At 43.7% G+C, this 72,089-nt stretch overlaps 2 protein-coding genes across 2 annotated transcripts; both read right to left on the minus strand.

Annotated features, from left to right (window-relative positions):
* Positions 1–18,400: 18,400 nt before the first annotated feature.
* On the minus strand, positions 18,401–21,616 carry LOC134569116 (serine/threonine-protein kinase N2-like). Its single transcript, XM_063428019.1, has 4 exons — positions 21,477–21,616; positions 20,205–20,312; positions 19,501–19,581; positions 18,401–18,604 (listed from the first exon to the last, which is right to left on the minus strand). Exons 1-4 carry the CDS (start codon positions 21,567–21,569, stop codon positions 18,401–18,403), a joined length of 486 nt encoding a protein of 161 aa, XP_063284089.1. The 5' UTR covers positions 21,570–21,616.
* A 2,664-nt stretch (positions 21,617–24,280) lies between these two features.
* LOC134569117 (serine/threonine-protein kinase N2-like) lies at positions 24,281–39,270 on the minus strand. The gene is made up of 14 exons (XM_063428020.1): positions 39,220–39,270; positions 38,685–38,739; positions 34,284–34,625; positions 33,743–33,888; positions 33,384–33,486; positions 32,549–32,639; positions 31,599–31,746; positions 30,804–31,013; positions 27,630–27,839; positions 26,146–26,367; positions 25,966–26,057; positions 25,656–25,838; positions 24,569–24,631; positions 24,281–24,365 (listed from the first exon to the last, which is right to left on the minus strand). Exons 1-14 carry the CDS (start codon positions 39,268–39,270, stop codon positions 24,281–24,283), a joined length of 2,001 nt encoding a protein of 666 aa, XP_063284090.1.
* Between the last annotated feature and the right edge of the window lie 32,819 nt (positions 39,271–72,089).

A 72,089-nucleotide genomic window follows, 5' to 3' on the forward strand; every position in this document is an offset into this window, starting at 1 on the left:
CCACACCCTCCAACCTCCCTCCCAGCATCCATTTTCGATTCATTCGGAAGATGCATGCTAAGTGAGAGGAGGGAAAGTTTAGCTGCTGCTGATTACATAGGGAAATTGATAGCTAGGCTAGGGTATTCAGTGTCCACTACAATCCTGAAGGACTCATCTGATCTCTGCTGTAAGGACAGCACCCCAAAAAGCCCTTTTTAGGGCTATAACATCAGGCTGCTAGGTTAAGCTTTACATTTAAAATAAAAAAAAAAATTTCACTGTAATAGAAGAGCAGTTGCCTGCCTGCCAGCTTCTGTGTGAGGTTCACATTGGATACTGTGCCTATTTGCCCAGTGCCACCACTCATATCTGTTTTAACAATAGGTTAAGCTTTACATTTAAAATAAATATTTTTTTTTCACTGTAATAGAAGAGCAGTTAGTTGTCTGCAAGCGTCTGTGTTTCAGGCCTACTTCAGCGTGTGCTCTGCAGACCTGTGCCAGCGTGCTTTGACAGTTGCCAATCATATCTGGTGTCTCTATAGCGTGCTTTTACAACCAAAATTTTGTTTCCACTGTAATAGAAGAGCAGTTGCCTGCCTGCCAGCTTCTGTGTGAGGTTCACATTGGATACTGTGCCTATTTGCCCAGTGCCACCACTCATATCTGTTTTAACAATAGGTTAAGCTTTACATTTAAAATAAATATTTTTTTTTCACTGTAATAGAAGAGCAGTTGCCTGCCTGCCAGCTTCTGTGTGAGGTTCACATTGGATACTGTGCCTATTTGCCCAGTGCCACCACTCATATCTGTTTTAACAATAGGTTAAGCTTTACATTTAAAATAAATATTTTTTTTTCACTGTAATAGAAGAGCAGTTGCCTGCCTGCCAGCTTCTGTGTGAGGTTCACATTGGATACTGTGCCTATTTGCCCAGTGCCACCACTCATATCTGTTTTAACAATAGGTTAAGCTTTACATTTAAAATAAATATTTTTTTTTCACTGTAATAGAAGAGCAGTTAGTTGTCTGCAAGCGTCTGTGTTTCAGGCCTACTTCAGCGTGTGCTCTGCAGACCTGTGCCAGCGTGCTTTGACAGTTGCCAATCATATCTGGTGTCTCTATAGCGTGCTTTTACAACCAAAATTTTGTTTCCACTGTAATAGAAGAGCAGTTGCCTGCCTGCCAGCTTCTGTGTGAGGTTCACATTGGATACTGTGCCTATTTGCCCAGTGCCACCACTCTGTTTTAACAATTGGTTAAGCTTTCGATTTAAAATAAATAATTTTTTTTCACTGTAATAGAAGAGCAGTTAGTTGTCTGCAAGGGTCTGTGTTTCAGGCCTACTTCAGCGTGTGCTCTGCAGACCTGTGCCAGCGTGCTTTGACAGTTGCCAATCATATCTGGTGTCTCTTTAGCGTGCTTTTACAACCAAAATTTTGTTTCCACTGTAATAGAAGAGCAGTTGCCTGCCTGCCAGCTTCTGTGTGAGGTTCACATTGGATACTGTGCCTATTTGCCCAGTGCCACCACTCATATCTGTTTTAACAATTGGTTAAGCTTTCGATTTAAAAGAAATAATTTTTTTTCACTGTAATAGAAGAGCAGTTAGTTGTCTGCAAGCGTCTGTGTTTCAGGCCTACTTCAGCGTGTGCTCTGCAGACCTGTGCCAGCGTGCTTTGACAGTTGCCAATCATATCTGGTGTCTCTTTAGCGTGCTTTTACAACCAAAATTTTGTTTCCACTGTAATAGAAGAGCAGTTGCCTGCCTGCCAGCTTCTGTGTGAGGTTCACATTGGATACTGTGCCTATTTGCCCAGTGCCACCACTCAAATCTGTTTTAACAATTGGTTAAGCTTTAGATTTAAAAGAAATATTTTTTTTTCACTGTAATAGAAGATCAGTTAGTTGTCTGCAAGCATCTTGGTGTCAGGCCTACTTCAGCGTGTGCTCTGCAGACCTGTGCCAGCGTGCTTTGACAGTTGCCACTCATATCTTGTGTCTCTATAGCGTGCTTTTACAACCAAAATTTGTTTTTCACTGTTATAGATTGAATAGCAGTTACTTGTCTTCAAGCGGGTGTCTCAGGCCTACAGTGTGTGCTCTGCAGCACTGTTCCAGTGCACATTGCCAATCATATCTGGTGTCTCTATAGCGTGCTTTTAAAAAAAAAATTAGTTTTTCACTGTTATAGATTGAATAGCAGTTACTTGTCTTCAAGTGGGTGTCTCAGGCCTACAGTGTGTGCTCTGCAGAACTGTTCCAGTGCACATTGCCGCACATATCTGGTCTCACAGTAGCTTGCACGCATAGTACCACAAATCCCCCAAAAAATGACAGGCAGAGGCAGGCCACCCCGCAGGGGCCGTCGTGGTCGTGGTGCTGTGATTCCCTTTTGCCCTAGAATAATGCCCAGTTTTCAGAAGCCACGTACCCTGAACTTGAAAAGTTCTGAGGACTTAGTTGACTGGCTAACACAGGACACCCAATCTTGTACAGCCTCCGCTCGGAACCTTGACGCACCATCCTCCTCCAGCTTAGCTTCAGGCACCTCTCAAGATAGCACTCACCCGCCTGCCGCCACCACCAAAACTAGCACCACAGCCGCTTTACTTGGTATGTCAGAGGAGTTATTCACACACCCGTTTGAAGAAATGAGTGATGCGCAACCATTATTGCTAGAGGATGTAGATAACAGGGATATGTCTCAGGCAGGCAGCATTAAACACACGGAGGTACGGTGTGATGATGATGATGTTGTACCCGCTGCTGCTTCCTTTTCTGAGTTGTCAGATACAAGCGAAGCGGTTGATGATGACGATGCGTCCATGGATGTCACGTGGGTGCCCGCTAGAAGAGAAGAAGAACAGGGCGAAAGTTCAGATGGGGAGACAGAGAGGAGGAGGAGGAGACCAGTTGGAAGCAGGGGGGGGTCATCGCAAGGAGCTAGTGGCACAGTCAGACAGCATGCATCGGCACCCGGGGTCAGCCCGACAGCACGCCTATCAACACATGCTGTGTCCACCACCAGAATGCCGTCATTGCAGAGCTCAGCAGTGTGGCATTTTTTTTGTGTGTCTGCCTCTGACAACAGCGATGCCATTTGCAACCTGTGCCAAAGGAAACTGAGTCGTGGGAGGTCCAACACCCACCTAGGTACAACTGCTTTGCGTAGGCACATGATCTCACATCACAAACGCCTATGGGATCAACACATGAGTACAAGCAGCACGCCTACTCTAAGCCGCCATCCTCCTCCTGGTCCAGCATCTTCAGCCACGTCAACCACTGCTGTCCTTCTTGCCCCCTCTCAACCATCCGCCACTCCGTCTCCCGCCTTGAGCAGTTCCCGCTCATCTGCCCACAGTCATGTGTTTCTGTCAAGGACATGTTTGAGCGTAAGAAGCCAATGTCACCAAGTCACCCCCTTGCCCAGCGTCTGACAGCTGGCTTGTCCGAACTATTAGCCCGCCAGCTTTTACCATACAATCTGGTTGAGTCTGAGGCGTTCAAAAAATTTGTAGCTATTGGGACACCGCAGTGGAAGGTACCCGGACGGAATTTCTTTTCACAAAAGGCAATCCCCAACTTGTACTCGATTGTGCAAAAGGAAGTCATGGCATGTCTGGCACACAGTGTTGGGGCAAGGGTCCATCTGACCACTGATACCTGGTCTGCAAAGCATGGTCAGGGCAGGTATATCACCTACACTGCGCATTGGGTAAACCTGCTGACGGCTGACAAGCAAGGAATGCGTGGCATTGCAGAGGAGTTGGTGACACCGCCACGAATTGCAGGCAGTCCTGCTGCCACCTCCTCTACTCCTCCTACTCCATCCTCTTCCATAACCTCCTTGGCTGAGTCCTCTTGTGCCGCTGCTTCTTGCTCCACATCAACGGCACCCCCCCAGCTCCCCAGGTACTATTCCACATCCCGGATACGGCAGTGTCACGCCGTCTTGGGTTTGACTTGCTTGAAAGCAGAGAGTCACACCGGACAAGCACTCCTGTCCGCCCTGAACGCACAGGTGGAAAAGTGGTTGACTCCGCAGCAACTGGATATCGGCAAAGTGGTGTGTGACAACGGAAAAAATTTGATAGCGGCATTGAAGTTGGGCAAGTTGACACATGTGCCGTGCATGGCACATGTGTGTAATCTGATCATACAACGCTTTGTGCATAAGTACACAGGCTTACAGGACGTCCTGAAGCAGGCCAGGAAGGTGTGTGGCCATTTCAGGCGTTCCTACACGGCCATGGCTCACTTTGCCGATATCCAGCAGCGAAACAACATGCCAGTGAGGCGCTTGATTTGCGACAGCCCTACACGTTGGAATTCAACACTCCTAATGTTCGACCGCCTGCTCCAACAAGAAAAAGCTGTTGATGATAATGAATATTTGTATGACCGGGGTGCTAGGACAGCCTCTGGGGAGCTGGGATTTTTTTTGCCACGTTACTGGACGCTCATGCGCAATGCCTGTAGGCTCATGCGTCCTTTTGAGGAGGTGACAAACCTAGTCAGTCGCAGTTGTGTGTGTGCGTGTGTATGGCTGTCTGCCTGTGTGTGTGTGACAGGGTGAAGATTTTTTGCACATGGGTGTGACAGGGTGAAGATTTCTTGCACAGGGCGCCCAAAGGCCTAAGGCTGGCCCTGCGCATGGGTCAGTGGCTCTGCACCAGACTTCCCTCCAATTGATCAAAGTTAAAGGATTTCAAGTGGACTGATTACAATTACAGGGCCTCTAAAGATTCCTGTATTGTTATTTGTCGTCACTACCTTCCCGCGTCGGGAAGATTTCTTGCACAGGGCGCCCAAAGGCCTAAGGCTGGCCCTGCGCATGGGTCAGTGGCTCTGCACCAGACTTCCCTCCAATTGATCAAAGTTAAAGGATTTCAAGTGGACTGATTACAATTACAGGGCCTCTAAAGAGTCCTGTATTGTTATTTGTCATCACTACCTTCCCGCGTCGGGAAGATTTCTTGCACAGGGCGCCCAAAGGCCTAAGGCTGGCCCTGCGCATGGGTCAGTGGCTCTGCACCAGACTTCCCTCCAATTGATCAAAGTTAAAGGATTTCAAGTGGACTGATTACAATTACAGGGCCACTAAAGAGTCCTGTATTGTTATTTGTCGTCACTACCTTCCCGCGTCAGGAGTGGGTCATTTGCGCCCCTGCTGCCTTCCTTGCATGTGGTAGCTGTTTGTCAGGGATTTGTCAATCCATATCTGCCAAGTGACCCTATGTAGGGGGAACAGTCTCTATTCTGCTCTGTGTCAGTGTGTATCAGGGATCATTAGGATAGGTGTAAATCCATATCTGCCAAGTGACCCTATGTAGGGGGAACAGTCTCTATTCTGCTCTGTGTCAGTGTGTATCAGGGATCATTAGGATAGGTGTCAATCCATATCTGCCAAGTGACCCTATGTAGGAGGAACAGTCCCTATTCTGCTCTGTGTCACTGTGTATCAGGGATCATTAGGATAGGTGTCAATCCATATCTGCCAAGTGACCCTATGTAGGATGAACAGTCCCTATTCTGCTCTGTGTCACTGTGTATCAGGGATCATTAGGATAGGTGTCAATCCATACCTGCCAAGTGACCCTATGTAGGGGGAACAGTACCTATTCTGCTCTGTGTCACTGTGTATCAGGGATCATTAGGATAGGTGTCAATCCATATCTGCCAAGTGACCCTATGTAGGAGGAACAGTCCCTATTCTGCTCTGTGTCACTGTGTATCAGGGATCATTAGGATAGGTGTCAATCCATATCTGCCAAGTGACCCTATGTAGGAGGAACAGTACCTATTCTGCTCTGTGTCACTGTGTATCAGGGATCATTAGGATAGGTGTCAATCCATATCTGCCAAGTGACCCTATGTAGGGGGAACAGTCCCTATTCTGCTCTGTGTCAGTGTGTATCAGGGGTTTTGAGGACAGGTGTCAATCCATATCTGCCAAGTGACCCTATGTAGGGGGAACAGTCTCTATTCTGCTCTGTGTCAGTGTGTATCAGGGGTTTTGAGGACAGGTGTCAATCCATATCTGCCAAGTGACCCTATGTAGGGGGAACAGTCCCTATTCTGCTCTGTGTCAGTGTGTATCAGGGGTTTTGAGGACAGGTGTCAATCCATATCTGCCAAGTGACCCTATGTAGGGGGAACAGTCTCTATTCTGCTCTGTGTCAGTGTGTATCAGGGCTGGGCTTTGAGGACAGGTGTCAATGTTAGGTGATTTCTGCCCTTTATGGATTAAAAGCAGACTCTGCATCAACTGTGCAATTTTCCATGGGAGTTTTGCCATGGATCCCCCTCTGGCATGCCACAGTCCAGGTGTTAGTCCCCTTGAAACAACGTTTCCATCACTATTGTGGCCAGAAAGAGTCCCTGTTGTTTTTAAAATTCGCCTGCCCATTGAAGTCAATGGCGGTTTGCGCGGTTCGCCGGTTCGCGAACATTTGCGGAAGTTCGCGTTCGCCGTTCGCGAACCGAAAATTCCGGGTTCGCGACAACACTAGTGTGCACACTTCCTTTCAGTCCCGCCGGAAACCGGAACCTGAAATTGAAGTTCCAGTACCGCGGTGCGCGCTGTGAAGCCGGCTTCAAGACAGGTAAGTAATTATGGGACAAGAGGGAAAGTGCACTAGGGGACACTATGGGAGGGGGGGGGACACTATGGGAGGGGGGGGAGAATACTATGGGAGGGGGGGAAGAATACTATGGGAGGGGGGGGGAGAATACTATGGGAGGGGGGGAAGAATACTATGGAAAGGGGGGAACCCTATGGAAAGGGGGGAACACTATGGAAAGGGGGGGGGAACACTATGGGAGGGGGGGAAGAATACTATGGAAAGGGGGGGAACACTATGGGATGAGGGGGGAACACTATGGGAGGGGGGGGGAAGAATACTATGGAAAGGGGGGGAACACTATGGGAGGGGGAAGAATACTATGGAAAGGGTGGAACACTATGGGAGGGGGGGAAGAATACTATGGAAAGGGGGGAACACTATGGGATGAGGGGGGAACACTATGGGGGGGAGAATACTATGGAAAGGGGGGGGACACTATGGGATGAGGGGGGGGAATACTATGGGAGGGGGGGAATTTCCTGGAATTGCCTTCTGAAAATGAGTTGCGTGTTATACGCCGGTGCGTGTTATACGCCGATAAATACGGTACATGTTCCCTGTCGCGGGGAACTGGTGCGACATTTGTGCACCGTGGGGATTGGAAACATTCGTCTCCTGTGGTATGGCCTATGGGCTGAATACTCCCTTAGTGGTAGTAGCTTAAACAGAACTATTATTTATCTTTTTTTTTTTTTTTATGAATGAAATTGAGGATACGGCTAAACCCATCCACATGCTCATAATTGGATTTATTAACGTTTCTAACATTTCTAACGTTACTACATGAGGGCCCATTTAGGTGTCATCTGAAGATGGGTCGCAAGATTGCTGTTGGTTAGTATTTGACCTCTATGGTCTTTTGCGGCACTATCAGGGGCTGAGTGAGCATCAGGACGATATTGCTATGATATATCCCTGCATGCGATGAGTACATGTGATTAGGTATTGAACGCGATCTTTGCATCCCTCTCACCTATTATGCTCCGGATCCAGACCGCGAGGGTACCCCGCGCATCCCCCCCGCCCTCCCCCCAACAGGGGGAACGGCGAGGGGAAGGCCCCCGGGCCCCCCGCCCCCTCCACGGTCCCGTGCAGCACCGCCAGAGGCTGAGTTTCCACTGGGACCCTCCTCCATTTTCAATTTTGTTTGATTGGTCTCTCATTACATGCGTACATCCTAACATTTTCTCCCCCCCTCCTCCCCCCATCCCCCTAGTTTGGGGATTGGGTATACATTCAGTAGGTGCCATTATTGTTCTTGGGTACTGGAATTCTTAATATTCCGAGATCGCCATGTTGGGTCCCCTTGTGTTGTGAATACCTATAATTGGGCACTGTTTGAGATCTCTGCATCCCTCTCATCTACTGTACTCCGATTCTAGACGCAAGGGCACCCCGCGCATCCCCCCGCCCCCTTGCCCACCGACAGGGGGAACGGCGGAGGGAAAGCACCCGGGCCCCCCACTTTCCTCCATAATCTCATGCGGTACTATCATGGGCCAACCTGGCAACTGGGGAGATACTTAGCAGGTACCATTACTTATCTTGGATACTGGTATTCTTAATATTTCAATATGGCCAAGTTAGGTCCCCGTATGCAATGAGTACTTGTGACTGTCACTGAATAAGGTCTCTGCGTCCCTCTCACCCATTTTGCTCCGATTCCCGGTGGCGCGGGCACCCCGCGCATCCACCCCGCCCCCCCACCAATAGGGGGGACGGCGGAGGGAAGGCACCCGGGCCCCCCGCCCCCATCCCGCCAGCTAAGCAACTGTGGCCCACTGAGGCCTCTCATTACCCGGTCTGTAGGCCCCAGGAATCCACCCGCAGTGCACCGGGCCCACACTCCTCCACATACTGCCCCATCTAGAGCCACCCGCTAAATCAGAGAATATACATCAATTGAGTAACCCAGCAGGCTGTCCCGCCATATCCACATGTATGAATTAATCATTATCAGACCCCAATGTCCATTGTCTCTATACACTGTAATAATTAGCCTCCCCATGCAAGTGGCACAAGTACCCACTGTGTCCAAGCCCTGTGTGCATGAGTGAGGTCAGGGAGAGAGAGAGCCTGGAGTCCATCATCCCACCATACCCCTTCAATGGCTGTGTGCCTGATTGTGATCTGTTATAGCTTGCAATACTTGCGGTTTTCCTCATGTAGCTGCCAATTCTTTCTAATGATTGCTCGGAGCTGCCTGCCATTCCAGTCGCATCCTATGCTTTGATGAAACTTGTGCAGGTTCTATTTGAGGGTGGATACCCCACTTTTTCAGCTTTACGGCTCCATCTTCTGGAGTTAATATTGGTGTCATCGCTCCATCTTTCACCACCAACAGTTTCGTTGGATACCCCCATCTATATCGTATGCCTTTATTGCGAAGCGCCGCTGTAATTGGCGAGAATTATTTTCTTTTCCGGAGAGTTGCCGCCGATATGTCAGGGAAAATCTGTACCTTGGCGTAATCTTCTGGCGGTTGAGGCTTATTCCTACTGGCGTGCAGAACATGTTCTTTGACATGAAAGTAGTGGGCACGTAGCAGGATGTCTCTGGGTGTGGAGTCTGGAAGATGGCGCGGGCGAGGCACTCGGTGCACCCTATCCAGTAGCAGCATATCAGTCGGGATTTCTGGAGCGTACGCGTGCAGCATACCTCTCACATACCCCTGCAGATCATCTGGAAGCACTGATTCCGGCACGCCTCGCAGCCTTAGATTGTTTCGCCGCGATCTATCCTCCATGTCCGCTAGCTTGGCCTCGGTGAGTAGTCGTTTTTCTTCCAAGTTTTCAACGTGAGAAGCTAAGTCGTTATGTGCCATCGCGACTTCATCCATTTTGGATTCCATGTGTGAGGTTCTGTTGCCGATGTCTTGAACATCCTTGCGTAGAGCCTCCACAGTAGTCTGCCAGGATCCAATAAGCTTTTGGGAGAGGTTTTCTAGAGCTTTAGCTAAATAGCTTTTTGTTAAGGCCTCTCCGTATTCCGGCCCATTTTGTTGTGTGCTATCGTCTTCAGAGCCGTCGTCGCCATCTTGTGTGGCATTTGGTAGGTCCAAATTCACCTGCTGCATTTTTTGATGAAAAAAAAATCATTTTCTCCGCTTTGGTTGCGTTCTTCTTTCCTTTATTGTGTGACATTTTCATATATGGGTGCTGGATGCTGTTCTGTATAGTTAGATTAAAGTGGATTATCAGCCCATGTGCCGGAGCTAAGGATTATGCATCCATCTTGTCCGGCGGTTAGCCACGCCCCCAGAAAATATGTAATTTTTAAGAGAAAGAAGAAGGGATAAGACGTAATTTTGTTCTTAAACAGTTTTCAGTTATTCAACAACGTTGTTGCTTGGCCACCTAAATATCGTTGACAGCACATATGCAGATATTTCTGATATCAAATATTTAACTAGTTGTACCATAGTTTAACGTGTAGATCTGTAGTGTATGCTCTTCTGGAGAGGAAGATTTTTTAATAATGTACAAAATTTGTCTCAAAGAACAAAATGGCTTTACTCGCCACCTTTGAAGAACTACCAACTGTCAGGTCCCCTGCCCCCGCGCCGCTTGCGGCGACCTTGCTTACCTCATCACAGCGAGCGGCATCATCTGCTCCCTGTCTCCAGACTGGCAGTGTGTCTGACGCTGCCCGCTCCAGAGCAACTTACTTATATGTGTGCTGCCCCTGGTCATGTGACCCGGCACACAGTGATGACCTCAGAGACCACAAGAAACTCCTCCCACGTGTTGTGGTTAACACTAATTGGAGATTAGCCAATCAGACACACCCTGTGTGTAAATAAGCTAACCCCTCCCTTGCCTCAGTGCCCTGTTGTGGTCTTTGATTTATCATTGAGCGTTGCACTTGCTATTTGGATTTCCTGGTTACTGATATTTGGCTTTGTCTCTCGTTATTCCGTCTCTCTGTTTCCCTTGATCTCGGTTCATGTTTTGACTATCCCTTTTTGCATAACCCGACCATTCTAAGGATCGGTATTGCAATTCTCTCTACTCTGTCCTGTCTGCGTGTTAGGGTTCCCTAGTGAACGTTACACCAACATCATTCTTCATTGCTATCAGATGTGATCTTATGGTTTACAATGTGTCCAACACACCAAGCAAAGCTATGGAAAATACTTTAGTTACCATAACTTTTTAAGTAACATAATAATACCATAGTCCCACTATGTTCATGTATTTAATTTGGTAGAAACTGATTAATTCTAGATAATGTTTTCCTAACACACGATTGTAAGGTTATGCCCAGATTGCCGATGTCCCCCATCTGATCAAATTTAAATCAGTAGGATTTAATTTCAATACTTTGAATAAGCATCCAGTTCAGCTCTACTTGGTTCACTAAACTTCAGCCAACGTAGGGGTTTGGATTTTCCACAAAATTAATGGAGCATGAAGATAATGTCACAAGCTTGTGCGCCAACGCTCATCACGGTCATAAGGTCTCTTTCTCTTTGTCAACTTTATTTCCACATAAATATATTCCAGTGGAGTTCAAAAGCTTGGGCCAAGGTCTTTTACTGGAATGTTTTTCAGTAAGTAGTGGTGTCTACTAGCAGGATGAGGACAAAACAAGATAAGACAAAGATTGTTTGTTACCTTTCAACTTAAAACATGAATATCCCTAACACTGTAGAATGATGGGACATAACAGCCACTTGGTCAAACTGGTCAATTTTCTACCTGCCTGTGCTTCAGATTTTGTAAAAAAAAATAAAAAAATGAACTACCTAAAATAGTGAGTGTTAGGTCAATTATGGTTAGACTTGTGACTTAAGTTCTTCTGAAAATAAATGGTCTGAATTGCTAAATTTTGGTCGGGACCTCCAATGTTTTGCTGTGGGCTGCTTTGGTTAGGCCTAAATTCGGTTATGAAACTGAAATTTCTAAGAAAGAGACAGGATTAATTGCGTGACAGTTGGCCAGTTCTTGCTAGCCAAATGCCAAATTAAAGAGTTAAAAAAATAATAATAAGCCCTCACATTAGTAAAGAACAATTCTATACCTCCTCCATGCCCCGAAAGGCAAGGTGAGTCCTACACTGATTGAACCTTACCTCATTCACATTCAATGTCTATTTTTATAACAAAAATTGTACTGTATAGAACTCCAAAGTGTACCTCACTTACACCAATACGATATACAAAAAAACAAGCAAATCTATACAACGTCAAAGAAGTAGGAGTATAGATCAAAAAGGGGGTAGCACACACATATACAGAGATCTTGGAGGAGTCTAGAGAATAAAAAAAAATCACACAATAGTGAAGTATGCAGAGAAAAAGTGACTCAATCCCGGAGGTAGAGAACTTACAAGAGCCACTGATGGTCTGCGCTTATCTCCCCTTTCTTGCGGGGTGTCTGAGGAAGGTGCTTGTCTCTCTTTGAAAGAATCTTGCAAAATAAATAAGGATGCTCTCGATGTGCCAGGCCTTCAAAAAGGGAAGAAAACCATATAGAGCAGTATTGTTAAAAGAAATTACAATTTATTGCACTGATTGCACTTACATTCAAACTGCACTCAGCCAGCATGTCTCCACTAGCAAGTGAAACTGTTTGAAAAAGTCCATAAAAAACGACAAGTGGAATAGTAGTCAGATGGCAGAAGAAAGGAATATGCATAAAATGAAAAACAATTAACAACTGGAAAACAAACATCCAGGTCCTAAATCCAACGCGTTTCATCTTAAGTAGACTTCTTCAGGGATATCAGATGAAACAGAGAATATCTTCCTTATATATTCATAAATGTAGGTGGTCTTCGATTTTGCCGCGAAAATTCTCACTTCCGGGTTTCGTCAATACTTGTTTCCCATTGGGTAGCTGTGGTGACGTCCGCATTCATGACGCGGACATTCAATACTTCCGCGTTCCACCCTGGAACACATATGTTGACGTCTACGCTAGCAATGTAGATTTGTAGAACTTCCGTGTTTCACCCTGGAACGCATATCGGCACTGGCTGAAAGCAACCAAAAAAAAAAACAAGCGTTCCAAACTGGAACGTCTCCAACATCCAAAGACATAAAGAAGAAAGGACTGTCCAGTTCGCATATACTCTTTACACATATAAAGGAAACAATATAAAAATACATAAATACTACACGACTAAAATAATATGAGCATATTCATAGGACCAAAATAAAGGTACCACTAAATGTATATGTATATATCATATGGATAAAAAAAAACATATAAAGTATCTATAAAATAGGGATTAAAAAACAGTACACAAAAATATAAATATAAAATAATATATAAATATAAACCTAAATAAAAATGAGAAAATGCAAAAAGGAAAAAAGGGATAATAATAAAAATGAATCATATAAAAATAAAAGTAAAAATAAAAATAAAAATAAATAAAAGTAATACCAAACAACATCTTAATCCTATGGACCTGCCCATGTACAGATGAACAAAACCTTATACTTATGCCCATTATTCCCAAAAATTCTGTAAAAGAAACAACAATTAGTACAATTTATTCAGTATATAACAATACAAACCTGTATAAAGATGCACAGATATAGTATGAAGTGGTATACATCACAAAAAGAAAAAAAGTAAATTAAAATCAAAATAAATTATAAGCAACCATATGGTCCCCCCAAAAAATGTCCAACACAAGTATTTTGCTTAAATAATGTAAGGTCCAATATTCTCAAAAGGGGACTTAATCCATTAAATAATGAGTTCTAATATTAAAGGAGCCCTGTTAAATCAATATCTTGATTAAGACCTACCCCGAGGGTCTTTAAAGTATAGATCCAATATGCTTCCTTCTTAGCTAAATCATTTATTTTATTTCCTCTCCTCCAATTATTTGTAATTTAGTCTATACCTATAGCAATAAAAGTAGACCAGTTAAACATAGTGCAAGAGTTACAATGCTTAGGTACACCGTGTTCTACTTTATTGGTCCTAATATTATTAAAATGTTCACTTAGTCTAATGTGGAGTTTTCTGATAGTTCGCCCTACATATTGAGCCCCACATCCACATTGTAGTAAATAAATCACATATGTGGATGTGCAATGTATAAACTTTTTTATAGTATATGTCTTATTGGTATAAGATCCTGTAAAGGACTCAGTCCTTCTTTTTTGATGAACACATGTAGAACACGTGCCACATTTATGAAAACCCGGAGTCTTTTGAGATTGTAGAAAACATTTTCTTGGACTTTTTGTCTGTCTAGGTAAGAGACTAGGTGCTAATTGATTTTTTAAATTATCCGCTTTTCTGAATATAACTACAGGTTTTTCAGTTATCACTTTTCCTAAAATGTCGTCTTTTTTTAGGATAGCCCAATATTTATTAAGGATTTTTTCTATCTTTTTGACCTGGGAATTATATTTCGTTATAAAAGCAAATTCAGTATGTGTACTTTTTGCATTATCCTTTTGTCTAGTGTTTTTATTCATTAGAAATTCTGCACAATCTTTGCTTTTTATCTGTGTGATATCTCTTTCTATCTGGTCTGTATTATTACCCTTTTCTAAATATCTATTTTTTATTATTCTGGACTGTTCTTCAAATACCTGAATGTTTGAGCAGTTTCTTCTCATTCGGGTTATTTGTCCCTTAGGGACATTATTAAGCCATGTCTGGTGATGTAAACTGGTCTTTTTTATTGCTGTGTTACAATCCGTTTTCTTGAAAAAAGTCTTAGTATTAAGAATGTCATTCTACACATACAAGGTTAAATCAAAAAAATCTATGGATTCTGTGTGGATATTGGAGGTAAATTTTAAATTATATTGGTTTGAATTTATGGTTTCAATGAAATTTTCAAGGCCCTTAACGTCCCCTTCCCAAATGATGAGTACATCATCTATATAGCGTCGCCAGAGGACGAGGTCCCCCCCAGGGTACGGCCCCAAGTGAATACATGAAGCCTCCCAATGGGACACGTACAGATTTGCAAAACTGGGGGCAAACCTCATCCCCATGGCGACGCCACACAACTGTAAATAAAAAATGGAATCAAACCAAAAAAAATTCTTGGTTAGAACGAAATGAATACAGGTTACTAAAAAATCAATCTGAACAGAACTGAAAGCATGTTGTTGGATTAACACGTCTCTGATAACCTCCAAACCCTTCTCATGGGAAATATTGGAGTACAGGGAGGTGACATCCACGGTAGCTAGTATGTAAGAAGATTTCCAAGTAAAAGACTGTGGGGTCTGAAGGATGTGTTTCGTGTCTTTAATAAAGGATGGACACGAAGGTACAAAAGGTTTTAAAAAGGAATCTACATATTCGGAGAGGTTACAAGACAATGAATTTATCCCACTAATAATTGGGCGACCAGGGGGGGTTAACAGACACTTGTGAATTTTGGGAAGAAAATAAAAAATCGCGATTTTACATGAAGGATTGAAAATGTATTGAAACTCCTGTGTGGAGATAATTTCTCTGTCAAGTCCTGTTTGGAGCAAAAGTCGAAGATCCTCCAGAAAGGACTTTGTCGGATCCTGTTCAAGTACCCTATATGTGGTGTCATCTCTCAAAATTCGGTATGCCTCCTTCATGTAATATTCTCTACTCATAATGACCGTACCCCCTCCTTTATCGTCCTCCTTTATAACCAATTTCGAATTATTTTTAAGTTTATTTAAGGCCTGTCTTTCTTTATTAGTTAGATTATATTTGATTTTATTTTGTTTACATTGAACTTTATCAAGGTCTGTTTGAACCAAATCGTTAAACACTTCTAAATATTTTCCTTTTTCATAAGAGGGGTAGAAATTTGACTTCATTCTTAAGGATGAGTGAACAATGGGAACCTCTTGTGGAAGAGATTCTAAAATATTTTTATTTGTAATATTAGTTTTGCTCCAGAATACTAGCATTTTTTTCCTGGTTTAAATTACGTTTTTCAAAAAAACATTTAACAGTCAATTTCTTAAGGAATTTTTGGTGGTCAATAAAAAGGTCGAAAGGTTTTATTCCTGCAGTGGGGGCGAATTTTAAACCCTTATCCAATAAGGATAATTCATGTGATATACACCTACACCTGATATATTAAAAATGCCAGATGGATCCTTTACTGTTGTTTGTGTGTGGGTGTTGGGGATGATAGAGATAATAGATCGTCTGGCTCTTCTAGTTCTGTGTATGGTCTCTTCTTTTTTGGGGAACTCAGAACCTGGAACCTGTTTGTTATATTTAATGTATTTTCTTTCTTTTGGTTTCGCCCCCTCCCTAAAAAAGCCGGGGACTGATGTGTATGTATGGTATGTGGTCCGTGAGAGGTTTCTGGATCATTACCTTGAAAGGACTTGGTTTGATGTTCTGTATAGTTGCTCCATCTAAAATCTAAAACCCTGTGTCCATGTGGCTCAGGGATAGACTTAGATGAAGGTTTATTGGGGAAACTATTAATGTCCTTTTTAAATTTATTTTTTGACCAATTTCTAATTTTTCCTTCTTTATAATCTATTTGGTCCCTCCTAAATTTGGTCGCTTTTATATTAGATATTTTGTCATCTACTACTTTTCTTTTTTTTTTAAGATCTTGTAATTAATTTCTAAATTTTTAGTATCTCTATGCAAAATTATCTCTTTTTTCATAATGTGGATCTCCTCTTCTATATTTTTTAGTGATCTTTTTTGAAAGTCAACAAGACTTTGAATATATCTTCTTGAACATTCATCACTGGCTTTAAACCACTCTTCCATTAATGTTTTATCTTCTGTACCATAGGCTGGTATTTTTAGAACTCTAAGACCCCTAGGGATGATGTCAGACGCTAGGTATTGTTCTAAAGAAGTTATCTCCCACCATTTTTTGGTTTCTTTCTCTAATAAATATTCACATTTTTCGAATTTTTTAGAAAGAGTATTATCTATTGGAATAGTTTGTTGGTGGAACAATGCGTTAATTCTTTTATTGCGTTCCTGTCGCATTTCATGATAGACATTATTAGATGCCATATGGGTATACAATACAGTAACAAGTGAGGAACAATAAACAAAATATAACAAAACTTGTACTGTATAGAACCCCAGAGAGACCAGAAAATAATGCTAACACCCCAAAGTGTACCTCACTTACACCAATACGATATACAAAAAAACAAACAAATCTATACAGCGTCAAAGAAGTAGGAGTATAGATCAAAAAGGGGGTAGCACACACATATACAGAGAATACAACCTGTATCCAACAGGGAAAGATCTTGGAGGAGTCTATTTTTGTTTGTTTGTTTCCTTGTTTTGTATTTCCCCTAATTGAAAATTCCCCTTAAAGTGGTGGGTTGTCTCTCCCCTCTGAAAGTGCCTGCGATGTGCCAAAAGCTGCTAACGTTTGCTGTCGCAGCTAGTAAATCACAATGGCACTGAAAGTTTGCTTTTTTGAAGTCTTAACACCATAACCACTAGAGCCCACTTTTGTGATTATGGTGCCAGGAGTGCCCTTGCACCCCAAACAATAAGTAGCCGTTAAACAGTTTCACGAGGTACTGAAAGGCACACAGTATTAGTACACTAGGAGAAGGGACCATACCCTTCAGGAGCCCTCCTGGTAAGCATGTATAACGGGACCCCATGCCATGTCGGTGTCAGGGGGGCCCATGCCGTTCGGTGTCAGCGGGGGCCCATTAAGCTGGATATCTTTTTATTTAGAGAGGTTTAGATTGATAATTTTCACTGGTCCTCTCCAAAGATGGCGCACTCTTTAGGACGAGGGTGACTGAAAGACAGACTCCAGCTTTTATAGATCTACAAATGCCATGATGGATATTTCAGGCTAAAAATTGCAATTCCCTTGTCCAGTCTTACTTGTTATAGTGAATAATCCCTATTAGATCTATGCTCTGCACTTTCTTCACAGGTGCTTCCATAATTATTAGACTAGACGCCCATTTATCTGTCAGGCAGTCGTTTTATTTATGTTTCCCTGAATGTAGAATTATCAAGAGCAACATGGGTGTCCCATACTTAGGTCGACAAAGCCATCTTTGTTCTGTTTCAGCTATTGATGCATTGACATTTGCAAGCAACAAGGGCTTTTATTCACCGTATGTAGAATATGTCTCTTTCATGACCTTACTTTTGGTCAGATTAAGTTGTTGCAGTTATAGAGCAGGGATTCGAAAAGTCGCAGGCCGCCATGGTGAATAAAGATTTTGTCCTGGCTCCTGGAATTCATCAGCCCGTTCCCACAGAGTAACATTTTAGTTGGGGCCTTCAACGTTCTGCAGTGGGCTGGCTTGGTAAGGCCTAAATTTTGGTTATGGAACTAAATTCTGGTGAAACCAGACACCAAGGACACCAAGGATTAATCGTGTGGCAGGTGGCCAGTGCTTGCTTGCCAACTGCTAAACTAAATAGTTAAAATAATAATAATAATAATAATAATCTGGATGGAATACGTCGGGATCCCAAGCCTGGCACCATTCCTCCTGCTTCCACTACACAAAGATACACGTGTTAATTTACATATTTTTTATGTAATATTTTATTTGTACATAAATAATAATAATAATAATAATAATAATAATACATGTTTAATCACAATTCAACAATTTGGAGGGTTACTTGCAAAAAATAATCAAAGTGATTTTTTTAATTTAAGGCCAAAGTAGTCAAACTGAAAGTATAGCTGACTTAGAGGATGTTTCTTTTTTGTCTATTTTCACCTTAAATTTGAAATTTAGTTGCAATTCTTACTTTAGTGTTCAATAAATATTTTCGTTGGATAAAAAATATTAATGTTAATTCTCCTTCCAGTAATTCTTATTGTGGATCACAACCAAGACTAACTCCAATCTGCCCTCCAACAAAAATCCTCAAATGTCTGCTTCTCTAATAACGGTGGAACTCTTCGTCTTACTGGTGGAGTTATAATAGGCGCTTCCGAGGTGAATATTGCATCAAAGTTGCTGACGTCTTCGGCTCCGTTGATGGTTGGCACAAATGGAGGTGTCACATTTTGTAATAACAATGCGTTCCAATCTATATGCTGGAAAGGAATGTGTAAGATAATGAGCATCACGTAAAAGCCAGTAAAATAACTATATACAATACAAAATAACAGCTAATATGCCCAAAAGGCTACATTTTGTACAGATCCCAATTGGATTCTCAAAACCGATCTTCAGACTAACTTAAAGGAATAGTCCAAGCATCATAACCACTATATCTTGGTGTAGTAGTTATGGTGACAGGAACTCTGTGGCACCCTACTAGTGTAAGTAGTCAAACTGTTTGTGAATGATGTGACAACTTACCTGGAGTCCGCTGGTTTCCTCCTCCTTTCCAGCCCCTAACCTCCCTGCAGTGAGCTAGCCTTGCAGTGCATGGAGGCACTCATTGGCTGAGAGTGCTCAGGTAACACTCTCAGCCACTGAGTCAACCTGCGACCAGAGCCCAGCGGACCCCAGGTAAGCTGCCAAAGCTTTTACAAATGGCTGCAGTGGTTATGGTTTTTGAAGTGTTTTGTTTTAAATCACCAGGATGGAGGGAGTTGTTTTTTTTAAAGACTAGTGAGACTAACATTAAATATGGGAAATACATCTGTTTTCAAAGATACATTTTATTACTTAGAATGTTTATTTAGCTTCCTTCCTAAATGACAATTCTACTTTAAAGTTGCTCTGCCATAATTTACAAACTCCATCAATGGGATCAACCTTACTTGGGATCTGGGAATTGACAGAACTTAACAAGAGAAACTTCTTTGCCAATCTTGGACTTGACCGTAAGACACAGTATTGCCTTGTTTGAATTTCAGTAAAATTTCAAAGCCGCTAATATGAATATCATACAAAGATTTTTTCTTGCCGAAAGTCTCACAATTTTTTTGTGACAAAACCACTTTAAGTGAGAAGACAAAACAAAGAAAACATGGGGACGTACTTGAAAAAAAGGATGGTCTTTCACGTCCTCTGCATCTCTCTCGCTGGATCCCAGACGCTTCACATGGTTTTTACTCAGTAACTGTAAAAGGAATTTTTTTAAATAGGTTTTTTTTTTTTACTACAGAGGGGGAGTGAATTCAAAAGTCAGTCTGCAAATCTGAGGTTAAAATATCAGATATAAAATGTATCTAACTCTAGTTTCCAGACTTGGCTCCTTCAGCCATGATGTCTCTCCTCTTTGCAAAATCAAAAACCCTGGCATTATGCCCACCGGAGACCGGGCTCTGCATCTGCCACGCGGCAACTACCTGCATGCTTACATACAAGCCACTAGTGGGTAATAATGCAGGATTATGGGTATCATAGAATGAGAGAGCAGATATGCCGTGTTTTGTTCTAAAACTCTGTAATAATGAATGTTTCTTTACCTGCATTAACACACACAGCTAGATACATCCAATTCAAGGTGTATATAGTATTGAGAAATTTGCATGGCCAATAAAAGAGCTATTGGGAACACATAAAATAAAAAAAACTGATACATTCCATGTGCCACAGATCACCCGGAACTCCATTCTATTCTACACATGCTACAGAAGTTTATAGAACTCAGGTTTCTAGGGTTGAATCACCACTCATCAATGGCGAATAGACATTCTGAGCTCGGGTCGTATGCTATATTAAATTTGCATGGTGACTTACCCTACTTAGTATTGAAGTGGCTTTACTAGACAATGACGCTGGTATTTTCAGTTTACGTTTGGCAATATTAGCATATAACGTCTCAATATCACGGCCTTCAAAGGGTAACTAGAGAAAAAATAAATTTTAAAAACCACAGGTTAAGTTTTAAAAAGTTGTAAAATTCAGAAGTAGACAGTTGAGCAATGAATGAATACTTTAGGATTTTTATAATGCTAGTAGTACAGATGACACAATGTGTTGTGTGAGTGTATGAAAGTATAATATGTGCAGGAGAACTATAAACTGTCATTATATACATCACCGGGTGTACTGCAGGGGAGTGAAATGCGTCTGGCGAAGCTCTGTGATTGGCTGGAATTTTCAAAAACACTGAACAATTTTCACGTCAGCATGGAATCGCTATTTTTGAGCTGTCAGACAAAGGACTGGAAGATCTATATTCTAATTAATTTTCTCCTGGTATTTTTATTTATTTACTTTTTTAATTGTAATCTAGTATTATTTTGTACAGTTATATTGGGTTATGGTGGCTTTTATTATTTTTGTAAGGAGAGAAAAAAATTGGAATACGAAAGACTTCAATAAGTAACTATGTGGGATGTTTATTAGGGTCAGAAATACTGAGCATCTTCTCACCGTATTTCGGTATTTGTAAAGAAGCAGTATACAGAGGGTTACACACTATGTACGGACACAACGCCAGCCACTGAGCTACTGGACATGGGCCGGAGCAGAAGGCGGGGATGAGTCATTGGTAAGAGATTTTTTTCACTCTCTGGGAAATAAATCACAGAGTGGGGGGTGTTTGGCAGCCAAATGTTTTTCGTGGGAATCAATAGTCAGGGGTAATTTACATGGTATTGACACGAATTGGGAATGTAGCTATGTGGGGATCTATTATGGGAAGGAGAATGTGAGATGTGATTTGGATGAGGATGGACTCATATAGTTAAATGCCAGGCAAACGTGTGATAAATGAGTGGAAAAATAACTGTCAGGGAGTGTGGGGTCTGTGTCTGAAAGGGAGGAGTTAATTCATTGGCAGAGAAATTATGGGGGGTCTCTTTTGGGGTGGGATGGGATGGGATGGGGTGGGGTGGGAGAGTGAAATTATTGGAGGGGAGACCCAAAAAAAGTAATAAAAAAAAAAATAGAGCATCGTTTTCTATAAAGAATGGTGTTATGTTAAAAGCAAATACTTGGCAGAATCTCTTTATATTTTCTAATCAGAAATCTGTCTGTAAATTCTTAATGAAAGATTCTTCTTACGTATCTAGTTAGCATTACGTAAATAACCACTCCGAAGCTCCACCAGTCCACAGATCTTGTATATGCCATGCGCTTGGCCATTTCAGGAGCCATATAATTAGGAGTTCCACAAAGGCCGATGAGTCTATCTCCGTATCCGACTCCTTAGAAATAGAGAAAATAGAATTGTATATTAGCTGAGGATAGATGTTCAGTTTTAGCAATTTACATTTCAAGATGACTTCCAGTTCGGTGTTTTGCTGCCACAACTGCTCATAGAATTTCCCTCCGAATCTGGATTTATACCATTAAAAAGTGGGGGGGGGGGTGCGGTCTCAACGCTAACGAGAGCAGACGCATGTCGGCTAAGCTCCCACGGCCGGCATACTAAACGGCGGATTTCGGGGCTCCTACCTACCCTTACCCCGCCCGAGATCGAACTAAACAGCTCACCTCACAATGGGGAAGAAAGCAAAGAAGCTCAAAACCCTTACCGGGAACGGCACCCGCGATATCGCCGACCTCCTACAACCGCGGCCTAGGCCCAAAATGGCGCCGCAACTTGACTCATACTACACATCCTCCGAGGATGAAACTCTGGATGCACCGGATGAAATCCCCTGCTCGGTGAGCATGATTAGCCCACGAGTAGAGGAAGACCTGACAGCCCCAGCGACTAAAGGGGATATTAAGACTCTGCTGTCAAATATAAGAGCCTTTTTCAATGCAGACCTGAACGTAATACGGGAGGATGTAACAAAGGTGACTGCCAGAGTACAGGCCAACGAGGACACCATCACCTCCCTAGCCCAAAAGCAAGCAAGTAACACAGAGCTACTGCTGCAGCTCCAAGCATCACACAAGACCATGCAGGTCAGACTGGATGCCCAGGACGATGCGAGGAGACGCAATAACCTTAAAATAAGGGGCATAGCCGAATCAATTACGGAACAAGAGCTGCCCCATTTTTTACGCCGGCTATGGACTACCCTGCTGCCGCAGCGCTCTGCAAAGAGCATACAGATAGACGGCTATTACAGGCTTGCCAAATCAAACAGGGCCCCGGCCGGAGTGCCCCGAGACGTCCTGATACGTTTCCCACTGCTTCGCGACAAGCTGGCCCTACAGGACAGTATAAAATCCAGAACACTCCTCAAGTTTGAGGAGATGCAACTTCAATTCTTACAAGATCTATGCCGCTCTACCCTGGAATGGAGACGATCCTTTCAACAGGTGACAAAGATCCTGCGCTCTGCAAACATCAGCTACAAATGGGGGCCCTCTCGCGCACTAATTGTTCAGAAAGACGGGAACACACATCAGCTTCCAACCGCAGACGACTCCACGGCATTCCTTCAGGGACTGGGCCTCACCATGGCATCTGCCCGCACGACTCGCCCGGGACACAGCTGGGACGTGCATAGGATCGTTCCTTTTACCCCACGCTCCGCAGCTGACACCGGCTGATGCTGAAGAGGAGCCAGCAGCCAATAGAAAAGGGACTGACCCCTACACCAGTCCCCGATGCTTATGCACCATTGCTGTTTAAATGTTTAAAAGTTATTGTTTTAATACCTGTTAACACCCAGAGCTCTGCTCAACACTATTCACACAGCTGATCCCAGGTGCTAGTACACCTTATAAGACATGTCCCAATAGGAGGGCACAGTAACCGGAGATTTCCCTCCACCCCCTCCTCCCCCCCCCCCCAACACTCTGGGGTAATTGAGTGTAAATTGTTAAACGACTCACACGACTGTCCACCGTAGTACCTATGTGTCCAGCAGGGCTACAGCTTCCTTATATAAGACCCTTGGGGCTGGGTCCCTCTAACAGATCCACGGCCCTAATCAACTTAAAACGCCCTACATTACTTCGCACGACGTACAACTATTAGTAACCCAACACCTATATCTTACTAGTGTATCACGACACTCTGCCGGTGTCCTAGAACCTGACGCCCAAATCAAGGACATAACCTTGTATACCTGCAGAGTGCTTAATGACCTCTACTCAAAAATAAAAAATGTGCATTATTGAATCACACTGTACCAATATTGTTGAAATGTGGCATACGAAAGCTGTTGTGGCACAGTATGCATGCTTATTAACTCCTTGCACAAAGAAAATAAAGAATTAAAAAAAAAAAAAAAAAAAGTGAAAATTGCCATTATTGCAGTGGCCGCATTCGGGCTGGGTTTAGGTACTCTATACACTTACACTACACTTCAGTCACAAAGACTTTAAAGGAACAGTCTGAGCACCGTAACAACTCTTCATCTAAATGAAGTTGTTATTGTGCCAGCAGGCGCCAGGCACACTCTTACTTCCAAGGGGTTAAACGAACTTTCTGAGAACAGCTGAACACCTTGAGGTACAAATGCACCCAGGGGCCTCATGGCACCATAACCATTTAATTCAGATTAAGATGTTGTGGTGCCTAAACTGTCTTTTTATTCTTAATTAAACATGCTAATGGGTTAACTCATGGCTGATGACTGGTAATATGTTTCTGTATCGAATCACATATTTCTATAAAAATAATATTGAATAGCATTTGCTGAGCTTGTTGAAATCTTTAAAAAAAAAAATCTATTTTTCTGAGGGACCAAAGCAGTAGCCCAGTCTATTTTTCCTGACTCACAACATAATTTAAATTGGAAAAATCGGGGAACGTTCCTTTAGGTTTATTTTGGAAGAAAGTACACATTTTATAGACATCCTATTATATGTTAAATGGCTGTTTAAATTAAAGATAACTCTGATTTTGAACTCAGTAAGTGTGACCTTTTTTTTTTTTAAATCTGAAATTAGTTTAGAACATTTTAGTTACCTTCTACAGACAGACCGTAGTCAGTAATCTTTGCAAATCCCTTCTCGTCCAGAACAATATTTTCAACCTTCAGATCCCTAGATTAAAATGTAGAAAAGAAAGTTTTATTAATTTTACATAACACTAGAAGCATTCAGGATAGCTTTCAATGCTCAGGCTTTTTAATTGGTTAAAATGAATAACTTCATCTAGATAAACTAACTGGGTTAAACAGACCGGGTGACATAAATAATACAAATATCACCGGCACCCCATGTGTAGTTTGTTTCTATAAGCTTACCTGTGGATGATATTTTGTTCGTGTAAATACTGAAGTCCAAGGACGACACATGCAGAATAGAACCTGGGGGGGGGGGGAGGGAATAAATAAATCCATTGATTTCTACAAGATGTATGTGCTATTTAATGGTTTTATCCCATATTTTCTAAGTCCCTCTGTATTCTGACATATTCCATTAATTCCCAGGTTCCCTCCTTGTCTTTCACTGCTGGTGGGTTGTTATTTATGAGCTGATACAATGGTGATTGGTCGTTTATCACTTACAGCCGGTTCCATTCACCAAGGCCGATACTTCCCGAATCGTTAGCCATAGTTGGTGCAGACAGCGGTGGATGTGGCCAGAAGTAACTGCACTGATCCAGCAATGGACACATAACAGCAAGCAGATATACAGCAGCTCATGGAATATACATCAGTTTATACAATTTGAAGTCATTGTCAGTACAGAACGTGTTTGTTAATGACTAATCATGTTTATACGCTTTTCTAAAACCTGTGCTGGCATCTTTATCGTTCTCCATTATATTTCATTACTTGTGTAAGGGGCAAATAGCCGTATATGGAGTAAGGATCCAGCATAAGCGTAGGATAGTATAAAGGGAGCAAGTCGGTTGTGGTGTGCCGAGACCGACGATACGGTAGGCCTGTAAATAAAGAGGGCCCACCAAGGAGTAAGAAAGTAAAGTAAATGGAAAGAAAAGAGAAAGTGTTAAAATGAGGAGTGGGTGGGACGGAGGGTCATTCTGATGCTGACCTCAAGCGATATGAGTCAAGTAAGGGGTGTCCCTTCTATAGGGGAGTGAATTAATTTAAGCCCCTCCCACAAAAAAAATGAAATTCTGTTTTTATGATATTGTTACAGTTTTAATGTAATGGGCATTGTTTCCACCCTTTGTTTTATTTTCTTTATCTCCTTCTGTAAATGTACCTCTAACTAAATGAACACAGAATTTAAACCCAGTGTGATATCCCAGGATTCATTATTAATGTGAGAAGATGTGATGGAATGTGAAGCTCAGCCCAAGCCACCATCTGTAGAACATTGGGTGAGATCTCGATATATGAACACAATGCTGCTTATACTCACACTGCTCTGGGTTCTGGAAATGGGCCGTTGTTGTTATCAAGGCATGAGAGAAGGTCGCCCCCGGCTGCATACTCCATAACGAAGCAGGCGTGATCTCGAGTGTGGAAACACCCACACAAGTTAACAAGGAATGGGTGCCGCCTATTGCTCACTGTCTGGAATATCCGCTTCTCACTCAGAAGGCTGGAAAGGAAAAGAAAAGTTAAAAGTTGATTTTCTTTAACTCCAAAACCAAATGTCAAAATAAATGATAGAAACAGGACATTGTCCTTCTCCTAAACACAAGATATTCATTACTGCATTCACTGACTTGTTGAAATGATGTGGTAATTGTAACTTGACTTTCTTTATGAATTTCAAGGCGTACACCTTGGTTGTTTCCTTGTGCTCGGCCAGCAGAACCTGAAATTAAAGAATAAAGTGTTGTGCTGTCCTGAATTTAAGACATCTGTTATATCGAACTAGAACTGGAATTCCACCATAAACGTACTTTCCCAAACTGCCCTTTACCCAGCACAGAGCAAAGCTGGAAGTCCTGCATTCTCAGGGGAAGACTATCCTGAGCACACACAGCAGGTAAGTGTTCTTGTGGTAGGTCCTCAGATTTTTCAGAAACACTATTATCTAGACTGGAACAATTAGGCTCGCTCATTCCATCTGGTGTCATGATGCATATGCTATCACTGCTACGTCCATAGCTGCCTCCAGAATCCTAGAAAAGAAAGTCAGGCACAATAAATGTGGGGTTTTATTGTCACTTCTCTGGAATAGGTGCCATTGAATATAAAGAAATGTGTTAACCTTTTTTCATGGAATGCTCTGTTTTCTTTTTCTTTTGTCTGGCACAGCCAGGGCACACAATGCAAATGAAGAGGAGATATAGAAACATTGTTTCATTTCTCCTCCTCTCTGCATGCTCTCCCTGTGCTGACAGTCAGGTGCAAAAGGCGGAGCTTATAACAATGATTGACAGGGAGCTAAGATGGAGGTGTCAATATGTGATAAATCCTGTTTTAAACTGTTTGATATTATTCTTGTTAAAAAAAAAAAAAAAAAAAGTGCAGCACATCATGACTATGCTAAGCGAAACACTGTCGACCTCTCGTTAAAACCATGTAAAAATGCTGAAACGTATACTTAACTCTGCACTCAAAAATAAAGAATTGAAAAAAAGAAAAAAAGATGGAGGTGTCCAGTTGCAGGATAAGAGGTGTGAATCTCTACATTTAATTTTATTGTTCACATCTCACAAACACATGTTAAATATAGGGATAAGTAAATATAATATTAAAAGTCCCGGGAAGTCATTGTTTTCCTTTGATAAACCATTAGTCTGATTTATTTACTAAACCCAGCAACTCAAATGATCAAGAAATGCAAACACGTGGCACCTTGGAAACAATAAAACTGAAATTAATGCATACATTAGATCCTTTCTATCATTTTTATATTATTCTTTAGATTTTTTTAAATGTGTATTTATCTAAAATTGACAAGGGAGTAGAGACTATGCATGATGAAAACAATGAAGGCCATATACCTCTCTGCTGTTATAAAGGGATATCAGTAATAATCTCCACTAGAAAGCCGACCTTCGTATGGGGGCTTGTCCGATTGAGTCTCAAACATATTGATCAATAGAAAAAAGGAAGCACGGCGTAGTGAAAATAAAGCTGACAACTGATAGGCCAGAGCCTGTTTTACTCTGGTAGCCTTGAGTGCCTTGCATGGAACACGTGCCATAGGTTACCGACTCCTGGCCTAGAGTGTCCTGGTGCTATTCCCGGTTTAATGTCAAACCAGTTAGACTCTTCCAAGTACCTGGATACCTCCCCCCTCCTCAGCCATGCTTTTTTACATTTCTGTATCAATACCAATTTTATGCAACCTGGATGGCATTGATTGTGTTGTGCTGTCCTGCATTTAAGACATCTGTTATATCGAACAAGAACTGGAATTCCACCTTAAACTTACTTTCACAGATTGCACAGAACGATGCTGGAAGTCCTGCAATTTGAGAAGAAGCTGATCTTGAATCCACATAGCAGGTAAGTGGTCATGCGGTAGGTCCATAGAATGTTTAGGGACGCTTTTATCCAGACTGGAACAATTAGGCTGACTCATTACATCTGGTGTCATGATGTATCTGTTATTAATGCTACGTTCATGGTTATCTTCAGAATCCTATAAAAGAAAGTTATAAATAATGAAATGGTAGAGAAAACTAAAGGAAGCTAGGTTTGCTGTGAGTGAAGCGAGAAGCAGTGAATGTGGGAAAATAATTATTAAATGGGAACTGTAAGCACCATAACGATTCTAGCTCGCCCAGAGTGTCCATGCGTTATCCCTGGTATATTGCCCAGAGTATCCATGCGTTATCCCTGGTTTATTGCCCAGAGTGTCCATGCGTTATCCCTGGTTTATTGTCCGGAGTGTCCATGCGTTATCCCTGGTTTATTGCCCAGAGTGTCCATGCGTTATCCCTGGTTTATTGCCCGGAGTGTCCATGCGTTATCCCTGGTTTATTGCCCAGAGTATCCATGCGTTATCCCTGGTTTATTGCCCAGAGTGTCCATGCATTATCCCTGGTTTATTTTTTTTTGTTAATCTTTCTTTTATTGAAGCATATCAGGTGGGGTACAAAACAGAAAGAGGGAAATGCAATATCTGGTTACATTAAATGGTGAATACAGCGGTAGCTTAAACAGTTACATTTCATGGTAGGGGATGCTTCATTTTTTTCTTTTTTAGTGTTAACAAAAGCGTGTTACAGTTAGCAGTAGTGCCCGTCCCGATAGGTCGTTAGAGGGTGACAGTAGGTTATGCAAAACTGAGGCACATAGCTAATTAGTAAAACAATAAGGTTGTATTATTTAAAATAACAGTATGAAATGCCATAAACGAAACATCAATAAGGCAAGGCAGGTACCAGTCAGAGGAGTCATAGCTTATGCTTTACAAATATAACATGGCAGTAGCTTATAATCGTATGCTTATCCAATCATGCTTGTTCTGCTACAAGAAGTGACAGTATATGAATATCTGGTATTATGCCCTCCGAGCAACCACCAAGCAGGGGCCGCCCACGCCAGGCAGCTGGAGACAGAGTAAAATTAAAACGATAAAGTTGCATTTAAGTTAAAGACCTGTGCATAAAAAATAAAATAAAGTACCATACAGTAAGGAAGGAGACATGAGTGGTATCAAGCTTCCAAGCAGTGTCCCCTACAATACCGGCAACTTGACTAACCAGTGCGTGGACCGAAGAGAGTCCTTACGGTGAAGGGTAAAAAATAAAAGGTGTCGTGAGTCCATAAGCCAGTCCCCTTCAACCCATGGTGGTTCCCGGCATGCAGGGTTTGCGGTGCCAGTCTGCAGGTGTGCTTGCGGTGCGTGTCTGTGGCTGGCTTCTGTACCTCTCCGCAGAACGGGTGTTAATGAGAGTGACTCCCTTGTCCCAGGATGGTGTGCAGGCTTGCGGCCTCTTGCCCCCGACTCAGTGGTCGTCTGGGTCTGCACTTTCGAGAGGGATATAGGAGCGGGTCTGATATGATGGTCTTCTAAGTATGTAACTACTGACCAGCTGGTACAGGTGGATAATCGCTGGTGTTTCAGAGCGAAGACAGATTAAGTGATAGGCATGGTCAGGACCTCTGTTCCTTTGGCGGTCACCGTGGGCGGGTGTCACAGCATCCTATTTCCTGCAGTGGCTCCTCTGCGTCCGAGGGCGGCTTGTCTTCGGCCTGAGGCCTGTGTAGGCGCTCGCGCCTTTCGCCATTGGACCCATCAACAAGTCCGTGGGCCCAGGGTTCTGCCGGGACCCAAGCTTCTCCCTGGGTGTATGGCAGGCTGTGGGGGGGGGGATTCCTCCCCGTGAGCGCCAGGCTCAGAAGAAGGGTGTGCGGGCCTCTCGGCAGCGGAGTCCACAGGTGAGGTTAGTGGCGTGTAGCATATGCCAAGTGTTTCTCCGGGCGTGTGAGTCTTAGCTTGGTATAACCCTGTGTGCCCGGGTAAGCGATGGCTGCCGGCAGACCTGTGTTCAAGGTTACATGTTCTGCGCACATGGTCTCCGCCATCTTGCGCGCGGGTCTCAGGCTGCATGTCGGTGGCGTCTCGGATGGCCGTTTGGTCTGGCTTGGTTTAGCTTAGCTTAGCTTGGACCGGGATCACCCCCCCGGTCAAGTGGGGGGGGAACAGGACCAGGCCGGCAGGCTGTCAACGCGTGTCGGGCCCCGTCGGGCAGGATAGCGTTGCGGCGGCTGTCCGCTTCACTCACCGCCAGCATGGGTCCCGCCAGTTGTAGCAGGCCCCATCCTCCGAGGGACTAGAACTTCGGGAGCAAGCCTCTCCCCGGCTCAGGCAGCCCGATTACATCGAGGGTCGCAGTAAGTCGCCAGTATTTCTCGCAAAAAGTCTCAGTTAGTAAGCTGTTTGGGACTCTGTTTGCCGGAGCCGAGCTGTCCTGCGACCGCTCAGCTCGGCGGCCCGGCCCCGCCCCCCTTATCCCTGGTTTATTGCCCAGAGTGTCCATGCGTTATCCCTGGTTTATTGCCCAGAGTGTCCATGCATTATCCCTGGTTTATTGCCCAGGGTGTCCATGCATTATCCCTGGTTTATTGCCCAAAGTGTCCATGCGTTATCCCTGGTTTATTGCCCAAAGTGTCCATGCGTTATCCCTGGTTTATTGTCCAGAGTGTCCATGCGTTATCCCTGGTTTATTGCCCAGAGTGTCCATGTGTTATCCCTGGTTTATTGCCCAGAGTGTCCATGCATTATCCCTGGTTTATTGCCCGGAGTGTCCATGCGTTATCCCTGGTTTATTGCCCGGAGTGTCCATGCATTATCCCTGGTTTATTGCCCAGAGTGTCCATGCGTTATCCCTGGTTTATTGCCCAGAGTGTCCATGCCTTATCCCTGGTTTATTGCACAGAGGGTCCATGCGTTATCCCTGGTTTAATGTCAAACCAATTAGACTCTTCCAAGTACCTGGATACCTCCCAGCTCCTCTGCCATACCAATAGTGAGGAATTAACATTTCTGTATCAATACCAATTTTATACAACCTGATGGTATTGATTGTGTTGTGCTATCCTGCATTTAAGCCATCTGTTATATCGAACAAGAACTGGGATTCCCCCTTAAACTTACTTTCACAGATTGCACAGAGCAATGTTGAATGTCCTGCAATTTGAGAAGAAGCTGATCTTGAATCCACAAAGCAGGTAACTGGTCATGCGGTAGGTCCACAGAATGTTTAGGGACGCTATTATCCAGACTGGAACAATTAGGCTGACTCATTACATCTGGTGTCATGATGTATCTGTTATTAATGCTACGTTCATGGATATCTCCAGAATCCTAGAAAAGAAAGTCAGACACAATAAAAGGATAGTGAATACTAAAGGAAGCTAAGTTTGCTGGGAGTGAAGAGAGAATCATTGAATGTGGGAAAATAATGATTAAAAGGGAACTGTAAGCACCGTAACATTCTAGCTTGCTGTAGTGGTTCTATTGCCCAGAGTGTCCTGGCGCTATCCCTGGTTTAATGTCAAACCAATTAGATTCTTCCAAGAACCTAGATATCCCTCCCACCCCCCTTAGCCATACTGATAGCGAGGAATTAACTTTTCTGGACCAAAATCCAATTTTATGGCTGAGCGCTCCTGGCTAAACCCCCACCCCTCACAGCTGTATAGGTTGGATAGACAACATTTATAGCGCTAAAATTTGAATTCCACATAATTACTGTGGCCAAGGAGGCCATCACTTTATGCCAGAGAAAGTCCAGTGTTTTGTCAAAATACTCCCAAATGGTTTGACAAAAACGTAGGTTAGTAGCCACAGACTCTCTGCACTATAACTACTGCACTGAGCTGTAATGGTTATTCTACATGGAGTGTTTAGAGATAAAGAACAACCAAAATAAAGCCAGCACATCTTTACCTTATCCGGTATATCCGGGATCTCCATATGGAATGAAAACCGACTCGGATCACTATGTAGAAAGGATTGACTTGGAGCAGGAGGCACCTCTAAGTCAAGTTCCACATCCGGTTGGATAATTGGTTTCATATCACATGTTAGAATATCGCTATCAGAAGGAAAAAGAAAACAGTTTATATGGTTGTATCATTAAAATATGATGGCAGATTATCATATCTATATAGTCATTATATTTTAGACATTAAAGGGACACTGTAGGCACCCAGAACACTTCAGCTCATTGAAGTGGTCTAGCTGCAAACTCCCATCACCCTGAACCCTGAGATGGTAATTATTACAGTTTTTCTAATGGTTTTTCTCTATTTATTGCAGTTTTTCCTCTAGTGGCTGCTCCTCTACCAGACAGCCACTAGAGGGACTTCCGGAATTGAAACCGACTTTTAGTCCGTTATCGGATGCTGGACGTCCTCACACTCTGTATGAGGATCTCCAGCGTCAGATTTTCCCCATAGGGAAGCATTGAATAATGCGGGAGGGGGCCTTGACAAAGGTGGAAGCTATAGTGCCAGGAAAACAAGTATTTTTAATGCTGCTGTTTACAGTACGTTATTTAAAGGTCACGCCAAGAATACTTGTTACTAGGGTTGCAGATTTCTGTATTTTTGCACCGTATAGAATTCTACATTCTGTGCTTTCTGTGTTACATCCAAAGCACCATACCTGGCAGAATGCAGAATTCACAGGAGTCCTGCAAAGATAATGAGATCTGGCAACTTGGCACAAGCATGCAACATGTAGACAGCATTATAAAATGTATCTGTGACTGATACGCATGCTAAGAAATGTGTAGACAGCAGTAGGCATATGACAGACTTATATATAAATGGTACTGGAAATTGGTAGGGATTCAGGTTCTAACAGCATTGATGAGAAAGATATAAAGTGAATACCCAGCCGACTCTGGCTCCTGTGTGTCCGTCACCAATAACGAGGGAGCACTGGTTTTAATGTCCGTCTCCGGAACTGGTAACGATGTTTCTTCTGTAAGTAACATAATGTAAGTATTTTCAGTGATCAATGATACTCCAATTATTTTAACCTCAATCCAACAGAGAATAAAACAATAAACACAATCTCCAATCGTAGATCTTTCTGATATTTAATTTTATAAAATAATCAATTTGTTATTCATACTCTTATAATTTTTATATGTAAACTCATAATATGACATATACCTCGTATATGTATAAACTAATAATGTCAGTATTGGAGGGGACACAATAAATGTTCGGTGGATATATACATTATAATGTCTATATACTGTATAGCTCCCTGGCTGTTAGAATTGATGTGCATGCTCCATCTGCCTGGCAACAAACAGAATGTGATGTCCCACAATGCTTAGCGAATGCATATGCAATCCTGGACACATTTGAAATTTCCCTCTCGTAGGAGACTATTGCAATAATAGATGTCAAGGTATATGTTTTATAAATAATATAAAATGTATCTGCGTGTTGGTATAGCTCCATTACTGCCTTTGCTCCTACTTCTAAGAGGACACGCAGCTCTACATTTCCTTTACAAATCCTTGGAGTGTAGAGGTCTATGGGATACATACCTCCCTATCATATCTTCCTGTAAGAGAGTTATATCTTGCAGTAGTGGTTATGGTGCCAGGCGTCCCCTGGACCCCATTATAAGAAGTCAAACCATTTTTGACCAGTTTTATTTGTTACCCATCAATCTTCATTTAAACTACACATGATGTCACTTAAGCTTTACCTTTAATAATAGACTTTTCTTCCAGAATTAACTTGCGCAAACTGTCTATTTTTTTCTCGCTGTCTTGTAGTATTTTCTGGGCAGCAGCAAGATGTTTGACATTCTGTAACAGCAATAAGAATAGTCAGATAGATAATTGAGTGAGATGTATGAAGACGTGTTGGCTTGGAAAGTTTGTATAGCCTCTCTTGATTCCAGGAAAAAACTATTAGTAGCCTACTATTGGCTTAAATCAGACAAAATGCCATTGGGTTGAAATAAAACGCATGCATTGTAAAAGGTACCATGTGTTTTCACCACCTCTCCTAAATAAAATATGTTCTGTCTCTTTTAGATCAAATTAAATGTAACTAACTTACTTTGGAACGCCCATCTGAATATGCTTTGACCATAATCTCTGCTCCATGTTTCACCTTCAGCTCAATGTCTAGCTGTTTCTGCAAAGCAGTCAGCTTCGCGTTATCTGCCTGGGAGCTGGTGTCACCTTTAGGAGCAGCTGAGATCTCTGGACATCATGGAAATTAGCAACAAGAAAAGAAATGCAGAATTTAGAAATGTCAACAGACAGTTTCACTTAATAAACAAAAAAGGCAGTAACACGTCAGTGAGATGTCAGTGAGATCGCCATTATTACATCCAGTAACAACATAAATGGGGTCATGCTATAAACCACATTGTAACTCTGTGTTTTCATAAACACCGATAAACGACTCTCACAGGGAATAATGCAATCGCCAGGATTGGGAGAGAGATTTCCCATGTGAACGTAGCTCACTGTAGAAGCTGCAAATCCTGGTGATTTCCTATAAATGTAAAAGCTTCAATAAACTGTAAACAAGCTACAATAAACAAGCACATGCACACACTCATTACAAGGAAACACAAAGTGTCGGAATGTACCTTCAGTTCCTGGCACAACAATATGTGCATTGCGTTCTTGAAGCTTATTGTAAAGCTCGTCTAATTTCTTTTGTGATGTTTTGAGAAAGTTGTTGACATTTGCCAGATATTTTTTCTTGGATGTTAACTTCCCAATGTTTCTGGCTCCTTCTGTAATTTTAAGTTCTTTTCTTATGTCGTTTTTAATCTGCTCCCTAACTTTATCAAAATCCGGCTGAGCTACAGGTTTAGGGATGTGTCTTGGTGATTCACCGTTAACTGCCGATATGATATGACGTTTAGGAGAGTCCAGATCAATTGGCGACTTGCCATTTTTAGGAGAGTTCGGAGTCTTTGGACGCTCTATAAATAATAGGAAAATTGTCAAATCACAGTGTTGACAGACAATATTTTTCAATCAAGGTTAGAAAGACTACACCGACTGCACTGTGTTCCGACTACTGAACAATTCATCGATACACATATGTTTAACTGCCATTGATAAAAGAATGACTCAAAATAAAGATTGTAACAAAAATAAAATAAGAATAAATAAAAAGAAATACTACACAATACAAACAAGGCAAAATGGCAACTGATCTTTTGATACATAGACGTTTCTTCAAACAGACACTTTATGTATCATCACATGTGCTCTCAAATGTTTGGGTGCCAGAAGTTCCCCTTTCCCTGCTTTTGTCTTTCAGATAATTAGAGCTACAACATAATATTATTCCCTGCCTTGACCGACGTCTTTTAACCCGTTAAGGATGGAGGCAATTGTGTGAATGTATCTTTGAACACAGATGTACTTCCGATATTGTTATATATAGAATGTTAGTCTTACTAGTCTTTAAAAAAAATATTGTCTAATCTGGTCATTTAACCCTTTAAGAACAGCGGCAATTGTGCAATTTCTGATAAAAGCAAAATCAAAACAAAACCTGGAATATGACTATATGTCTGTTCAATCATAATTAACTTATTTCATATTAAGTGCACCCAGTGGCGTACTAAAGGAGGGGTGGGGGGGCACTCACTAGGGGGGTGCCATGACTGCCAGTGTCATGAGTCACCCCCCATCAATTCTTATAGTGCGCGCCGCGGCGCCTTTGCGGCCGCATTTGTGGCCAGGCCGCACTATACTGCACTGGCCGGTATGGAGGAGCAGGGGGAGGGGAGGAGTGTTGCGGGGAACTCGCCTGGGTTGTCAGGCAGACCCTCAACTCTCAAAATAATAATGAAATATAAAACTTAATTAGAACTAAATAATAAAGATATATGATTTATCATTTATGTATTATACTGCTGTACTCGTGGGACATCGCTGAACACAAATATGAGTGTTTTGAAAACAGTAAAATGTGTAATTTTGAAATCAGTGAAAGTGCAGTTTTTGTGAGAATGCAAAATGCAAAAATAAATAAATGTGAACACTAACTTTGCCCACGGTTTGTGACTACTAAAAAATACTGGACATACTCAATTTTAAATACTTTTACAAATGGTATACCAAGATGGGAAATATAAGACAGATATCGCACTAACCAACCCTAGAACCAAAAAATCGACCAAGCGGGTCTCAGCAATGAAAATTAAGACGGCAAGAGAAAAGTCAGCCGAGGCGATGTCTGGATTAATTTTTAAATATGTTGCACCTTCAACATCTACCGCAGTAGGAGAAAGTGCTGAAGACATTCAGTCTGGTGAATCCAGAGGTGAAATGCCTGAAGTATCTTCTCAAGAAGCTTCATATGTGAAAGCGCAAGAATTGGAGAAGACCATTTTATCTTCAAGCAGTGAAAGTGATGTAGATGAATGAGATGCCAGCAGAAGCCTGCATCAGCAAGACTCTGATGATGATGATGATGATGATGATGATGAAGAGGAGACTGTTTGACTATCAGTTTATTCTGATGTTACTGCTTGGCCAGTTCCAGTTCCAGATGTTTTAAGAGTGGACCTTATTAAGAGGGGAAGTGAACCTTTCGAAAATAGAGATGGGCCATTCAGTCCTGTTGAAAGGCGAGGAGAGAAATCAAAAGGGAAGAGTCGACAGCTGACCACTGCATGGTTCTATAAGGCTCTGCCTAATGGCGAAAAAATTCTTAGAACGTGGATGGTGTACTTTTTGCTGCAGACTTTTTGCTGTTGATGACAAAGTAACAGGGGCATCCATCTTTGTTACTGGGTTTCAATTGTGGTGGAAGCTGAACCCAAAGGTGTCTGATCACGAGGCTTCTGAGCAGCATCTTACATTCTTGGAGAAATGGAAGACCTTGGGAGCAGGATTGAAGCCACAAAATGCCTTTATCATGTCCATCAAACAACAGTGGACAGAGAGAAAAGGAAATGGAGGGATATTTTGCATCGCCTCATGGATGTAACTTTGTTTCTGGCTCACCAGAATCTTCCTTTTCGTGGTCATAGAGAGACCATGTCAAAGACATAAGTCTTTGCCGTGGTCAAGGATATGATAATGCTGCAACTATGGCAGGGATTCATGGTGGTCTTCAGGCAAAAATAAAAGAGATTACTCCCAAGGCTTTGTTTATGCCACTTGCAAACCATTCTCTGAACCTCTGTGGGGTGCACTCATTTGGAAGTGTTAATTCCTGTGTGACCTTTTATGGAACATTGGAGAGAGTGTATTCCTTTTTTTCGGTTTCTACAAATCGTTGGGACCTGCTGATGGAGAATTTAGGTGTGACAGTGAAAACACTTTCCCAAACAAGATGGAGCGCCCATTATAATGCTGTGAAGCCAGTGACGTCAAACTTTGAAAAACGGACTTCATCCCTTGAAAAACTGTGTAATCCCCAAGAAAATGTGGACACAGGGGGATTGGCTCAGATGTTGCTGTCTGCCGTATGTGATTTTCTTTTTTGTGTTACCTTTCTTTCTGGTGTGAAGTTCTAGAAGAAGTTAATATCACACAGAAGTATTTGCAAACAGTGGGACTCACTCTTGAAAAGGGCATTGTGAAACTACAAGGTTTGAAAGCGTTTCTTGCAGATCAGCCCAGTGAAATTGTGGAGAAGGCCATCTGTTATGCAACTACTACGTTTGTAGAAATGGAGATTTCTATGGAAAGAAGAGGGAGAGTAAAGCTCCGGAAAACAATGCCAGGAGAGAAGGCAAAGGACGCTGGTCTCACATTACCAGAGGAAATGAAAAGGGCTATGTTTGAGTGCCTTGATCGTTTTCATCACGAGTTGGACATTCGTTCTAAGGTAATTGAAAAAATCCTTTCAATGTTTGCTGTTATTCAGCCAAACTCTCTGGTTGTTGCAACAGAGAAAGATATTAAAAATTATACTCCAAAATTGACTTGAGATTTTTGACGAATTCTCTAATGAAGACATCTTTATGGAAAAAGAACGTCTTCGGAGGCATTTGGAAGCTGCCAAGATCAGTGTTGAAGAAGCAAAGAAATGGACGGTATTGCAGTTCCTGGAGTTCATTGTTAAATGGGATTTTTGTGAATCTCTGCCAAATTCAAGATTCTGGCCATACTTTCAATTGAGCATGAATATGCAAAGAAGATTAGCTTTGATGAAGTAATCAATCAATTTGCAGAAATGAAGGCTCGAAGGCAGAGGATGTGAATCCTTTCAAATTACCTTGGCCGAATAGACTGAGTGGTCACTTTGGATCTGTGTTCTTTTGTTTATAGAAAGCGTATTAGCTGTTCAGTAAATGTTATTTATTAAACTTGATTTAATTTATTTCTAAGTTAATTTATTTTTCATAGCTTCAGTTTTTTCAAGTTGATATACAGTTTACAAAAAGCCCAGGAATGAGTATTACCCCCATTATGGCATACCAGTTGCAACAGTAGACAACCCAGGGTATTCAAATCTTTTTTAGTAGCCACTTAGTCACAAACTCTGACCAAACTTAGTGTTCCCATTTTCTTTTGCATTCTTCACACAAGGACTACACTTTCACTGGTGATATCATCATTATACGTTTTACTGTTTTAAAAACACTCAAAGTTGTGTTCAGCGAAGTCTCGCGAGTATAAAAGTAGCCCCCCATGTCCAGGTTTTATGGTGTTTTGGAAAGTTACAGGGTTAAATATAGGGATTGCTAATTAGATTCTCTGAACTTTCTGCCCGAGTCGTCAGGCAGGTTCCACAAATTATAATTAATAAAATCACATTATTATGTAAAAAAATAATACATACATATACACGTAGAATTAAATAAATGAAAAAAAATATATATATTAAAAAATATATATATATATATATATCACATGGCCAAGCAGGATTGGGTTAGTTGGACTTGGAACGTGAGTATGGGGAGCTGGGGGGAGTGCAATCTGCTGGGCATACCATGCTGTCCTGCGGGTTAAAGCCCACATTTTTCAGAGAGAGAGAGAGAGAGAACAAGCACACACACAATGTTTTAACATACCCGGAAGGTCCTCTCCTTTCTGCTCAACATCATCAGATTTTTTGCGTCTGGCGCCCTGAAATGGCGAGTATATGGGGATTACTACCCATCTAGTGATACATATTAGTAATTATAAATACCCCTATTACTACCCATCTAGTGATACATGTTAGTAATTATAAATACCCCTATTACTGCCCATCTAGCGATACATATTAGTAATTATAAATACCCCTATTACTACCCATCCGGTGATACATATTAGTAATTATAAATACCCCTATTACTACCCATCTAGTGATACATATTAGTAATTATAAATACCCCTATTACTACCCATCCGGTGATACATATTAGTAATTATAAATACCCCTATTACTACCCATCCGGTGATACATATTAGTAATTATAAATACCCCTATTACTACCCATCTAGTGATACATATTAGTAATTATAAATATGGATCCACCCACAACCTTGGAGTTAACATGTTACAGCACCCAGTTAATCGTTTGGTTAATTGGAACCTTAAAGAAAAAAAAGTCATTTACTTACATTTCGAAAGCGCAAACGCTGAATCCACGGGAAAACATTTCTATTTGCCATCGCTAGCAATTCGATCACCACAACAGCTAAGCAGTGTCTACTGTCCAAGCCGTGTCTAGTGACTGCTGCAAACTGTGAGCATCAAGTGTGATGTTACATGATGTCACGATGATGTCACAGTGAGCAGTCACAATGGATCACATGTCCTCACCACCTTGACAGACAGACAGACAGACAGACACACAGACATATTATACACAGTTTTATATTATGTATAATGAGTATTAACACCATGCATACTATCTATCTATCCATCATTCTATCTATCTATCTATCTATCTATCCATCATTCTATCTATCTATCTATCTCTCTATCCATCATTCTATCTATCTATCTATCTATCTATCTATCTATCTATCTATCTATCGATCGATCTATCGATCTATCGATATATCTATCTATCTATCTATCTCTCTATCCATCATTCTATCTATCTATCTATCTATCTATCGATCTATCGATCTATCGATCTATCGATATATCTATCTATCCATCATTCTATCTATCTATCTATCTATCTATCTATCTATCTATCTCTATGGATAAAGAGACAATGAGGTTTGTTCCCTAATTGTAAAACCAATTGCAAACATTTAGGCAAAATTTATGATTATGAAAATCTCTCCATCTTAGCTTTTGTCAGAGATTGCATTCTTTTAATTTAATGCAAATTGTTTCTCCGTTTGTAGCCCTTGTAAAACAGATCCCAGTAAAATTAGAGGGGTGTCTTAATGATGGCAGCTACGGGGCCAGTCAGACTGCAAAATCAGAAATTATTTCATACTATTCAGCAATGTCCGGATTTTTCAATACAGTCCCTGAACGAACCCTGCCACAAATCTGATCCCGATGGCTTCAAATCAGGATTTTAGAAAATCTAGACTATTTGCCGAACTAGCATTCAGTGAGCAAATTGTTAAAACTCAGAACGGCACAATTGTTAATCCTGTGGTTCTGGCCAGTGCTTGGTAGCCATCCACCACATTAAATTGTTTCAATTCTCATTAAATTAAATTATCATTAGCATTATCACCCCACCATTGAAAATTGTCAACTACCCCCCCTTTCTTTATACTTTATACTTGATATGCACTCAGCACACAGGCAGAGCATCGGACGCCTGCCCAATGGCTTCTGATACTCTGCTACACTGCCGGGTGCCTCCTGGGGAGCGCTCACTCGGCAGCCCGGCGGTCAGGAGAGTTATTGCAGGATGCCTCGACATGGAGGCATTGCTGCAATACCCTTAGAGCGGCTGAAAGCGATCACGATCACTTCCAGCGCTCATATTTGCCGTGGACGTACTAGGTACGTTTGAGGTACTTAAGGACTGTTGTTTGTCATACCTAGTACTTCCGCGGTCCTTAAGGGGTTAAAAAATTGTGTCAAATACCAACATTTCAAAATAGAGGAAATTTATTATCTCAAAGGCCTTTTAAAACTCAACAAATCTTTTCTTTTAGGTTTATCTTTTTGGCATTTTACCAAGGTGCACAAACCTGTAGTGTCCCTTCTTCACAGAATGGGAGTGAGAATGATAATCTATTTAGACAACATTCTCATTATGTCACATGGACGAGATACACTTCAATTTCATTTTCAATGAGTGTTAAATCTTTCCACAAGTTTTGGTTTCGTAAACAACTTCAAAAAAATAATAATCAATTTTAACACCGTTTTAGGAGGTAGAGTTTCTGGGATTTTTTTTGAATTACAATTTGGCTACTCTCAGTCTTCTATCAAGGAAACTGAAGATGATTCGGAAAGAGATCAGATCAGTTCTAAACAAACCGTTTATCTCCATCAGATCTCCAGCTAGGATCACAGGCCTATTATCGGCTTCCATTCAAGTGATTTTTCCAGCCCCTCTGAACTACCATGCCCTCCAAAAATTAAAAGGGGAGCATCTACGCAATGGTCTTCATATTCAGACGAGAACGCTCTTACTCCAAATAGAAGAGCAAAACTAATTTGGTGGTGAAGACAGAGTTAACTATGCCTTTCCCCCATTTGCAATGATATCTCGAGTTCTTCCTAAAACAATAGTCCAGAAACCCACCCTAGTGTTAGTGACTCCTCTTTGGTCATCACAACCTTGGTACCCTCAGCTACCGCTGATAGTAACACTTATTTTGGATCACACGAATCTCATAGAGAGCTCTCAAATTTAACGAGAATCTTTCTATCAGAAGCATGGGCACCATGTACCCACGCAAATTACGGACCAGCCTGGAAAATTTGGCTTAATTAGTGCATGAGACAGGTTGTGGATCCTGTACATTCTGATGTAGCTAGTGTTCTTAATTTTTTTATCCTTCTCTTTTGATTCGGGTAAACCTTACCACTCTATTAATGTTTATCGCACAGCTGTATCAGCAAATCACGATCCCATTGATTCTTTTCTTGTGGGCAAACTTACTTTATTCTGCAGACTTTAAACACTCTCCATGCCCTATATATTAACACATGTGGGATGTTAGTCTGGTCTTCCAATTAAACGAATCATGGGTACGGCAGGCGTGCTGTGTTGTTCATAAGGAGGTGCCTCTAAACGCTGTCGGGCAGCATAGTACGTCCCTGTCGTCCACCCAGAACTAAGATAAAATTATTATTTTTTCACACTTTTTTTTTTTTTTTTTTTATATTGTTATGTTTCATATATGAATATTTGATGTGAAATGAAAGACATGTTTCTCCTGAACAAAATGTCATATAATAAGTGTGGGTGCATTTTAATATGAAAGAGATGAATTATGGTTGAACAGACATATGGCACAAATTCCAGGTTTTGTTTTGATCAGACGGTGTACAAGAGCCTCCGTCCTTAAGGGGTTAGACACAGGAGGCGAGTATTATCCATCATATTAGCTCACCCCCATCATTCTTTATTGTTCCGTCATTCAGCGTATAGTCTACGTTGGATGCTGATTGGCTATCGAGTGTTCCATTTCCGTTATTGATAGTTTTTTTTCTGTTACCTGTTAAGACTTTATTGTAAATGTCTTTGCTGCTGGAGTTCTGTAAAAAAACTTATAGAAAACGGTACATGCAGTGATAACACCACAAATAAATCAGTAAATGAATAAAAAAGAAGAGTAGCAGCTACACACCCACTCTAGCGACTTGATGAGTTATATACTCAGAAATAGAAAATAGGGTGTGTGCGCTTAAGATTATAAAACTAGATAAATAGTATAAAAATTATCAAAAATAATTTATTAATTAAGTAAAAAATAAATCAGCAAAGGACTAATTCCGATCACCACTGTTATACCTTAACCGGACAATTAAATACAAAAATCTCATAAAACAGAATAACAAAAAAAAAAAAAAAAAAAAAATTAAATGACACCAAATGTATCCACAAACTAACTGCACTGAATGGCCAAAAAGATGGAATAACCTCAATATAAAGAATATATATATATAGAGGTCCGATCACTAAGTGAAGGTAGGGTGGATACAAAAAAAAAAAAAAAAAAAAGCAAAAAAATTATATACCAATAAACACAATAGTAATAATAAATGGGAAAAAATATATATCTGTCCTCGGTGTGGGCCCCCACCTGAGGTAGATATAACCAGAAGATGAATAAATGAGATATATAAAAATAAAAGACAAGAGACAAGAAACAATAATACTAAGTGAAATAAAATAAAATGAAAAAAACAGTAATTGTCCGGAAGTCCTCCCTGGGTAGGCAGAATAAAGGTGATGTTGGGCGGATCAAAGAGCAACCAGATAAACCCTCGTTATGGGAACTCCAACTCTCTCACACTGCGGTCGGGATCTTCAAAAAAGACCACAGTGGAGGTGAAGCCGTGAAGATGGACAAAGTAGGTGCAGAGTGGTACAGCAACCGCCCAGACAGCAACCAGCAGATAGAAACCGCGGTCGGTATTTTCAAAAAAGACCGCGGTATTCAGCCAAAGATGAAGACAGGACGTCAAACCCAGGGGAAATGGAAAGAAAGGAACAGCCAGCAGCCCACAGATCTATTTTTTTTTTTTTATATTGTTATGTTTCATATATGAATATTTGATGTGAAATGAAAGACATGTTTCTCCTGAACAAAATGTCATATAATAAGTGTGGGTGCATTTTAATATGAAAGAGATGAATTATGGTTGAACAGACATATGGCACAAATTCCAGGTTTTGTTTTGATCAGACGGTGTACAAGAGCCTCCGTCCTTAAGGGGTTAGACACAGGAGGCGAGTATTATCCATCATATTAGCTCACCCCCATCATTCTTTATTGTTCCATCATTCAGCGTATAGTCTATGTTGGATGCTGATTGGCTATCGAGTGTTCCATTTCCGTTATTGATAGTTTTTTTTCTGTTACCTGTTAAGACTTTATTGTAAATGTCTTTGCTGCTGGAGTTCTGTAAGGAAAGTTAAATGCATAATACTCACCTCCTGTCTTTCATAAAATCTATATTTTCTGACGTCAAGACTAGGAAAATCTTGAATTCTACATATAACAGTTGTCTAAAAGAATGCGTCCACTCTGTATATATACCTCCATGAAAATCCCCATACCATGTCTTCCTTTGCACAGGACTGTGAATGGAGTTAATGATGGCAGACACCATATGGCTAATATCAGCTTATAGAGTGGGTGGAGCAGAATTTCGTATCTCGAGGGAGTTTGTGGAACAATAGTCAGACATCAGTATTGAGTCTCTTAATTTGTGGAGGCTCTTTTTGGTCTGTCTAAAAGGAGAAATGTGTTTGGTGAAGACTCTATCTGGTCTGTGAGGAGTTCTCCGCTGCTTCTAAGTTCAGCCTATTAATCTCTGCCATTACAGTTTGATTTTATTTACTTTTTTATTTTAATTTTTTTTGAATATATACTGCATACAGATAAAGATCCCTCAAACTTGGAGAGCCGCCTAGGTGATGAAAAACATACGTACATTTTTTCAGGATAGGGTAACCTCTTCACACAGAATATAGGGGAAAAGTGACCAAAATGTAAATAGACAGAGGGAGATACGTATAGTGGACCTTAGAGTGACTGGGCTTAACGTGTGCCCAAGATAGGCGATCATACAAAGTCAATAGAAAGTCAAGATCAAGGATGCCAGAGGTACTCAGAATACGATATAACAAGCCGGGTCCAGGATATCGAAAATCAGAATAGTTATAAAAAAATGGTTCAGAAACGAGAAAACAACTACTCAGTGCGCACTCTCAGTCTAGAATAAACCACAACAAGGAATGACTCTCAGAAAGAGGGGAGTATATATAGGTACAACCAGTGGCGTCTCCGGGATTCAAACTTAGGGGGGGCACATAAGGGGCCAGGGACAGGCGATCTTCCATGCAGGGGCAGAGCGTGTGTGCCAGGGAAGCTGCTGCACAGTGGCGGTACCAACGTAGAGAGGGCCCTGGTGCAAAAACAGTTTTGGGCCCCTGAAGACACATGCCCATCTGGTGGCCCTAACTGCACAGGCCACTCGATGGGCCCCGGTGTAACCGCAGCACCAGCACTCCCTGTAGTTCCACTGCTGCGCCTTCCTCATTACAGGCAAGACACCTTTTCACGAAAACTGGAAAACCTTTTCAGGAGATGCAAGATCATTTTCCATTGTGTAACTAAGGGCTGTAGTGTAAGCACGTGCTCATTTATAGGAGATTTTGATATTGTGTGTGTGCTGAGAGGGCCTGTAAAGTGTGTGCGTGTGTGTGCATCTAGGGGCTGCATTGTGAGTGTATGTGTATTGGGGTTGCATTGTGTGCTTATCAAGGAGCTGTAGTTATTTTATATATTTATATATTTATATATATATATATATATATATATATATATTTGATTTGATGTGTAATGGATGGAGCATGTGTGTATGTGTGTGTGGGGGGTGTAGGTATGTGGGGAAGAAGTGTATATGTGGGTGAAGAGATTATGTGTGAGGGGTGCACTGAGTGTGTATGCAAAGGTGTACTCTGTGTTGGTGGGAGTGTACTGTATGTGGGGGTTCACTGTCTGTGATGGTGTACTGTGTGCATGGGGTGTAGAGAGTGGGATAGGAAAGAACTTTACAATTTTGACTTTAATAATTGTTTTTTTTAAAAATTATAATAATATTCCCCTTTTCCTGATCTTACCTTGCAAGGAGGGGGTGGCACAATCAGATCCGTGGTGGTTGAGAAAGCTGCCTATCCATTGGGTACAGGGGAGGTCACGAGATGAGAGGTATCTCTCTTGGAGCTCTAGCATTTACACAGACTGACCCAAACAAACCCACAGACTGAGCCATACACACACACACACACAGATCCATACAAACCCACAGACTGACCCACACACACACACACACACACACAGACTGACCCCCTACACACACAGACTGACCCATACAAATTCACAGACTGACACATACACACAGTCTGCCCCCCATACAGACTGACCCATACACACAGTCTTCCTCCCATACAGACTGACCCATAAACACACACACACACACACACACACACACACACACACACACAGCCATACAAACCCACAGACTGACCCATACACACACACACACAGACTGACCCAGGCAAATCCACAGTCTGCCCCCCATACAGACTGACCCATACTCACACACAGTCTGCCCCCATACAGATTGACCCATACTCACACACAGACTGACCCCCTACACACAGTCTGCCCCCCATACAGACTGACCCCCTACACATAGTCTGCCCCCCTTACAGACTGACCCATACTCACACACAGACTGACCCCCTACACACAGTCTGCCCCCCATACAGACTGACCCCCTACACACAGTCTGCCCCCTATACAGACTGACCCATACTCACACACAGACTGACCCCCTACACACAGTCTGCCCCCCATACAGACTGACCCATACTCACAGTCTGTCCCCCATACAGACTGACCCATAATCAGTCTGCCCCCCATACAGACTGACCCATACTCACACACAGACTGACCCCCCACACAGTCTGCCCCCATACAGACTGATCCATACTCACAGTCTGCCCCCCATACAGACTGACCCATACTCACAGTCTGCCCCCATACAGACTGACCCCCTACACATAGTCTGCCCCCCTTACAGACTGACCCATACTCACACACAGACTGACCCCCTACACACAGTTTGCCCCCATACAGACTGACCCCCTACACACAGTCTGCCCCTATACAGACTGACCCATACTCACACACAGACTGACCCCCTACACACAGTCTGCCCCCCATACAGACTGACCCATACTCACAGTCTGTCCCCCATACAGACTGACCCATACTCAGTCTGCCCCCCAAACAGACTGACCCATACTCACACACAGTCTGCCCCCCATACAGACTGACCCCCTACACACAGTCTGCCCCCCATACAGACTGACCCATACTCACAGTCTGCTCCCCATACAGACTGACCCATACTCACACACAGACTGACCCCCTACACACAGTCTGCCCCCCATACAGACTGACCCATACTCACAGTCTGCCCCCCATACAGACTGACCCCCTACACATAGTCTGCCCCCTTACAGACTGACCCATACTCACACACAGACTGACCCCCTACACACAGTCTGCCCCCCATACAGACTGACCCCCTACACACAGTCTGCCCCCTATACAGACTGACCCATACTCACACACAGACTGACCCCCTACACACAGTCTGCCCCCATACAGACTGACCCATACTCACAGTCTGCCCCCCATACAGACTGACCCATACTCAGTCTGCCCCCATACAGACTGACCCATACAGACTGACCCATACTCAGTCTGCCCCCCATACAGACTGACCCATACTCACACACAGACTGACCCCCCACACAGTCTGCCCCCATACAGACTGATCCATACTCACAGTCTGCCCCCCATACAGACTGACCCCCTACAAGCAGTCTGCCCCCCATACAGACTGACCCCCTACACACAGTCTGCCCCCCATACAGACTGACCCATACTCACACACAGACTGATCCCCCTCACAGACAGAGTGAACTCCCCCCCCCCCTTTGTGCAGAGCTGGGTTTCCTCTCCCTGTCTCTCCCCTATGCTGCTCTCTATGACCCAGGAGGAAGTTCCTTCCAGCACAGTGCCCCCTCTGGCAGCATGTGGGAACACAGCACAGTTCCCCCTCTGGCCGCATGTGGGAACACAGCACAGTGCCCCCTCTGGCCGCATGTGGGAACACAGCACAGTGCCCCCTCTGGCAGCATGTGGGAACACAGCACAGTGCCCCCTTTTGCAGCATGTGGGGATACAGCACAGTGCGCCCTCTGCAGCATGTGGGAACACAGCACAGTGCCCCCTCTGCCAGCATGTGGGAACACAGCACAGTGCCCCCTCTGGCAGCATGTGGGAACACAGCACAGTGCCCCCTCTGGCCGCATGTGGGAACACAGCACAGTGCCCCCTCAGGCAGCATGTGGGAACACAGCACAGTGCCCCCTCTGGCAGCATGTGGGGATACAGCACAGTGCCCCCTCTGGCAGCATGTGGGAACACAGCACAGTGCCCCCTCTGCCAGCATGTGGGAACACAGCACAGTGCCCCCTCTGGCAGCATGTGGGAACACAGCACAGTGCCCCCTCTGGCAGCATGTGGGAACACAGCACAGTGCCCCCTCTGGCAGCATGTGGGAACACAGCACAGTGCCCCCTCTGGCAGCATGTGGGAACACAGCACAGTGCCCCCTCTGGCAGCATGTGGGAACACAGCACAGTGCCCCCTCTGGCCGCATGTGGGAACACAGCACAGTGCCCCCTCTGGCCGCATGTGGGAACACAGCACAGTGCCCCCTCTGGCAGCATGTGGGAACACAACACAGTGCCCCCTCTGGCAGCATGTGGGAACATAGCACAGCGCCCCCTCTGGCAGCATGTGGGAAACACAGCACAGCGCCCCCTCTGGCAGCATGTGGGAACACAGCACAGCGCCCCCTCTGGCAGCATGTGGGAACACAGCACAGTGCCCCCTCTGGCAGCATGTGGGAACACAGCACAGTGCCCCCTCTGGCAGCATGTGGGAACACAGCACAGTGCCCCCTCTGGCAGCATGTGGGAACACAGCACAGCGCCCCCTCTGGCAGCATGTGGGAACACAGCACAGCGCCCCCTCTGGCAGCATGTGGGAACACAGCACAGCGCCCCCTCTGGCAGCATGTGGGAACACTGCACAGCGCCCCCTCTGGCAGCATGTGGGAACACTGCACAGAGCCCCCTCTGGCAGCATGTGGGAACACTGCACAGAGCCCCCTTTGGCAGCAACAGCGCCCCCTCTGGCAGCATGTGGGAAAAGGGTGGAACACAGTTGCATAGTGACAGTGCTGCTGCAGCTTGTGCTCTCAAATTCAATTCCAATTGGTGGGGTGGAGGGGGGGGGGGAATATACCCTCTATTTTATTAATACAAAGTTTGTGCCGTGACAGGTATACTCGAATGTAGCTGTTTTTATTACATCTGGTTATTGGCATAAAATAGGTTTGCATTTCCTAGCCCCTCTTGAAGCCCCTCTTCCTAGCCCCTCTTGGCTTTTCACCCGAAAGCCAAGACATTTTGAATGATGTTATGCACCAGGTCCACAAACAGATTGCAAGCTCTTCTACCTATAAATAAAAAGGAATGTTGTGATAGACAGAAATGCTGCACAAAAGCCCTTCCTTAGTAGGATTTGCTCACGAGCAGCCCTACAGCTGTTGGAGAGATAGCTCAGTGGGCCGATGCACGAACCCCTGGTTGCCTCTCTTGGCAAATTTATTACCTCTTTTGGATTCCACCACCACCCGCAGGGCCGGAGTGGCCCACCGGGATACCGGGAAATTTCCCGGTGGGCCGTCGGCACCTGGGGCCGGGCAGGCAGCTGGCTCACCTGCGGCCGCAGAGGGAGTCCTTCTGGCGGCCGCTGGCTGGGGAAGCTCTTCTGGCGTCCGCTGGGGGAGCAGGCTGTTCTGTCTCTGCTCCCCCTCCCTCGCGCACTAGAAAGAGACCGGGGCAGGAATATGACGTCATATTCCGGCCCCGGTCTCATTAAGCTGCATGCGAGGGAGGGGGAGCAGAGACAGAACAGCCTGCTCCCCCAGCGGCGCCAGAAGAGCTTCCCCAGCCAGCGGCCGCCAGAAGGGCTCCCTCTGCGTCCGCCAGAAGAGCCAGCTCCCCCATGGCCACCATCAGACTGAGCTCCCCCATGCGGCTGCCAGCACACAGGTAGAAATTGTGTGTCAGTGTGAGTGTGTGTGTGTGTCTGTGTCATGGTGTGTGTGTGTGTCTGTCTGTGTCATTGTGTGTGTCTGTCTGTGTCATTGTATGTGTGTGTCTGTCTGTGTCATGGTGTGTGTGTGTCTGTCTGTGTCATGGTGTGTGTCTGTCTGTGTCATGGTGTGTGTGTGTCTGTCTGTGTCATTGTGTGTGTCTGTCTGTGTCATTGTATGTGTGTGTCTGTCTGTGTCATGGTGTGTGTGTGTCTGTCTGTGTCATGGTGTGTGTCTGTCTGTGTCATGGTGTGTGTGTGTCTGTCTGTGTCATGGTGTGTGTCTGTCTGTGTCATGGTGTGTGTGTGTCTGTCTGTGTCATGGTGTGTGTGTGTCTCTGTCTGTCATGGTGTGTGTGTGTCTCTGTGTCATGTTGTGTGTGTGTGTCTGTCTGTCTGTCATGGTGTGTGTGTGTCTCTATCTTTCATGGTGTGTGTGCCTGTTTGTGTCATGCAATGTGTGTCTGTGTCATTGTGTGTGTGTCTGTCTGTGTCACGGTCTGCCTGTGTCATGGTGTGTGTGTGTTTGTCATGGTGTGTGTGTGTGTCTGTTTGTGTCACGGTGTGTGTGTGTCTGTGTCACGGTGCGTGTGTGTGTCTGTGTCACGGTCTCTGTGTCGCGGTGTGTGTGTGTCTGTGTGTCATGGTGTGTGTGTCTTTCTGTGTCATGTAATGTGTGTCTGTGTCACAGTGTGTGTGTGTTTGTGTCACGGTCTGTCTGTGTTATGGTGTGTGTGTGTGTCTTTTTTAAGGTGTGTGTCTGTCATGATGTGTGTGTGTGTCTGTCTGTGTCATGGTGTGTCTGTCTGTCATGGTATGTCTGTGTTTCTGTCTGTGTCACGGTGTGTGTGTGTTTCTGTCTGTGTCATGGTGTGTGTGTGTGTCTGTGTCATGGTGTGTGTGTGTGTGTGTGTCTGTGTCACAGTCTGTCTGTGTCATGGTGTGTGTCTGTCATGGTATGTGTGTGTATGTGTGTGTCATGCCTTAACTATGGTATCCTCTTACTTCCTGGTTCCACGGAGCTTAGCCACACCTCTTTATGACACGGTCTCCCTATTTAATTCGACCGCACCAGCTGATCGACGCTGGATTATTGAACTACGTTCCGTACTCACGAACCGGCTGCAACATCGTTGTGAAAGCCCTCTGTTACCGGACCGGACTGGAAGACTTCAAGTTCCCTTCACCTTTCCTCATCCACGACTAAAGCTGAACTCTCTCCATTCAGGATAAACCGCCTCTGAGGAAATCTCGGGAACCAGTGTTCTATGTGCCGGAAGCTAAGTAAAACCTCTGTGATAAGCGTTGCATCTCAAAGCTGTTATTTCCTGTCTCCAAAGTCCTTCGTTAAAACAAACCCGTTACAGCTAACTTCAACTCATACTTTGTCTCAGTTAGCTGCATCTGTCTTGCTTCAGTTAAAGTCTATGGAACAGCTATTGTAACTTCTTATCACCTAATTCATTAATACTACTAAAGGACTCTTTCTGATTCAGTGTCTGCTAATTGCTATCGTTTACTACTTAAAGCTACAGTGCCTATAATTGTGGACTTCAGTTATCGTTTACTACTTAAAGCTACAGTGCCTATAATTGTGGACTTCAGTTATCGTTTACTACTTAAAGCTACAGTGCATATAATTGTGGACTTCAGTTATCGTTTATTACTTAAAGCTACAGTACCTGTAAATTGGAATTAAAGTCAATACCTTTTACTTTTTATAATAAATATTCAAACTATAAGAAATCTGCAGTTGTGTTCCTTCATAACAAATGTTTAGACGTGACAGAATAATCCAGCCATTGTAATGGATCCAGCAGATTTCGATTCTACTATAACTACGCTGAATCAAAGAGTTGATACACTAGCCCAAGGTGTACAAGACCTGCAAGTTGCTAATGAAAGAATTCTCACTTATGTCAGAGATCTACAAACTCATACTCCTCATACTATTCTGCACTCGGCTAGCGATCCTGCTGTATGTAACCCTGAAAAATTATATGGTGATCGTTCCAAATATAAGGAGTTTTTTTTATTCCTGCAAATTATTGATTGCTTTAAAACCTAGATCTTATCCCACAGAAAGATCTAAGGTTTATTCAATTATCTCATTTCTGAGAGGTGAACCTATGTCCTGGGCCCATTCCTTTTTGGACAATGATGACCCCATCTTAGATTCACTGGAGGAATTCCTTAAAGCCATGTCTCTTCTCTATGAAGATCCATACAAACAAAATACTGCTGAATTAACAATTAGAACCTTGCTACAAAACCATAGACCCGTTGAAGATTATATTGCTGAATTTAAAAGATGGGCAGCAGAAACGCAATGGAATGACATCGCATTGCGCAACCAGTTTCGAATCGGCTTATCTGAAGCTGTTAAAGATGAACTATCCAGAATAGAACTCCCTACTACTTTGAATGCTCTGATTCATTTATCGATCAGCATTGACAGAAGGCTTAGAGAAAGAAAGACCGAAAAGGCTCTCTCAACTTCAACTGGGAAAAAATCATTTCATCCTCCAAAGCCTCCTGACAACCCATCCGAACCAATCGAACCTATGGAAATAGGGATAATAAGAAGTCCCCTCACTCCTGAAGAGAAAAATCGAAGACGTACATTAAACCTCTGCATGTATTGTGCCTCTCAAGTTCATTTAGTCTCTGATTGTCCTTCATTGAAACGGATAAAAGGCAGTAGGCAGTCTCATGCCTCTTCCATCCTAAGTGTACTTCCCTCTACAGCAAATACTCAAATGTCCCCTATCGTTCTTGTATTACAGTGGGACAATAAAAGAATTATGACTGAAGCTATCATCGATTCTGGTGCAAATGGAGTATTCATCGACTCAGCCTTTGTAACCAAGAATAAAATTCCTTGTGTTCGTAAAAGAACTTCTGTACCTGTTAAAGTGATTGACGGGTCCCTCATTTCATCGGGACCAATACTTCATGAATCCATCCCTCTAAAAGTAACCATCAATCATACTCATACTGAAAGTCTTATATTTGATGTTGTCTCATCACCATTTTTTCCTATTATATTAGGGATCAACTGGTTAAGGAACCACAACCCTCAAATCTCATGGTTTCCCTTCTCTCTTGCCTTTAATTCAGATTATTGCAAGAAAACATGCTTGCAACGTATTCCAATTCTTCAGTCTACTAAAGAACCAGCTAAAACCTCATGTTGTTCTGACACCGAACTGGAGTTTCCTCCTGCTACAGTCATTGGAATCTTATCTTCTCTTATTGACGACATTAAAGATCTTAGTGAAGATGCTCTTGAACTTCCTAAATCAATGAAATTATCCAAGAAAAACGGTCTCTACTATTTTAAAGACCGGATTTATGTACCTCCCTCTTTCAGAATTAAAGTACTTGAATTTATTCATGATTCTCCTCTGGCAGGTCATCCAGGTATGAAAAAGACCCTTGAATTGTCTAAGAGATACTATTGGTGGCCTCGTCAAGACCGAACTATTGAATCTTATGTCAAATCTTGTTCTATATGCCAAAGATCCAAACATGTCCATCATCGGCCATTCGGTCAATTATTGAAATTACCGATTCCTGAACGGCCTTGGCAATCCATTTCTATGGACTTCTTGGTGGAACAACCTTCACCCTCTTATGAAATCGGTGATCTTGTCTGGCTTTCCTCAAAGAACATCTCTACAAATCGTCCATCAAAGAAGTTAAGTTCCCTTTTTCTTGGTCCTTTTCCAATAATATCGGTTATCAACCGTAATGTTGTTAAATTGAAACTTCCACCAACTTTAAAGCTACATCCTGTTTTTCATGTGTCCTTGTTGAAGCCTCATCATCCTGACCCTTTCCAAAGAAATGTCACTACTTCTCCTGATCCCATATTGGTCCAGGGTGAAGAAGAATACGAAATTCAAAGTATACTGGATTCAAGGATCCATCGTGGCTCTTTACAATACCTCATCAGATGGAAAGGATATGGAATTGATGAAGATACATGGGAAAACTCCTCTGTCGTTCATGCTGACAAATTAATTTCCAAATTTCACAAGCGTTACCCTTCTAAACCAAGTCAATAGCACCCAGAGGTTGCTCATTAAGGAGGGGATACTGTCATGCCTTAACTATGGTATCCTCTTACTTCCTGGTTCCACGGAGCTTAGCCACACCTCTTTATGACACGGTCTCCCTATTTAATCCGACCGCACCAGCTGATCGACGCTGGATTATTGAACTACGTTCCGTACTCACGAACCGGCTGCAACATCGTTGTGAAAGCCCTCTGTTACCGGACCGGACTGGAAGACTTCAAGTTCCCTTCACCTTTCCTCATCCACGACTAAAGCTGAACTCTCTCCATTCAGGATAAACCGCCTCTGAGGAAATCTCAGGAACCAGTGTTCTATGTGCCGGAAGCTAAGTAAAAACTCTGTGATAAGCGTTGCATCTCAAAGCTGTTATTTCCTGTCTCCAAAGTCCTTCGTTAAAACAAACCCGTTACAGCTAACTTCAACTCATACTTTGTCTCAGTTAGCTGCATCTGTCTTGCTTCAGTTAAAGTCTATGGAACAGCTATTGTAACTTCTTATCACCTAATTCATTAATACTACTAAAGGACTCTTTCTGATTCAGTGTCTGCTAATTGCTATCGTTTACTACTTAAAGCTACAGTGCCTATAATTGTGGACTTCAGTTATCGTTTACTACTTAAAGCTACAGTGCCTATAATTGTGGACTTCAGTTATCGTTTACTACTTAAAGCTACAGTGCCTATAATTGTGGACTTCAGTTATCGTTTACTACTTAAAGCTACAGTGCATATAATTGTGGACTTCAGTTATCGTTTATTACTTAAAGCTACAGTACCTGTAAATTGGAATTAAAGTCAATACCTTTTACTTTTTATAATAAATATTCAAACTATAAGAAATCTGCAGTTGTGTTCCTTCATAACAAATGTTTAGACGTGACAGTGTGTTTTTACTCACCTTTTTTTCCCCCACGTCGCGCTGGTCTCCCCTCTATGGCTGAGATAATCAAGCTTGATGATCTCAGCCAATCCGCACTGACACAGGAAGCACCTCTAGTGACCGTCTGAGTGTCTGTCACTAGGAAGCAATGTAAACACTGCCTTTTCTATAAAAAGTCAGTGTTTATATTGAAAAGCCTGCAGGGACAGGCTATAGACACCAGAACAACTACATTAAGCTCTGTGTGTGTGTGCGCGCCTGCTAGTGAGTGGGCTTGCTTGCGTGTGTGTGTGTGTGCCTTCTACTGAATGAGCTTGTGTTTTTATGTTAATTACCTTATGTATGTCAGTGAGATTGTTTGTCTGTGAGGCTGTGTATCAATAAACTTATGTCAGTGAGATTGTCTGTGTCTGGATGTGAGTATGCTTACTGTATAATTAAAAATTTTACTCTGAAAGGACCAATATTTGATATTGGAAAAAGCAACATATATTTTATATATATATATATATATATATATATATATATCAATCATCTGGGGTGGCAAGACATAGCCTTACATATTACATGCGACAATATATGGCGCAATGACTTATGGGGCTGGCATAGATTTTTTTTCCAGGGCTGCTTTGGAATCCCCAGTCCGGCCCTGACCACCTGTACGCTAATGACTCCCAGATATATCTCTCCTCGAGAACTATCCCTATTAAGGTCCCTAAGATTATATTGGATGAATTCCAAAATATATTTCTGCAAGATTTATGGGGGAAAAGGAAACCAAGAATTGCAATGAAATATATAAACAGGAAATGTATTGATGGGGGCATATCCTTTCCTGATATACATAAAATAAATATAGGGATAAAATAACTTCTAACAATAAATACACCCATAGAAATCTTAAATATATACACTCCAGGCACCCAGACCACTTCTGCCCCCCAACTCCCACTACCCTTAACCAGGGCCGGATTAAGAGCCCAGAGGGCCTGGAGCTGACAATTATGATGGGCCTAATTACAGAATCGTATCGACCAAAAACACTAAAACGGTCATACCTCCCAAGCGTCATGTATCTGATGGAGATGGTGCTGGAGGGAAACTCATAGGATGCAGCTATAAGAAAATGCATACTCTATGCTAATCTCTCTCTAATTTATGCTTTCATCTTTCAAGTAAACCTAGAACCCCTAACAGCAGTGTCCAGTGAAGCAGGAAGTCAAAGGGAAGGGTAAAAGGGTGGGCCACTGGTGCAAATCACGTGACCAGACCTGCCAAAAGGGGAGAACATGCCCAAAAAGGGGGCATGTCTGTCCAAAGAATTGGAAGGCCAGCCTGGCATGAATGCTGTCCAACTAAGGGCATACTATGCAGGCAGCACCCAGAGCTTGACATAAATGCGTCTAATGATGCGCCTACCCCACGCTTTCTAAGGACTGTCCCCTAGCACTCACATGTCCACTTGTCTCCTTATCTTACTAGCAGGCAGACGCTCCTGGTATATAGTCTGGGACAGAGTAAAGGTGTATATAGTGAGTGTAGAAGAAAGAGGAGGACATGTCACAGTGTTAGAGAAACCAAAGTCTGCATTACCTAATTACCTAATTTTATTGTAAGCCAGTCTACACAAGTTTTGTTGCCATACATCCCTCTTAAACAAACCTAAAGGGACACTATAGTCACCAGAACAACTACAGATTATTGTATTTGTTCTGGTAAGTAGAATCATTCCCTTTAGGCTTTTTGCAGTAAACAATGTCTTTTCATAGAAAATAACTCCACTGGCCACTCCTTAGATGGCGGCTAGAGGTTCTTCCTGGGGCAGTACTGCCTAGTGTGCAGCACTGCCATTCATGGGCGTAGGAACCCCAAAAAATCTGGGGGGGATAGCATTTTTACTCGCCGGGTATATTCTTATTCCGTAAACTAGGAGTTGTTTATCCCATTGTACAGCGCTACGGAATTTGCAGTCGCTATATAAATGATTAAATAATAACATTAAAGGGTCACTACAAGGAAGGGGTTTTACTTACCCAGATACAGCGCCGGGATCCTCCTGATTAGAACCACCCCTACCCTTCCCATGAATATTAGAACCACCCCTACCCCTTCCATGCACAAAAGAACCCCACCTACCCCTTCCACGCATATTAACCCCCTACCCCTTCCATGCATATTAGTACCCCCCTAACCACTTCCATGCATATTAGTACCCCCTAACCCCTTCCATGCATATTAGAACCCACCCTACCTCTTCCATTCATATTAGTACTCCCCTAACCCCTTCCAATAATTTTTCTACCTCCCCCCTCCTCCCATCCATATTAGTAGCCCCCCTAAACCCTTCCAATTATTTTTCTACCTACCCCTCTCCCCCTATCCTTATTAGTAGCCCCCCTAACCCTTTCCAATTATTTTTCTGCCATGTTAACTAACGCCGGTGCTGGAGTGCCGCCGTGGTTACATTAAAAGGCCTGCAGGGACAGGCTAAAGACACCAGAACCACTACATTAAGCTGCAGTGCTTCTGGGGACTATAGTGTTTCTTTAATGTGAGGTAAATTAGAGATTAGTGCCACGAATAATATGCTAGATTGCCGACTTACAACCAGATGAGGATGATGATGGGCTCTAGCTGCAGTCTGGCTCCACTGGTCTGGTGTAGAACAGGCTCTCTGGAGGCTGTTTGAAACTGGTCCCAAAAATAAATGTTCTGTGAGAACGGGAAGCAGCTCCATTTTTGGGGGGCCCTTTACACAGCTCAAGGTCTGGGTCCCAGGGTCCACCTTCACGTTCCACCAATGAGTTTGTTCACAGGGGGTGGAGTGTGTAGGGGATGTCCTGATATGTGTGTAAGGAATGCATTGTGTGAATCTGTGTTTGCATGTGTAAGGGCTGCAAGGTGTGATTCTGTGTATGTACGGGATGCAGTGTGTGCGTCTGTAAGGGGTGCATTGAGTGTGTGTACGGGGTGCATTGAGTGTGTGTAAGGAATGCATTGTGTGTTTCTGTGTGTGTAAGGATTGCATGATTGTGTGATTGTGTGTGTGTGTGCACGGGGTGCATTGAGTGTGTGTAAGGATGAATTGTGTGTTTCTGTGTGTGTAAGGGTGGCATGATTGTGTGAGTGTGTGATGGATGTCAATCTCTCTCCCTCGTCACTCTCTTTCTCCCCCTCCCTCCCTCCCTTGTCACTCTCTCTCCCCCTCCCTTGTCACTCTCTCTCCCCCTCCCTTGTCACTCTTTCTCCCCCTCTCTCCCCCCTCCCTGTTTCTTTCCCCCCTCCCTGTTTCTTTCCCCCCCCTCCCTGTTTCTTCCCCCCCTGTTTCTTTCCCCACCCCCTCCCTGTTTCTTCCCCCCTCCCTGTTTCTTTATCCCCCCTCCCTCCCTGTTTCTTTATCCCCCCTCCCTGTTTCTTTATCCCCCCTCCCTCCCTGTTTCTTTATCCCCCCTCCCTCCCTGTTTCTTTATCCCCCCCTCCCTGTTTCTTTATCCCCCCTCCTCCCTGTTTCTTTATCCCCCCTCCCTGTTTCTTTATCCCCCCTCCTCCCTGTTTCTTTCTCCCCCCCCTCCCTGTTTCTTTATCCCCTCCTCCCTGTTTCTTTCTCCCCCCTCCCTGTTTCTTTATCCCCCCCTCCCTGTTTCTTTATCCCCCCCGTTTCTTTATCCCCCTACCTGTTTCTTTCTTCCCCCCTCCCTCCCTGTTTCTTTATCCCCCCTCCCTCCCTCCCTGTTTCTTTATCCCCCCTCCCTCCCTGTTTCTTTATCCCCCCTCCCTGTTTCTTTCTTCCCCCCTCCCTCCCTCCCTGTTTCTTTATCCCCCCTCCCTGTTTCTTTCTTCCCCCTCCCTCCCTGTTTCTTTATCCCCCCTCCCTCCCTCTTTATTTATCCCCCACTCCCTCCCTGTTTCTTTATCCCCCCCTCCCTCCCTGTTTCTTTATCCCCCCTCCCTCCCTGTTTCTTTATCCCCCCTCCCTCCCTGTTTCTTTATCCCCCCTCCCTCCCTGTTTCTTTATCCCCCCTCCCTCCCTGTTTCTTTACCCCCTCCTCCCTGTTTCTTTATCCCCCCTCCCTCCCTGTTTCTTTATCCCCCCCTCCCTCCCTGTTTCTTTATCCCCCCTCCCTGTTTCTTTATCCCTCCTCCCTCCCTGTTTCTTTATCCCCCCTCCCTCCCTGTTTCTTTATCCCCCCTCCCTCCCTGTTTCTTTATCCCCCCTCCCTCCCTGTTTCTTTATCCCCCCTCCCTGTTTCTTTCTTCCCCCCCTCCCTGTTTCTTTCTCCCCCCCTCCCTGTTTCTTTCTTCCCCCCTCCCTGTTTCTTTCTTCCCCCCCTCCCTGTTTCTTTATCCCCCCCTCCCTCCCTGTTTCTTTATCCCCCCCCTCCCTCCCTCCCTGTTTCTTTATCCCCCCTCCCTCCCTGTTTCTTTATCCCCCCCCTCCCTCCCTGTTTCTTTCTTCCCCCCCTCCCTCCCTGTTTCTTTATCCCCCCCTCCCTCCCTGTTTCTTTCTTCCCCCCTCTCCTACCTGTGTTGTAGCGTGGCCGAGCTCTGTACTGTCCGCAGGTACAGGGAGCTTTTGTTTCCTGTACCTGGTGGACTAACAGGAAGTGCACACTCAGTGTTCACTTCCTTTTAGTCCGGCCGGGTACAGGAGACAGATGCTCCCTGTACCGGCGGACTATACCGCGCTCGGCCACGCTACATTGAGGGAGTGACAGGAGGGAGCGCTGAGCGCTTCCCTCCTGTCAGCCCCTCTCCTCTGGCTGCGCCCGGGCGGTGCGCCCTCATGGACGCACCAGCCCGGGCAGAGCTGCAGCCGCCTGAGGCTCTCTGCAGAGCGCTCGGGCGGCTGCAGCAAAAGGGGGGCCAGCGGAGCTGGGGGGGATTTCCCCATTACCTGTCCCCCCTGCATGATTTGCTGGGGGGGATGCGTCCCCCCATCCCCCCCGGTTCCTACGCCCATGCTGCCATTCAGTGTCTCCACCCTCTGCATGCAGACACTGAACTTTCCTCATAGAGATGCATTGATTCAATTTATCTTTATGAGGAGATGCTGATTGGCCAGGGCTATGTTTGACTTGTGCTGGCTCTGCCCCTGATCTGCCTAGTTGACAGTCTCAGCCAATCCTACAGGGAAGCATTGCAATTTGCTCAGACCACCACTTCTGATGATGTCAGCAGACAGAGTCAGTTCAGTGGCAGAGCCAGCAGCTGCAGACTACAGAATACAAGTAAGATTTTACTATATTTAGGGAGGCAAGAAGGGGCCAGGGGGGCTAGATGGTGTTTTTTACATTATAGGGTCAGAAATACATGATTGTGTTCCTGACCCTATAGTGTTCCTTTAAGCAAGAGTATGTGAAGAGTAGTTAGGGTTTCCACCTTTCTTGGAAAAAAAATACCAGCCTTAATCATTTGTATAATTAATTAGTTATGCGTGACATCACATGATGTAAATCACAAGGAGTGACATAAGAGAAAATTCTGTAAAATCACCAACAAACTACTCACAGTTTGATTCTGCTGTATAGAGGAATTGCTCCCAGTGTCTCCCTGTCTCCCAGTCTCGCAAGTCACCCAGTGTCTCAGTGTCCCTATGTATCACAGTGTCAGTGTCCCCATGTAGCCCAGTCCCCTAGTCTCCCAGTGTCTGTGTCCCCATTTCTCCCATTGTCCCCATGTCTCAGTGTGTCACTAGGATACTAGGGGACACAGTGAGACATGGGGACACAGTCACCTGGGGACACAGAGACCTGGGGACACATGGGGGCACATGTGAATACAGACATGGGGTCAAAGACATGGGGACACAGAGACATGGGGACACTGAAACATTTGGGGAAATTAAGACACTAGGGACACTGAGAGACATGGGAACACAGACAGTGGGAGACTTGTAGACACTGGGAGACATGGGGACACTGAGGACACTGGCTGGGAGACATGGGGACACTGGGAGACATAGGGACTCTGAGTCATAGGGACACAGACACTGGGAGACTAGGGGAAACTGAGAGCCATGGGGACACTGGCTGGGGGACATGGGGACACTGTGTCCCTAGAATCTCCGTGTCCCAATGTCTCAGCTTCTCCCAATATCCCTATGTCTCATATTGTCCCCATGTGTCTCAGCATCCCTATGTCTCACAGTGCCCCCTAGTGTCTCAGTGTCACCATGTTTTCCAGTGTCCCCAAGTATCTCAGTGTCCTCAGGTCTCCCAGTGTCCCCTAGTGTATGTGTCCCCATGTGTCCTCTAGTGTCTCAGTGTCCCCATGTCTCCCTGCAGCCTTTCACCCTATCCCTCACTTACCTGAGCTGTAGAGCTGCTGTCTGGACTCTCTGTTCTGTGTAGCTGCTCCCCCACGGATCAGTGAGTAGTAGAGAGAGGCAGGGATATGCTGTAACTTCCTATCCCTGCCTCTCTCCACACACAGTGACCCCTACTGGCCGGTGCTGGTATTGCAGAGTAATGTCCGTTTTTTACTAAGAAAATGACCTGCATTTGTATTGCCGGTATTACTGCAATACCGGCTGTGCCAGGCAGCCTCAAATACCGGCTGTGCCATTAAAATACCAGCCAGGTGGCAAACCTAAGAGTAGTGTGTAAAAAAAAAAAAAAAAAAAAAAGTAAAAAAAAAAACATTTTTTTTTTTTTTAAATGGGCCTATTCCATGGGCCTGGGCCTGGAGCTGCAGCTCCATCAGCCCCTATGTTAATCCGGCCCTGACACACACACATACACACACTGCATTCACACACACACACTGCACTCATACACACACACACTGCATTCATGCACACACACTGCATTCATGCACACACACTGCATTCATACACACACACAGCACTCATACACACACACAGCACTCATACACACAGCATTCTCATACACACACACTGCACTCATACACATCATTCATACACACACAGCATTCATACACACACACACACTGCATTCATACACACACACTGCACTCATACACACACACACTGCATTCATACACACACACTGCACTCATACACACAGCATTCTCATACACACACACTGCACTCATACACACATCATTCATACACACACTGCATCCATGCACACACACTGCATTCATGCACACACACTGCATTCATACACACACAGCATTCTCATACACACACACTGCATTCATACACACACACTGCACTCATACACACACACACACACTGCATTCATACACACACACTGTATTCATACACACACACTGCACTCATACACACAGCATTCTCATACACACACTGCACTCATACACACAGCATTCATACACACACACTGAACTCATACACAGCATTCTCATACACACACACTGCACTCATACACACAGCATTATCATACACACACACTGCATTCATATACACACTGCACTCATATACACACTGCACTCATACACACACTGCATTCTCATACACACACACTGCATTCTCATACACACACACTGCATTCTCATACACACTGCATTCATTATATACACACACTGTAAATAAATATTCAATTAATATAATTTTTTAAGGATCTAATTTTATTTAGAAATTTACCAGTAGCTGCTGCATTTCCCACCATAGTCTTATACTCGAGTCAATAAGTTTTCCCAGTTTTTTGGGGTAAAATTAGGGGCCTCGGCTTATATTCGGGTCGGCTTATACTCGAGTATATACGGTATTTATTCTTTAATCAGTCCTTTCAGTCCTTTCACTGCCTTTATTCTCTTTTTCCCTTTATACCTTAATACCTAGTTTGTCTTATTTTAATTTGGTTATATTATTTATCCATTGTCTGTTTCTCCTTTTCTCTCCTCTTCCTCTCTTCCTCTCTCGGTTCTCTCTCGGTTTCTAGCCCAGCTTAAAAATTTGTATAGAAAAAGGGAAGTACTTAGCTTATCTTCATTTTGTGTCATATAAGCTGTATTATTAGTTTTCTCGGCGTCCTTTACAACTTAAATTTTTATCATCAGTTCGTGCCTCGTGTAGATCTGTCGGACGCCGCGTTCCTCCTCCATTCCGATCTCAGCCTCCCCGCCTCAGGATACGTGCGTGCGTACCTCTGTCCTCCTCTACGTCATCACGCAAACGTCTGTCCACATCATCCTGGGATAAAATAACTTCTAACAATAAATACACCCATAGAAATCTTAAATATATACATTAAGGATCTTAATTTAAAAAAATGGAAGGAGGAGGGTCTGATTAAATTGGGGAATATTATAATACAGAATATCATTTAAAACCCTTCCAGTTGCTCCTGCCAAACAGAAAAGGGTTTGAAAAAGAACACTACTCTTATCTTCAAATAAAACATTTTCTTCAAACTAATGTAATCTCTAAAGGTTCTGAATTAGATCCCTTGCTAGAATTGGAACATAGAAAGAATATAATATAGAAATAAATAAAGTGGGACTTCCGGTTGACTGCAGCAGCGAACAGACGTACACTAAGAGGGCTCCGAGTCCAACACGAGAGAAAACGTGAAATATTCCCTCCCTCCACACCCCAATCGACAAGCACCCATCCTAAACTTTAATGGGGAGAAAGGGGAAAAAAGTGATGCCTCACAAGCCCACATCGGGACTTACAATCGGAGACTTATGGAGGCAGACACGCGGAGCCTCAGACTCCATCATGGCGGCCCAGCACGGCGGGTGCTCAGATTTCTCTGACGACTTGTCAGACGAGGAGGAGAGGGGACTATTGCAGCCTACTAACCCGTCACAAAGGGCTCAGCAAGGCGACAAGGAGAAAGACACTGAACCGCTCACATTGACGGTCATGAAGACATTACTGGCGGACCTGAAGCAGAGCTTTCACGAGGACATTACAGCGCTCCGCACAGATCTGACAGGCCTGACAGGCCGCATTTCCAAATTAGAGAGCTCCTCACAATCTCAGGCCCAAGAGGCTGCCGCACTGCAACACGCAGTACAGACCCTGGAACGGCAAAACAGGCAATTCGAACATCGCCTTGCGGCACTCGAAGACGCCAGGCGGGCCGCTAATATTAAAATCAGAGGGGTCCGGGAGGACGTTGCAGAGACTGAACTGCCTTCTCTAATGCAGCGCATGATACAAACAATCTTACCTCGTGGCCAGCAGCAAACAATCGCCCCGGAGCGGGTCTTCAGAGTCCCAAAACCGGCAAACGCCCCAACTACTGCGACGAGAGATGTCGTCCTGATATTACGCAACAGCGGTCATAAGGCAGCGATCTTATCAGCCCTCCGGGGCAAGACCCCCTTCCGCCTGGACAATATGGAACTCACGATTTACCCAGACCTGTCCAATGGCACCCTGGCCTGGCGTAGGTCGTTACGGCCACTTACCTCCATCCTACGCACCCACAAAATCGATTACCGCTGGCGGGCATCCAGGACATTGACGGTCCAACGAGGATCAACCACACACAGCATCCAAGACGTCAGGGATGCCCCGACCCTCCTCCGGCTCCTGGAACTACCTCACGACCTGCTGCCTCCGAATGGAGAGACCACCGGGGACAACAACAGCTCCCCCAACCGCACCCACACATGGGACAGAGTTGCCCCAGAGTTGCACCATTCATCCCTCAAAACTCCACACCGGACGCATACTCAGCAGTCACGACATAGAGGCGCAGGGAAACCCGCCAGACCGGGCCATGGGTCCACTACACGACCTTGCATGAGATTGCCTAGTCCCACGGGGATTATACTATTGCCACCCAGAAAAGAACCCTCGAGGCCCACAAGAGCCTTTGAACGTATTATTTCTCCTTCGCCACAAAGGACACGTGAATATTTTATTCCCTTTTTTTTTTTGTTATGCTACATGTTAAAATGTTATAATTTGAAAGGTGTTCTGTAGGTGCTCTGTTCTGGACAACGCCTTTTAATTACTGCATGTGCCCAATGTGGCAATCAAGGCCTTGTTAAATCGCAGTTTTTTACTAGGGACAACACATAGAACCATGCAATGCCGCTACAGTTCTAGAAGTAGCCATATTTTGTAGCCATGTCTCCCAGTGTCTGTGTCCCCATTTCTCCCATTGTCCCCATGTCTCAGTGTGTCACTAGGATACTAGGGGACACAGTGAGACATGGGGACACAGTCACCTGGGGACACAGAGACCTGGGGACACATGGGGGCACATGTGAATACAGACATGGGGTCAAAGACATGGGGACACAGAGACATGGGGACACTGAAACATTTGGGGAAATTAAGACACTAGGGACACTGAGAGACATGGGAACACAGACAGTGGGAGACTTGTAGACACTGGGAGACATGGGGACACTGAGGACACTGGCTGGGAGACATGGGGACACTGGGAGACATAGGGACTCTGAGTCATAGGGACACAGACACTGGGAGACTAGGGGAAACTGAGAGCCATGGGGACACTGGCTGGGGGACATGGGGACACTGTGTCCCTAGAATCTCCGTGTCCCAATGTCTCAGCTTCTCCCAATATCCCTATGTCTCATATTGTCCCCATGTGTCTCAGCATCCCTATGTCTCACAGTGCCCCCTAGTGTCTCAGTGTCACCATGTTTTCCAGTGTCCCCAAGTATCTCAGTGTCCTCAGGTCTCCCAGTGTCCCCTAGTGTATGTGTCCCCATGTGTCCTCTAGTGTCTCAGTGTCCCCATGTCTCCCTGCAGCCTTTCACCCTATCCCTCACTTACCTGAGCTGTAGAGCTGCTGTCTGGACTCTCTGTTCTGTGTAGCTGCTCCCCCACGGATCAGTGAGTAGTAGAGAGAGGCAGGGATATGCTGTAACTTCCTATCCCTGCCTCTCTCCACACACAGTGACCCCTACTGGCCGGTGCTGGTATTGCAGAGTAATGTCCGTTTTTTACTAAGAAAATGACCTGCATTTGTATTGCCGGTATTACTGCAATACCGGCTGTGCCAGGCAGCCTCAAATACCGGCTGTGCCATTAAAATACCAGCCAGGTGGCAAACCTAAGAGTAGTGTGTAAAAAAAAAAAAAAAAAAAAAAGTAAAAAAAAAAACATTTTTTTTTTTTTTAAATGGGCCTATTCCATGGGCCTGGGCCTGGAGCTGCAGCTCCATCAGCCCCTATGTTAATCCGGCCCTGACACACACACATACACACACTGCATTCACACACACACACTGCACTCATACACACACACACTGCATTCATGCACACACACTGCATTCATGCACACACACTGCATTCATACACACACACAGCACTCATACACACACACAGCACTCATACACACAGCATTCTCATACACACACACTGCACTCATACACATCATTCATACACACACAGCATTCATACACACACACACACTGCATTCATACACACACACTGCACTCATACACACACACACTGCATTCATACACACACACTGCACTCATACACACAGCATTCTCATACACACACACTGCACTCATACACACATCATTCATACACACACTGCATCCATGCACACACACTGCATTCATGCACACACACTGCATTCATACACACACAGCATTCTCATACACACACACTGCATTCATACACACACACTGCACTCATACACACACACACACACTGCATTCATACACACACACTGTATTCATACACACACACTGCACTCATACACACAGCATTCTCATACACACACTGCACTCATACACACAGCATTCATACACACACACTGAACTCATACACAGCATTCTCATACACACACACTGCACTCATACACACAGCATTATCATACACACACACTGCATTCATATACACACTGCACTCATATACACACTGCACTCATACACACACTGCATTCTCATACACACACACTGCATTCTCATACACACACACTGCATTCTCATACACACTGCATTCATTATATACACACACTGTAAATAAATATTCAATTAATATAATTTTTTAAGGATCTAATTTTATTTAGAAATTTACCAGTAGCTGCTGCATTTCCCACCATAGTCTTATACTCGAGTCAATAAGTTTTCCCAGTTTTTTGGGGTAAAATTAGGGGCCTCGGCTTATATTCGGGTCGGCTTATACTCGAGTATATACGGTATTTATTCTTTAATCAGTCCTTTCAGTCCTTTCACTGCCTTTATTCTCTTTTTCCCTTTATACCTTAATACCTAGTTTGTCTTATTTTAATTTGGTTATATTATTTATCCATTGTCTGTTTCTCCTTTTCTCTCCTCTTCCTCTCTTCCTCTCTCGGTTCTCTCTCGGTTTCTAGCCCAGCTTAAAAATTTGTATAGAAAAAGGGAAGTACTTAGCTTATCTTCATTTTGTGTCATATAAGCTGTATTATTAGTTTTCTCGGCGTCCTTTACAACTTAAATTTTTATCATCAGTTCGTGCCTCGTGTAGATCTGTCGGACGCCGCGTTCCTCCTCCATTCCGATCTCAGCCTCCCCGCCTCAGGATACGTGCGTGCGTACCTCTGTCCTCCTCTACGTCATCACGCAAACGTCTGTCCACATCATCCTGGGATAAAATAACTTCTAACAATAAATACACCCATAGAAATCTTAAATATATACATTAAGGATCTTAATTTAAAAAAATGGAAGGAGGAGGGTCTGATTAAATTGGGGAATATTATAATACAGAATATCATTTAAAACCCTTCCAGTTGCTCCTGCCAAACAGAAAAGGGTTTGAAAAAGAACACTACTCTTATCTTCAAATAAAACATTTTCTTCAAACTAATGTAATCTCTAAAGGTTCTGAATTAGATCCCTTGCTAGAATTGGAACATAGAAAGAATATAATATAGAAATAAATAAAGTGGGACTTCCGGTTGACTGCAGCAGCGAACAGACGTACACTAAGAGGGCTCCGAGTCCAACACGAGAGAAAACGTGAAATATTCCCTCCCTCCACACCCCAATCGACAAGCACCCATCCTAAACTTTAATGGGGAGAAAGGGGAAAAAAGTGATGCCTCACAAGCCCACATCGGGACTTACAATCGGAGACTTATGGAGGCAGACACGCGGAGCCTCAGACTCCATCATGGCGGCCCAGCACGGCGGGTGCTCAGATTTCTCTGACGACTTGTCAGACGAGGAGGAGAGGGGACTATTGCAGCCTACTAACCCGTCACAAAGGGCTCAGCAAGGCGACAAGGAGAAAGACACTGAACCGCTCACATTGACGGTCATGAAGACATTACTGGCGGACCTGAAGCAGAGCTTTCACGAGGACATTACAGCGCTCCGCACAGATCTGACAGGCCTGACAGGCCGCATTTCCAAATTAGAGAGCTCCTCACAATCTCAGGCCCAAGAGGCTGCCGCACTGCAACACGCAGTACAGACCCTGGAACGGCAAAACAGGCAATTCGAACATCGCCTTGCGGCACTCGAAGACGCCAGGCGGGCCGCTAATATTAAAATCAGAGGGGTCCGGGAGGACGTTGCAGAGACTGAACTGCCTTCTCTAATGCAGCGCATGATACAAACAATCTTACCTCGTGGCCAGCAGCAAACAATCGCCCCGGAGCGGGTCTTCAGAGTCCCAAAACCGGCAAACGCCCCAACTACTGCGACGAGAGATGTCGTCCTGATATTACGCAACAGCGGTCATAAGGCAGCGATCTTATCAGCCCTCCGGGGCAAGACCCCCTTCCGCCTGGACAATATGGAACTCACGATTTACCCAGACCTGTCCAATGGCACCCTGGCCTGGCGTAGGTCGTTACGGCCACTTACCTCCATCCTACGCACCCACAAAATCGATTACCGCTGGCGGGCATCCAGGACATTGACGGTCCAACGAGGATCAACCACACACAGCATCCAAGACGTCAGGGATGCCCCGACCCTCCTCCGGCTCCTGGAACTACCTCACGACCTGCTGCCTCCGAATGGAGAGACCACCGGGGACAACAACAGCTCCCCCAACCGCACCCACACATGGGACAGAGTTGCCCCAGAGTTGCACCATTCATCCCTCAAAACTCCACACCGGACGCATACTCAGCAGTCACGACATAGAGGCGCAGGGAAACCCGCCAGACCGGGCCATGGGTCCACTACACGACCTTGCATGAGATTGCCTAGTCCCACGGGGATTATACTATTGCCACCCAGAAAAGAACCCTCGAGGCCCACAAGAGCCTTTGAACGTATTATTTCTCCTTCGCCACAAAGGACACGTGAATATTTTATTCCCTTTTTTTTTTTGTTATGCTACATGTTAAAATGTTATAATTTGAAAGGTGTTCTGTAGGTGCTCTGTTCTGGACAACGCCTTTTAATTACTGCATGTGCCCAATGTGGCAATCAAGGCCTTGTTAAATCGCAGTTTTTTACTAGGGACAACACATAGAACCATGCAATGCCGCTACAGTTCTAGAAGTAGCCATATTTTGTAGCCATGTTATCGGCTTTTACACCTACTTGCTGGGGCCCCACACACCGCATTTAAGGCAACTATCTGGTGCCATCTAGATGACTACACTAGACGTTAATCATTTCTTGGTAAATAGCCAAGTTCTAAACTTACGCCGAGTAAGCTCTCAAAACTACATGTTTATATAGCTTTCCTTATATGTCCATAATGCTCAGCGAAATGCTCATACTTCACTTGCTCCGACTATGGGGGCATAGTGAAAAAGCCCGTGCCCATGTGGGGCGTCAATCATAAATGTAGTCACCCCGCCACTTTGCATGACCCCGCAAAGCAATCTGGCCTCCAGGCTAAACCTCTCGACTGTCCAACCTTTTGGCCATACATAGCCAGCCATGCGGAACATTACCGCTGTCATATAGCACCTAGTCAGAATGGCGTGGAACAAGCATGCCCCCGCCATCCCGCTAATATGGGCTTATCTGGAGTATGTGCAACATCATTAGGCTCTCACAGACCAGTCATAACCTGCATTAACCCACTTACCCATCTTCAAAAGTTACATATACCCATCTTGGACCTACATGTACCACTTCCAGGTACCCGCAGGCCGACATTAGCCTACGGAGCTTTGTCAATGTCTCTTACATGGTCATAAAGCAACATTTTTATTTATAATATATTGAACCAGACCAGTATTCTGGTGCACATCTGACTAGCACCTGACATGCATGATAGCTTAGTACTCTAAAAGCAAGAAGCGATGCAGTTACAAGTTTATGTCTTTGAATTGTCTGAACAACGTTATTTTTGTTTATTTCCTTGCTCATACCTATAACAGTAGAACGGCCTGCCTTATGTGTATTCACTAGTGCAGGCCAGAGTACCGTTGCCCCGGTGGTTCTGAAGCGACAGAATATCCTAGATAACTTACAGGAATAGATATTATATATGTATAGAGCTTAGTTAAGCAATGGAGGAACACCACAGTCCCAATTACTCATCCCACATTACCTGTCCTCCGTAAAGCTACATCTACCTACGCTTGTTACGCTCTATATATTAGACTCTCCCACCGGCCCTAATGCAATGTTTAGGCCATTACAGGGCTTTGAGCCAGGCATTTACAGGGGAAAGTAATTACTCTGATCTGGCTGACTGATCGCTCCATTTAGCAACCCACCATGAGAGGGCGCTGAAGTACACCGCTCATCGAGGCGTCTCCAGCACAGTCCACATCCATGCGTATGAATGTCTCGATAAAGCCTTAACCATTTAAATCTTAACAGATCTTGACTTTGTTCTACATCTTTATTGAATGTGCATTGTTTTTTTTTTGTTTTTTTTCAGGAGGCACTTAAAACAAAAATTGGGCATTGTATTTATATGGCTTGTCATACAGCAATGATGTTTACTGTTATGTAATGGGTGCCGACTGTTGTGGCATGGCACAAGTAAATGTGAATGTTAATCCTCCAGATGCACTCAAAAATACAGAATTTCAAAAATATGCAGCTGACAACACTGTTGGGCTGGAATGTGCCTACATATTTAGATTTACATACTTTTCATAACTAGTCCAGCAACGACAAGCGCAGATGGTTTTTCATTTGTTTTACATTTGTTTAATTCATTTCACTCTTGATGATACAACCGTTTAGTTAAAACTACCTTTATAACTGATACTTTATGCGTGCTATCAACCTGTTGGAAAGTTTGTTTAATATAAAATATAAAATGAGGCTGTCATTCGAAGGAGATGTACTACTGTGTTAAAGCGATCCCACTCTGTACAAATACTGTGCATCCCCTCTTCTTTATTCTGTACCCCATTTAACTCCTGCCTCAATAAAAGAAAGATTGACAAAAAAAATAAATAAATAAATAAATAAAGTAATATATAAACAAAAACATAAAGATAAAATCAAATCAATGCTTAAATGGGATATCGAATTAGGAAGGGAGTTCTCTCTGGAACAGTGGTTGGAGACATTCTCAATGCTTAAAGGACCACTATAGGCACCCAGACCACTTCAGCTTAATGAAGTGGTCTGGGTGCCTGGTCCAGCTATGTTTAACCATTTTTTTTATAAACATAGCAGTTTCAGAGAAACTGCTATGTTTATATTAGGGTTAATCCAGCCTCTAGTGGCTGTCTCATTGACAGCCGCAAGAGGGCTTCCGCGCTTCTCACTGTGAAAATCACAGTGAGAAGACGCCAGCGTCCATAGGAAATGCTTTCCTATGAGACTGGCTGAATGCGCGCGCGGCTCTTGCCGCGCATGCGCATTCAGCCGAAGAGAAGGAGAGGAGGCGGAGAGGTGGAGGAGAGCTCCCCGCCCAGTGCTGGAGAAAGAAGTTTAACTCCTTCCTCTCCATCCAGCCCGGCAGGAGGGGATCCCTCAGGGCACTATAGTGCCAGGAAAATAAGTATGTTTTCCTGGCACTGTAGTGGTCCTTTAAGAAGGTGATACATTGCATTGATATTTGTGAATTGTAGATTAAATTAGTACATAGGTGGTATATGATACCAGCCAAAATGTTATTCTTCCACCAATGACTACTGCTGGAGATGTTTAAGAGAAGAAGGCACACAAAAACACACATGGTGGGACTGCTGTAAAATTAACCAGTTAAAACAAATCTTATCAAGTAAAACTGGTAAAATTTTAAAATATACCATTTAGGATTTCTCCCCAACTCTTCCTACTCCATATAGAATTTCCCCACTACCAATAAAACTCAAAAATGACTACTTCTAAATATGTCTATCGCAACTAAAATCTGTATAGCACGATACCGGTGGTCTATTAATATTCCATCATGGAAAGAGGTTGAATACCAGATAGTGTAACAGCAAAAAAAATGCAAAAAACTATTTATAGTAACCTTGAATCAATATAAATCTATAAGAAAATTTGGGAACCCTGGACACTGAGCCTAGAGAGTGAGACCAATTAACAAGCTGATCAGCCATACAGATTGATAAGTTATATGTAGAAAATGATCATCCTTCCCTCCCTAGCTCTATCCCGGATGAATGTCTGTCTTTGGTGTTATATGTATATATTTATAGAAATAAAATAAATTTACCTGGGGCAGGGCCTGACTCGCAAGCAGGCCAGACGTGTTTCTATGAGCTCCTGCAAATTCTTGCAAAAACAAGCTCTAAAATCGAGCAGAAAACTCTGCATCGGCACAACAAGCAACTCATGTGACAGGGAATCCAAGGATCCCACTATTCTGGATCACAGAGACCTG

Source organism: Pelobates fuscus, chromosome 7, assembly GCF_036172605.1.
Source record: "Pelobates fuscus isolate aPelFus1 chromosome 7, aPelFus1.pri, whole genome shotgun sequence".
Lineage (NCBI taxonomy): Eukaryota > Metazoa > Chordata > Amphibia > Anura > Pelobatidae > Pelobates > Pelobates fuscus.

Coding starts and splice junctions, on each gene's coding strand:
- LOC134569117 (XM_063428020.1), bottom strand. CDS start 39,270: ATGGCAAATAGAAATGTTTTCCCGTGGATTCAGCGTTTGCGCTTTCGA. Junction 33,889..34,283: donor TGTTGTGCCAGGAACTGAAG/GTACATTCCGAC, acceptor CATGATGTCCAG/AGATCTCAGCTGCTCCTAAA. Junction 24,366..24,568: donor GAACAAAATATCATCCACAG/GTAAGCTTATAG, acceptor ATTTTAATCTAG/GGATCTGAAGGTTGAAAATA.
- LOC134569116 (XM_063428019.1), bottom strand. CDS start 21,569: ATGGCTCCTGAAATGGCCAAGCGCATGGCATATACAAGATCTGTGGAC. Junction 19,582..20,204: donor CCACTTCAATACTAAGTAGG/GTAAGTCACCAT, acceptor TTCCTTTTACAG/TTACTGAGTAAAAACCATGT. Junction 18,605..19,500: donor AAGACCATCCTTTTTTTCAA/GTACGTCCCCAT, acceptor ATTCCTTTCCAG/CATATAGATTGGAACGCATT.